The sequence below is a fragment of the Chiloscyllium punctatum genome, chromosome 36, assembly GCF_047496795.1.
Source record: "Chiloscyllium punctatum isolate Juve2018m chromosome 36, sChiPun1.3, whole genome shotgun sequence".
NCBI lineage: Eukaryota > Metazoa > Chordata > Chondrichthyes > Orectolobiformes > Hemiscylliidae > Chiloscyllium > Chiloscyllium punctatum.
The window spans coordinates 52,739,781-52,811,145 of NC_092774.1; the positions used below are offsets into that span (position 1 = coordinate 52,739,781).

Here is a 71,365-nt window from a genome sequence, read left to right on the forward strand (position 1 = left end):
TATCCGTTTTTAATCTCGCTAAATTAATCTGGGTAATTTTTAATATACTCTTACTGAAACAAATTGCAAAGTTATGGGTTGCCTGCTTAAGAATGTTTTGAGTGGTCTAGCCTAGTCCATAACAGACTGGGGTCTTTTGCGGGATTTTAAACAGCGAGTGGTAGGTGCTAGTGTCTTTATTTCGGGTGTTGGTTTAGTCGGGTAAACAAAGTTGGGATAGTAATGGCTCTTTCTGTTGCCAAATGTTTTCTGGATGTGGATACGGTGACTTTCGAAGTTTTGCGAAAAGTGAATAAGAACATGCTGTAGGAATTAGCAGAGAAGCTGGAATTGGAAATGCCTGCTTCTGTGAGGAACAGAAAGATCATTACAGCATCGTTCAACATTTAAAGTCGCTGGAAAAAAAAGCAACCAATTCTCTAGAGATAGCAATAATTCAATTGCAAATGAGGCAGCTTGAGTTAGAGGCGAGTGGTAGGGAAATGGCCACAGAAATGAAACAGTTTGAGTTATGATTAAAAACAGAAGAGAGGGAAACAGAGAAAGCAAAGAAATAAAAAGGGAAAGCTTTTCAACTTCAAATACGGACAGTTAAAAAGGAAAGTCAACTTCAAAGGCTGGAGATAAAGGCTGATGGGAACCTGAGTGAGGAATTAGTGCGAACTCATGTGGAAGAGCAGCTGGTTAAAACAGCAAGGTTAGCAGCTGAACTGACTGATGATTATGAGCTGGTCCATAGAACTCAGTTTGGCATCCAGAATCAATTTCAGTCCATGAGGGATAGATATTGGGGCAAACAGAAATCCTCACGGGAAAAGGGAAAGATAGATCTCAGTGAAGATCATAAGAATAATTTGCCACAGGGTTAAATAGAAACACCTGAAGGGGAAAAAAAAAGTTTAAAAAGCTCCAGTATTTTCATTGTAATCTAGTAGGCCACACAAAATCTTGGTGTTGGTTGGCTAGGAGAAAACCAGATGTAACAAAACAATACAAGCCTGTAAAATTTGTTGGAATAGTAACAAAAATCACAAGGGATGTTTGGCAACTTCTTCAGAAAGTAAAAGATGATGACAGGTTGGCTAAGGTGGAAGTGCCAGATTTGCTTTAAAAATATACATGCAAGAGTAAAGTTTATTCAGTTAGGCCAGGAGTACATAAGGAGTTTACAATATTAAGGGTCACAAGATTATCTCAGTCTGTAATGCTGAAGGATGAGGAGATGTGTACTCCTGATGGACTTTTGTCAGAAAAGGTACTGGCAACAGGAATTCATGGTGAGACAAAAGTGCTCAGTATGTAAAGTGATATTAGAGGGTCAAGAGCAGAGTAGAGAATTTGTGATAGGAGTAACTGGACAAACTCTCAGCTCCAGGAATACGATGTGTCCTTGCAAATGATATAGCTGATTCACCGGTAGGCGTGCTGCCTACTCTACTTGAAAAGCCAGTGGAGACACAGGCAACTGAAGACATGGAGAATGTTTACCCACAAATGTTCACGTTAACACAGAGGCTCAAGTTGAAGTAGGAGGGATCAAAAGGCGCAGATAAGGAAGCTGACGTAGTGTTATCTGAGATATTTTTGATCAGATGAATGGAAAAGATAAGCAGCAAATCCGTAAACATGTCAGCATCTTTAGCTCTGCTAAGCTGATTGAATTACAGCAGAATGATGAGAACTTAAACAATTACATGAAAACGCATATACAGAAAAGGAAAGCAAATGCATTCTTGTGTGTTATTACTTAACAAATATTGTCTTAATGAGGAAATAGAGACCATCACACATTCAAGCAGATGAGAATTGGGTAGAGATTCATTAAATTGCTTTGCTCGTAATGTATAGAAAGGAGGTGCTAGAAGTGGCTCATGAGCTACCACTTCGAGGTCATTTAGGGGTGAGGAAAACAAATGCTATAATACAAATGCATTTTTACTGGCCTGGACTATACAAAATTGTAGTTGAATTTTGCCAGACATGACATACATCTGCTAATCGGAAGACTATAGGCAGTAATAAACCTTTACCTTTAGTACCTATTCAAGCATTTCAGGAACCTTTCACAAGAGTCTTGATTGATTTCATAGGTCCCCGACGTCAAACAAAAAGTGTAAATAAGTATGTATTAATAATAATTAATGAGTCAACTAGATTTTCAGCGGCAATCCCATTATGCAACATCACAGCTAAAAGCGTTATAGAAGAATTACCTAAATCTTTTACGAGATACAGACTGCCAATAGAGATCCAGTCACATCAAGGAACAAGTTTCACATCCAAACTATTCAAGAAAGTTGTAGGTAACTTGGAAATAAAACAATTCAAATCTACTGCGTACGATACGTAATCGCAGGGAGCACTTGAGAGATGGCATCAAACATGAATAACCATGTTTAGGGCTCATAGTCAGGATTACCCAGATGATTGGGATAAGGGAGTTCTTTTTGTATTTTGTTTTGCGATCAGAGATGTACCGAATGAATCGACCAAATTCAGTCCATGTTACTTTTTTTTAGGGGGGGGAGACGTGGCATGAAGTAAGAAGACAGTTAAAATTGATTAAGGAGAAACTAATAAGTAAGAATTCAGTGACCACCCTTTTGGTCTATGTGTCAAATTTTAGAGAACGACTAAATAGAGCTGGAAAATTGGCTAACATTTAAAAGTATCACAGTATACAATGAAACAAGAAGCGGATACAAAATCACAAATTCACAATTTCGCATTTGGGGTAAATATTGGTTTTACTTCCAGTGACAAGTGAGCCTTTAAAAGCAACGTTTAGTGGAATTGATCCAATTGAGAGGAAATTGATTGAAGTGAACTACTTGATAAGAACTCCGTACAGGAAGAACTCTCACAGGGTGTGTCATGTGAATGTGCTCAAAATGTATTTTGATAAGGAAAGAAAGCAAGAGGAGAAGGTGTTACTGATTACAGCATAGAAGAAAGAATGAAGTTCAGATGATTCCGAATTGGCATTCCTCAAATCAAATTGAACAATGAGGAAGTTGCCAAACATTGGATTAAATTATTGAGTTACATTCCACAAGAAAATCAAAATGGCCTGAAGAGTTTTTGCTGTCGCATGGAGAATTATGCTGAAATAAACTTGGATATACTAACCTAATTGTGCAAATAAAAGAGATAGGGGATGCTGTTTTGAGTAAGCAACAACATTTAGAGAAAAAAAATCACCCTCTAAAGTTGGCACTGGTTCAGAAGGAGATAGAGAGCATTCTCCAAGATGGCATAATTGAAGTAAGTTACAGTGACTGGAGCTCCTCCATAGACATAGTGCCAAAGCCAGATGGTACTCAACTGTTCTGCAACAGTGTAGAGTGTCGCAGAATCAATGCCGTTACAAAGACTGATGCACATCCAATTACACGGTTGGAGGACTGTGTCGAAAAAGTGAGATAAGCAAATTACATTTCTAAGTTGGATTTGTTGAGAGGTACTGGCAAGTGCCTCTGTCAGAGACAGGAAATGCAGTTTCAGCTTTGGTAACGCCAAATGGAATATATCAGTTCAAATTTATGCCATTAGGTATGAAAAACGCTCTAGCCACATTTCAGAGACTGACTAATGAGGTCATTGCTGGACTACCCCCAACTGTATTGTCGATATTGATGACCTGGTGATTTTTAGTTAGTCATGGAAAGAACATTTAGAGCATTTATTTGACTTGTTTGATCGACTTTGGAAGGCAGGCTTGTTGGTAAATCTAGCTAAAAGCGAATTTGCCAAATTCCAAGTCACATTCCTGGGCCATGTTATTGAACATAGACAAATGGCCCTACGAGATGCAAAAATGGAAGTAATTGGGGTATTTCCCACACAGTCTTCGAAAACAAAGCGGCACCACAGTTCCTAGGCTTGAGTGGATTTCACCAAAAACTTATGCTGCAATTTAGCAGCGTGGCTACTCCACTTACAGAATTGTTTAAAAAAGCGCAAGAAGTTTCAGCAGACTGTCGAAACATTTGGCAGCCTAAAACATTTACTAACCACTGCCCCAGTATTAGCCACAGTGGATTACGTGAAGCCTTTCAAATTGGCTATTGATGCCAGTGATGTGGGTGTCCATGTAATATTCCTGCAGGCGGATGACGAAAGGATATAAAGACCCGTCAGGTATTTTTCCAAGATTTTGAACGTTCATCATCAGAAATATTCGGCAGTGGAGAAAGAGACTTTCAGCTTGGTGCTGGTATTACACGTTTTCAGTGCTTGTATGACCAGTAATGTATCTGGGTCAATCATATACACTGATCATAACCCAATGAAATTTGTGGAAAAAATTAAGGACAAAATGCCAGACTGGTTAGATGGAGCTTGTTGCTCAATGTGACAATTGTGCATGTGGCAGGTTGCAAAGTCATGATAGCTGATGTGTTTGAGATACAGAGGCATTCGGTGGTGGGTGTACTGTGGCCTGAATTTGCATGTTTATAGTTCAGTTTGTGTGTGTGTGTGTTTGTGGGATGTGGGGTATGGTGTGTGTGTGGTGGGTGTGGTGTGTGTGGGATGTGGAGTGTGTGTGTGTGTGTGTGTGTGTGTGTGTGTAGTAACCGTTTTTTGAACGGTTAAAATAATCCATTTGTTTATACTGATGGTTCTGTTTTTAAGCAGGGAGATGTCACAAAGCTAGCGTTTTTTCTAAAAGCTGTCCCTTAGCTCAGGGACACTCTCTTTTTGATGTTCTTTTTTTCAGAGGAGCAACAAACCAGGCTGACTCTGATCAAGCTGCTTTGGTGCAGAGATTAAAGTGTATTGAGAGGCCTTTTTGTATATTTGTAAGCAGATGAGTCTTCAGGCCGAAGTGGTCATGTTTTAGATGTGACCTGTAGAATGAAAAGAGAGGAGTCAGTTCTCTGGCTGAGACAAACAGTTAAATTCAGTCTAATACTGGTTGGGAGTTCAGCAGTGAGCTGTGTGTGAACTCTCTCTCTCTCTCTATCTATTCTGTCTATCTATCTATCCTGTCTATCTATCTATTCTGTCTATCTATCTAATCTGCCTGTCTGCCTGTCGGTCTGTCTGTCTATCTATCTCTTCTAACTTCAATCTATAAACTTATGAACCATTTGTACTGTTTTTTAAAAAGGGTTTGATTATTGGGAATGTTGCATATATTCGTAACAGCATACGTAAGTCTAGTCTGGATATATTGAGTTCTTTGGGGGTTCTTTATTCTGTTCTTCGAGTTTCATTGTGTAATTGTGTGAATTTCTTTTTTGCCTGTTTTACACTTGGTAGTCAACCTCGCTAACTTAATCTGGGTAATTTTCACTGCACACTTACTGACACAATTGAAAAGTTATGGTCTGGGCCGCTTGCTTAAGAATTCTTTGAGTGGTGTAACCTTGTCCATAACAGTAGGAACAAGAATCTCTTTTATGTCTCAGATCAATAAATGACCCAGAGAACCAAAAGCCATTAGGTGGAGAAATCACCAGGACCGGATGGGATCTATGCCAGGTTACTGAGGGAGGCGAGTGAGGAAATAGCTGGGGCTTTAACAGATAACTTTGCCGTATTCTTGAACACAGGGGAGGTCTCAAATGACTGGAAAATTGCGAATATCGTCCCCTTTTTTCAGAAGGTTAGCAGGGATAATCCAGGTAATTTCCGACTGGTAAGCTTGGCTTCAATGGTAGGGATTCGACTGGAGAAGATACGAAGGGATAACATATGTACCCATTGGAAAGAAAATGGGCTTATCAGTGATGGGCAGTATGATTTTGTGAAGGGAAAATTATGTCTCACAAACTGAATGGAATTATTTGAAGGGATGAGAACGTTGATTGATGAGGGAAGGGATGTCGATGCCATATTCATGGACTTTAGTAAAGAATTTGATAAGGTTCCCCATGTAGGCTGATGAAGAAGGTGAAGTTGCATGTGTCCAGGGTGTTCTAGCGAGATGGATAGAGAACTGTTTGGGCAACAGGAGACAGAGTAGTAGTGGAAGGGAGTTTCTTTAAAGGTAGACCTGTGACCAGTGGTGTCTCACAGGGATCCGTGCTGGGGCCACTATTGTTTGTGATATACACAACTGATTCGGAGGAAGGTCTAGGTTGCCTCATTAGCAAGTTTGCAGATTACACAAAGAATGTTGGCGTATCAGATAGTGAAGGGGACTGTCAGAAAATACAGCAGCATATAGATAGATTGCAGAGTTGGCTAAGAAATGGCAGATAGCATTCAATCCAGACAAATGCAAGGTGATGCATTATGGAAGATACAATTCCAGAGCGAACTATACGGAGAGATCTGTGTGTTCAGGTCCATTGTTCCCTGAAGGTGGAAATGCAGCTCAGTAGAGTGGTCAAGAAGGCATACAGCATCCTTTCCTTCATCGGATGGGGTATTGAGTGCAAGAGTTGGCAGGTCATGTTGTAATTGTATAAGACTCTAGTTTGACAACATTTGGAATACTGCGTACAGTTCTGGTCGCCACATTTCCAAATTGATGTGGATACATTGGAGAGGGTGCAGAGGAGGTTCACCAGGATGTTGCCTGGTATGGAATGTGCTAGCTATTAGGAGAGGTTGAGTAGATTATGATTGCCTTATTTCTCACGAAAACAATCTGGGGGTCCTGATTGAGGCCGTCAAAGTCGTGAGAGTTGTACACAGGGTGGATAGCCAGAAACTTCTTTTCTCAGAGTGGAGGACTCAATTACTATGGGTCACAAGTTCAAAATGAGAGGGGAAAAGATTAGGAAGATATACGTGGAAAGTTATTTACACAGAGGGTAGTGGGTATTTGGAACGTGTTGCCAGCGGAGGTGGTAGTATCATTTAAGACGTATGTTGACAGATACATGAATGGGGAGGGAGCAAAGGGATACAGATCCTTTGAAAGTAGACAGCAGATTTAGATAGAGGATATGGATTGGTGCAGGCTTGGAGGGCCGAAGGGCCTGTTCCTGCACTGTAATGTTCTTTGTTCAACATTAGAGTCAATGTCCCAGCTTCTTAAAGAAAGTGACGACGCATTAACTGTCTCTACTCAGTTAGACTCTTTATTTCTGCTTCCCAAATAGTTTCTAAAGGTTCACAAATGTGAAGACTGCGTTTACCATTTTGCTTTCTTTCTGTTCCCAGGATCGGCAGTGAATGGGTGGTGGGTTTTGGAAATTGAAATCCGCATGCGAACAGCTTGTGTGATCATTTGAGCTCACTGTTCATTTTATGTCACACCCACGGTTCTCATTGCTTGTATCCCACGTAAAGCTGCTGTTTATCGGAGAAATGTGTCTGGGGCCAGAAGTTGATGTGAAGAAATGGCACAAGGAGCGGGTATAATCCTAGATGTAAACAGTGCGGGTGGCTTATTTTTCTACTGGATTTATCGTTCACATCTGGTGTTTTCACTGCCATGGTCCAGATTTGATTTATACATTAAGCTAATTGTTTATATTTCCAGCAATAAATATGAAATATTGACTGAACTTTAGAAGTAGTATTACATCATGGTCCAGAATCGCTTCACTGCAAGCTACACTTTCACCTTAGGAGTATCATCTACAAATGCTTGACGTGCTTCAAACAAGAACAGAGGGTATCACAGGATAGGTGAAGGGCAGTGGTGGTTTGTGGGGGTGACTCTAGGCCGAGTAGAACCGGGCTCAATTTAGATGTAGAAGATTGGTTTTCACTGTATACCATGGCACACTGACATGTCTCAACAAGTCAGGGCACATGAACGATCACCCGGGTCCAGGGCAGAATATGATCATAGAATCCTTACAGTGTGGAAACTGGCCATCTGGTCCAACACGTCCACACTGAATTCCGAAGAGTGACCCATCCAGACCCATTCTCCTATCTGATTACTCTACATTTCTCATAACTAATGCACGTAACTGACGCACCCCTGAAAACTATGAGCAATTTAGCATGGCTAATTCACAAAACCTGCAGATCTTTTGTCTGTGGGAGGAAACTGGAGCACCCAGATGAAATTCCCGAAGACATGGGGAGAATATGCAAACTCCACACAGGCAGTCACTTGAGGCTGAAGTAAAAACTGGGTCCCTGGCCTTGACAAGCAGCAGGGCTAACCACTGATGCAGCATGCCGCCCACTAAGCCACCGTACTGCCCACTCATATGGTTAATATCTGTCCTAGAATGTCAAGGCTGGAGGTTTTAAACTCTTTTTTGAGATGGGATTAGCATTTTCAGGCAGCAAACATCAAATTAGAGAACTATTTCTTTCTCAATGAATGTTTATCTTGTAATGATAGTGATGATTTCTAAGCTTATTGGAAGAGGATTTGCAGATCAAAACCTGAAACCAAACATCAAGATTTGATAGTGTCACCTGATGCGTTATTCATTCATCACTGGATATTATTGACTTTTGAACGTAAGTATTGAATAAAATGATTTAACATCAAATTCCTTCTTTAAATTTTCCAGTAACTCTTGTTCAATATCTTAAGGCTGCATCCTTAACACTATTATTATCACTAAATGGAAATGGCTGTTCTTTGTCCACATTATCTAACCTAATATAAACTTAGATAGATGCATCAAATCTCACCTCAATCCCCTTTGCTCCATGCAGAGCAACTGAAACTAACTTAAACTACCTTGGCAGGGGAGAAGTGGGATTCTGAATAAGACAGGAGCCATGGGAAAAGTCAGAGGAAAATGCATTAGCCAACGAGAGCAAGTTTACTATTCGAGATAGCAAGGAGCACGGTAAAGGGAGGATAGGTTTTCTGATTTAAAGTGCACTTATTTCAATGCATAAGGCCTGACTGGTAAGGCAGATGAGCTCAGAGCATAGATTGGATCTCGGGATTGGCACATTATAGCCATAACAAAAACATGGCCGAGGGAAACTCAGGGCTGACAGCTCAGAGTTCCAAGATGCAGGAGCTACAGGTATGACAGAAGTACAAGTAAGTGAGGAAGGGGACTTGCCCTTTTGATAAGAGAGGACAAAACAACAGTACTTAGAACAAAGAAAAAGTACAGCACAGAACAGGCCCTTTGGCCCACGATGTTGTGCTGAGGATTAATCCTAATGTAAAATAAAATAAATTAATGTACACACCCCTCAGTTCACTGCTATCCATGTGCATGACCAGCAGTCACTTAGATTTCCCCAATGACTCTGCTTCTACCACCACAGCTGGCAATGCATTCCATGCATTTCCAACTCACTGCGTAAAGAACCTAACTCTGACGTCTCCTCTATACCTTTCTCCTAATATTTTAAAACTGTGACCCCTCGTACCAGTCAATCCTTCTGTGAGAAAAAGTATCTGGCTATTGACCCTATCCGTGCTTCTCATTACCTTTCATGATTTGGAGATGCCAGTGTTGGGCTGGGGTGTGCAAAGTTAAAAATCACACAACACCAGGTTATGGTCCAACAGGTTTAATTGGAAGCACACTAGCTTTTGGAGCGACGCTCCTTCATCACGTGATTGTGCAATCACCTGATGAAGGAGCGTCGCTCCAAAAGCTAGTGTGCTTCCAATTAAACCTGTTGGACTATAACCTGGTGTTGTGTGATTTTTAATCTCATTACCTTGTGTACCTGAATCAGGTCACCCCCTCTTCCTCCTTCTCTCCAGACGAGCTTAGTCAACCTCTCTTCATAAGGCAAGCCCTCCAGTCCAGGCAGCATTCTGCTAAACCTTCTTTGCACCCTCTCCAAAACCTCTCTATCTTCCCTAGAGTAGGAGAATATTCTCAAGAAGCCATCAAATGAGGTCATGTAGTTGGAAACTAGAAACAAGAAGGAGATGGTCTCTCTGTTGAGAATGAATTATAGACCCCAAAATAGCCAACGGATACTGGAAAAACAAATGTTTAGAGAAATTGCAGGTACATGTCGGAATAATAGAGCCGTGTTGGTGAGATGCTTTAAAGTTTGATTGTGTGAGTCTGCTGAAGGAAAAGAAACCGCTGGCAAATGGGAAGCTTTCAAACGTGGGATATCAAGAGTTCATGGACAGTATGTGACTGTAAGGATGAAGGGAAAAGCTGGCAGGTTTAGGGATCCCTGGCTGATGAGGGATATTTAGGCTCTGGTCAGGGAAAAAGGAGAAAGTGAGGACTGCAGATGCTGGAGACCAGAGTTGAAAAGTGTGTTGCTGGAAAGGCGCAGCAGGCCAGGCAGCATCCGAGGAGCAGGAGAATCGAAATTTTGGGTATAAGCCCTTCTTCAAGATGGCAGCATACATTCGATGTAAGCTATCTGGCTCAAGTGAATCCTTAAGTGACCATAAAAAGTGCAGGAGCACACTTGAGAGGGAAAGCAGAAGAACCAAAACAGGGAATGTGATGGATCTGGCAAATAAGACTAAAGATATTCCCAAGAAGTTCTATAGATACATTGCAAGTAAAAGGGTGTCTGGGAGAGAATAGGTCCCCTTAAAAGTCAACTTGGCCGTCTTTGTGCTGTGCAAAACATGGCGCCAACTTAAACTATTCCTATCTGCTTGCCTTGGTCCATATCTCTCCATTTATTGCGTATTTATGTCCTTTTCCAAAGGTCACTTTAATATTTCTATCACGTCTGCTCCTCCACTACACTTTGTAACGTTCTCTTGTGTAAAAACGTGCCCCTCACAACTTCGTTGAACTTCATCACTCTTACATTAACTGCTTGACCCTAACTTTAGACATTTTATTTCCTCTAGGAAATGGTGTTTGACTTCTTAAGTTGCATATGCATTTCATAGTTTCATGGACTTCTACCAAGTCTCCCTTCAGCCTCCGCCACTCGAGACAAAACAATCTGATATATTCAAGCCTCTCCTTGTAGCTCATACCGGCTCATCTAGGTCACATCCTGGTAAACCACTTCTGCACTGTCTCTGAAACCTCCATTTTTCCAAGGTAATTCTTGTGCTCAATTCTCTGACGAGTAAAAGGGAAGCATACCGTAAGCCTTCTTTACCAAATCATCTGTGTATCTGGCCACTTTTGTGGAGGTGAACCCCAAGGTCCCTCTGTCCATCAATGTTGTTCAGCTACCTTCCATTAACTGTATACTTTTTCTTAATAATTGATTTCACAAAGTGCAGCAGTCAACACTTAATCGGATTATCTCCATCTGCCATTTCTCCACCTATATCTGTGACTGATCGGTATTCTACAGTATCCATTGACAACCTTCTACACTATTCACAACTCCATAGATCTCTGAACAAAGTAACAAGGTTCTGAGGCAGGGTCACCAGACCCGAAACATTAACTTTGACTTTTCTTCACAGCTGCTGCAAGGCTTGCTAGGCTTTTCCAGTAACTTGTGTCTTCCTCCCCCTTCCCACCAACCCGCCTACCCACCCCCCCCCCCCCCCCCCACACACACACACACACACAGGTCTTTGTATATCTGCAAACAGGCTAACAGATCCACATACATTCTCATCTAAGTCATATACAAAAACCACTAGTCACGGATTTCCAGGCGGAAGAACACCTTAAATCCATTACCCTCTGCCTTCTATGGTTAGGCCAATTCTGAATCACGCTGCCAGGGGACCTTGGATTTCATGCATCTTAATCTTCTGGATGAGGCAACTGTGAGGGATGTTGTTGAAAACCTTTCTAAGCTCCATGTAGTCAATATCCACTACTCTTCCCTCATCAATCATCTTTGTAACCTTCTCAAAGTATTCAATCAACTTAGTAAGATATGACTAGCCTATCACAAAGCCATGCTGCTTAAGTCTAATGAGGGCATTTTGCTCCCCCAAATGCACATAAATCCTATACCTCAGAATCATCTCAAATAGCTTTGCATCCACGGATGTGAAACTCACCAGTCTATGATATCCCAGATTGTCCCTATTTCCGTTCTTCAACACACAACAACATTAGCTACTCGCCAGTCCTGCAGGACTTCTTCAGTGGCTGCCAAGAATGCAAAGACCTTTGTCAAGGCCCCAACAACTCCTGTATTGCCTCTCATCAGCCTAGTTTAGGTATGATCAGGCGCTGAGGTCCTATCTACCTTAATGCACTTCAAGAGCTTCTTTCTTGACATCAAAATGCCCCAGCATATTCGTCCACGCCATGCAAATCTTGTTATCCCCCTGTATCGCTGTCTTGGGTGAACACCAATGCAACATACTCCTTTAGGATCTCGTCCACATCCTATGCCTGCAGCCAGGTTTTCTCAACTTTACCCTGGAGTGGTCCTACCTTCTCCCTAGTTGTCATTATTTTTTAATGTTTATGTGACACGCCCTGGACTTCTCTTGAATCCTACTTGCCAAACTCATTTCACTGTCCCTTCTTGCTCTGCTTAATTTCTTGCCTGCTTTCTTTATATTCCTCCTCGGCTCTGTCAGATTTTAGCTTCCTCAACCTGATATTGCTTTCTTTCCCCCCTTTTGACTAAATTCAAATCTTCCACCGTAACCCAAGTGTACCTTGCATTTTCATCCTCCTCCTTCCTCCATACTGGAACATTTTGGTCCTGAACTCTGATCAACAGTTCTTCAAGCAACTTCCACATGTCAACTGTGGACTTCCCAGAAAACATACCCTCCCAGTTAACACTTCCTCGCTCCTGCCTGAGACTAACGTAATTTGCCCTCCCCCAATTTATAACCTTCCAAAAGGTCCTGCTTTATCATTATTTGTAGCTATTGAAAACTTATTGAGTTCCGATCAGTTTCCAAACTGCTTTCCAACTGATTGGACAGCCACCTGGCCAGGCTCATTGGCCAATTCAATTTCCCAAAGTTCCCATTACGTCCTTGTATGCACTTGATTAAGCCCCGGAAATTAATCCATCTCTGGTTCTTTTTTTAAAAAAGAAAACATCCATCACTTGCTCTTTTGTAATGTGGACTGTTTTCAAGACATCAAAATTTACTTCTCGAGTTCAATTGTCTTCATTTCTTTCTTCAAAGTAAACGCAGATGCGAACTATTCACTTCGTATCTCTCCCCTCTCCTTTCCTTCAATGGATAAACAATATTGTTGACTTTAGAGGTCCCTATTCGCTCCCAATTGTTCTTTTTCTCTTAATGCACATGCAGAATCGTTTTGGAATATTCTTAAACTTCCACACTCAAACTTCCCCAAAACCGAGGTCAGGCTCACTGGTCTATAGTTCCCTGGCTTGTCTTTACTGCCCTTCTTAAACAGTGGCACCGTGTTTGCCAACCTCCAGTCTTCTGGCCCCTCACTTATGACTATCAATGATACAAATTTCTCAGCAAGAGGCCCAGCAATCACTTATCTCGCTTTCCAGAGTTCTCAGGTACACTTGATCAGGTCTGGGGAGTTATCCACCTTTAACTGTTTCAAGACATCCAGCACTTCCTCCTCTGTAATCTGGACATTTTGCAAGATGTCACCATCTATTTCCCTACAGTCTGCATCTTCTTTATCCTTTTCCACAGTACATACTGATGCAAAATATTCATTTAGTATCTCCCCCATTTTCTGTGGCTCCACACAAAGGTCGCCTTGCTCATCTTTGAGGAGCCCTATTCTATCCCTAGTTACACTTTTGTCCTTAATATATTTGTAAAAACCCTTTGGATTCTCCTTAATTCTATTTATCAAAGCTATCTAATGTCCCCATTTGCCCTCCTGATTTCCCTCTTAAGTGTCCTCCTACTTTCTTTATACTCTTCTAAGGATTCACTCAAACTATCCTGTCTATCCCTGATCTATGCCTCCTTTTTCTTAACCACACCCTCACTTTCTTTAGTCATCCAGCATTCCCTATACCTACCAGCCTTCCCTTTCACCCTGACAGGAATATTCTTTCTCTGGATTCTTGTTAACTCACTTCTGAAGGCATCCCGGTTTCCTGCGAACATCTGACTCCAATCAGCTTTCGAACGTTCTTGCATAATACCGTCAAAATTTGCTTTTCTCCAATTTAGAACTTTAACTTTTAGATCTGGTCTACCCTTTTCCATCACTATTTTAAAACAAATACTACTATGGTCGCTGGCCCCAAAGTGCTCCCCCACTGACACCTCAGTCACCTGCCCTGCCTTATTTTCAGGACTAGGTCAAGTTTTGCACCTTCCCTAGTAGGTACATCCACACACTGAATCAAAAAATTGTCTTGTACACACTTAACAAATTCCTCTCCATCTAAAACTTTAACAGTATGGCAGTCCCAGTCGATGTTTGGAAAGTTAAAATCCCCTACCAAAACTACCCTATTATTCTTACAGATAGCTAAGATCTCCTTACAAGTTTGTTTCTGAATTTCCCTCTGACTATTGGGGGGAGAGGGGGGGGGGGCATCCATAATACAATCCCAGTAAGGTGATCATCCCTTCCTTATTTGTCAGTTCCACCCAAATAAATTCCCTGAATGTATTTCTGGGAATATCCTACCTCAGCACAGGTGTAATGCTATCACTTACCAAAAATGCCACTCCCCTTCTCTCTTGCCTCCCTTTCTATCCTTCCTGTAGCATTTGTATCCTTGAACATTAAGCTCCCAGTCCTGCCCATCCCTGAGCCATGTTTCTGTAATTGCTATGGTATCCCAGTCCCATGTTCCTAACTATGCCCTGAGTTCATCTGCCTTCCCTGTTAGGCCCCTTGCATTGAAATAAATGCAGTTTAATTTATTAGTCCTACCTTATCCCTGCCTGCCCTGACTGGTTGACTCACTTCCGTTCTCAGCTGTAACCATCTCAGATCGATCTCTTTCCTCACTATCTCTCTGGGTTCCACCACCTCCCCCCACCCCCACCTCCCCCACACCTTACTTTTTTAAATCGTCCCAAGCAGTTCTAGCAAATTTACCTGGCAGTATATTAGTCCCCTTCCAATATAGGTGCAATCCGTCCCTCTTGTGCAAGTCACTTCTACCCTAAAAGAGACTCCAATGATCCAAAAATGTGAATCCTTCTCCCATACACCGGCTCATCAGCCATGCATTCATCTGCTCTATCCTCCTATTCCTGCCCTCGCTATCTCGTAGCACTGGGTGTAATCCAGATATTACTACCCTTGAGGACCTCCTTTTCAAATTTTTGCCTAACTCTCTGTAATCTCCCTTCAGAGCTTCAACCTTTTCCCTTCCAATGTCGTTGGTTCCAATGTGGACAATGACCTCCTGCTGGCCCCTCTCCCCAGTGAGAACATTCTTCACCCTCTCTAAGACATCCTTGATCCTGGCACCAGGGGAACAACACCCATTCTGCTTTTTCTCTGCTGACCACAGAACGTCTGTCTGTACCTCTGACTACAGAATCCCCTAACAAAACTGATCTCTTGGAAGCCGATGTACCCCTCATTGCATTAAAGCCAGTCTCAGTACCAGAAACTTCACTGTTTGTGCTATGTTCCCCATCACCCCCTACATTTTCCAAAACAGCATACCTGTTTGAAATAGGTATATCCACAAAAGACTCCTGCACTAGCTGCCTACTTCTCTTACCCTTCCTGGAGTTAACCGATCTATGTGACTGTATCTGAGACTTTCCCCCTTCCTACAACTGCCATCCATCACATACTGTTGCTGTTGCAAATTCCTCATCGCTTCTATCTGTATCTCCAATGGATCCACTCGATCTGATAAGATTCGCATCCAACAGCATTTATGGCAGATATAGTCCGCAGTTACCCTTAAACTCTCTTGAAACTCCCACATCTGACAAGAGGTACATATCACTGCAAAGGCCATTTTTTTGCTCCTTCACAATCTACAGACCCAGAAAATAACACGATCTTATTTCTCTACAAACACTGCCCCAGGTTAAATTAGTAGCTATGACATATATGTTCAGTTTAATCAAGAGAAGTATCTCCAAAAACATATGATCAAGAAAGAATCCACTATCATCACTACTGCAGCCTTTCTCTTGGACAGACTTAAAACATCAATTAATTTATCTGATTCTGTGTTGTGAAATTCGCCCAGACTTTCCTCTAATATTAGTTGTGAATTTCACTGTTTGTTAATTTTCCCAGATGCACTCCGATCTTATTGAAGCCTACACAATACTGAGAAGCCTGGAGAGAGTGGACTTGGAGTAGATGTATTGACTAGGAGCGCAGAGTAGGCCACATGTGAACAGCATCATAGAGAAAGAGAGGACCCTTTATAACTGTGATGAGAAGGAAAGTCTTTAGTAGAATTCATTGCCGAAGAGGGTTGTGCAGACCAAATCATTGAGTTGACTTAAAACAAAGGTAGGTAGGTTTTTTATTAGTACAACAATCAAAGTTTATGGTTTTACGAAGCATATCAGCCATGATCATGTGGTTGAGCAGATTGCAAGAGGCAAGTGGCCTGCTTCTGCTTCAATACTTTCTCATTCTTTTGTTTGTTGAGCAACAACAGATGTCAGGTTTATAACATGGGAGATCTGTGGATCACTGTAACAAAAATGGAGTATCAGTTTCAGTTTATTAGTTCAATATCTCACAAGGAAAACCACACGGTTAGATCAAGGGAATTCTCAAGGAGCTACTGAGCCAAGAATAATCCAAATTCAATGGAAAATCAGGAACTTCCAGTTTGCAATACCAAATGCAACTGCCCCTCCACGTCAATAACCATACTGACTTGGAAATACACCAGAATTCCAGAGTGTCACTGTGACAAAATCTCTTCATTCCCTTCCTGACAAAACTATGGTTGTTGCGTTACTCCATCACAGTAGTAGTTTAAGGAGGCAGCTGACTGCCATCTTCTCCAGCGCAATTAGAGATTGGCCCAGTCTATGAAGGATAGTTAAAGTACAGGCACACCTTTGTCCCTATCTCCTTAAAACGGGGTGATCTCCCTGTGGCAGTTCGTCCGCTCCCGATCTGATATCACCACTAGGGGCAGATGACGGAGCTGGGGGAGGGGAGGTGTGAGCATCATGAGACACAGCAGCAGTTAATTGAGGGTGGGGACTAGAATCGGTGTCTTCAAATATCCAGCTTCCTTTTACAGAGTGGACAGGATGATGCTGCTACTCAAGGTCTGCATTGTGTGGGGAATATTTCTTAACAGGTAATTGCCGATTAATCACATTCCATCAGTTCTCTCATTTCATAATGTTGCTTGACTCTTCAGTAAGGTGACTGAGCTCTCAGAGTCACAGCGATGGAAGACACACTGAACTGAGAAGGAAAAAATAAACAACTGTTTAGCCTTCAGATCCTAATGTACTGCGTTTGAGGATGTAACTCTGAAGATGGACAAGGGAGATCCAGTGGATGTAGTATACCTGGACTTTCAGAAAGCCTTTGATAAAGTCCCACACAGGAAGTTAGTGAGCAAAATTAGGGAACATGGTATTAGGGGCAAAATACTGACATGCATTGAAAATTGGTTGGCTGACAAGAAACAAAGAGTAGTGATAAATGGCTCTCTTTCAGAATGGCAGGCGGTGACCAGTGGTGAGCCACAGGGATCAGTGCTGGGACCGCAACTTTTTACAATGTACATTAATGATATAGATGAAGGTATTAAAAGTAATATTAGCAAATTTGCTGATAACAAAAAAACTGTGTGGCAGGGTGAAATGTGAGGAGGATGCCAGGAGAATATAGGGTGACCTGGACAGGCTAGGTGAATGGACGGATGCATGGCAGATGTAATTTAATGTGGATAAAGGGGCAGTACAACGAGATGTAGGTGTTTTTGTACATCAGTCAATGAAAATGAGCATGTAGGTACAGCAGGCAGTGAAGAAAAGTAATAGCATGCTGGCCTTCATAACAAGAGGAATTGAGTATAGAAGCAGCTGTACAGGGCCCTGGTGAGACTGTACCTGGAATATTGTGCACAGTTTTGGTCTCCAAATTTGAGGGAATACATCCTGGCTATTGAGGAAGTTCAGCGTAGGTTCACGAGGTCAATTCCCGATATGGCATAACTATCTTATGCTGAAAGATTGGAGCAACTGGGCTTGCATATGCTAGAGTATAGAAGGCTGAGAGGGGATCTGATTGAGACGTATAAGATTATTAAAGGATTGGACACTCTGGAGGCAGGAAGCATGTTTCCGCTGATGGGGGAATCCCAAACCAGAGGACACAGTTTAAAAATAAGGGGTAGGCCACTTAGAAAAGAGTTGAGGAGAAACCATTCTCAACTGTCTGATCAATGACCTTCCCTCCATTATAAGGTCAGAAGTGGGGATGTTCACCAGTGATTGCACCATGTTCAGCACCATTTGAGGGTGTATGGAATGCTCTGCCACAGAAGGCTGTGGAGGCCAAATCTCTGGATACTTCAAGAAAGAGTTGGATAGAGCTCTTAAGGATAGTGGAATCAAGGATTGTGGGGATAAGGCAGGGACAGAATACTGATTGAGGATGATCAGCCCATGATCATAATGAATGGTGTTGCTGGCTCAAAGGGCAGAATGGCCTACTCCTGCACCTATTGTGTATTGTCTATTCTCAAATGACATTCAATCAGAATTGGACCAATCTCTTTTGCTGTCATGCAGGACACTGTCTGATTTCTCATTGCATTCTCTCATCCTTCTTTTACAACCCCCTCAGTCCTATCTCCATTTTGTTACAACAGCTTGCCTTGTTTTATATTATGCAGCCAATCCAGTTATCTATTACATTACAGTGAACTCTCTGGTTTTTGGAACCATATCTGACACATGGGAAGGTGATCATGGTTATTGGAATTGAGTCATCTCAGCTCCAGGGCATCACTGCAGGAATTACTCAGGGTAGGCCCAACCATTCTCAACTGTCTCATCAATGACCTTCCCTCCATTATAAGGTCAGAAGTGGGGATGTTCACCATGATTGCACCATGTTCAGCACCATTTGCAATTCCTCAAATACTGATGCAGTTCATGTCCAAATGCAACAAGATCTGGATGACATCCAGGCTTGAGCTGACAAGTTGCAAGTAACATTCTCACCACACAATTGCCAGACCACGACCATCACAATCTAACCATTGCCGCTTGACATTCAATTGTGTTACCATGAGTAACCGCCCCCTACAAACCACTTGGGTTTCAATGAATGGACACTCAACTGGACTCCCCCCAACTAATTTGTTTTGCAAATACTGAAAAGAAACACACAGATGTGATTGCTCTGACTTTTGTCCAGAAGATTAAGACTCATGACTGGGCAGCATATCAACATAATCAAAAACTGCAGCCAAAGAAATGGTTCACGTCTTGATTTTGATCTACATCACAATCCAATCACTGGAGTCATTTGTGAACTCGCTGGTGATGTAGAAGATACATGAGCAAATGAATAGCTTCCCACACAGAGCAGGGGCATGGTCTCTGCACAAACTGAAGACGCTGGTGTCCAGATGATTCACTGATCTTAGTCTGACAGAAAAGTATTTGAGTGGTCTTCTGCATCATGATAGGATACACCAGAACTTTAATATGACTTAAGTCAGAGAGAGAGTGTGTATTCTTGATTTAATTCTGATCTCCCTGTGCCATCTTGATTACCTCTGATTTTAATTGCTTGTCTTTATTTCAGTTAATAGAATCATAGAATCGCTCTAGTATGGAAACAGGCCCTTCCCCCTAAAAAGTCCACACCGACACTCCAAAGAGTAACCCACCCAGACACATTCCCCTATCCTATTACTCTATATTTACCCCTGACTAATGCATCTAACACAACTCTGAGCAATTTAGCAAAGCCACCGAAACCTGCACATCTTTGGACTATGGGTGGAAACCGGAGCAGCTGGAGGAAACTCATGCAGACACAGGGAGAATGTGCAAACTCCACACAGACATTTGCCTGAGGCTGGAAGCGAACCCGAGTCCCTGGCGCTGTGAAGCAGCAGTGCTAAACACAGCCTCATTTTCCTCTTGGGGACCCTGCAGCCTTCTGGATTCAATGTTGAATACAAGAATTGTACTGAATGATCACGTTCTCCCATGATCTTACCCGAGCCAGCACATAGCAGGCCTTGACATCACATAGTTTGCGGCCACAAAGAACCTATGCTGAGCCACGAACAGTCCCCATTCGGAGCTATCCATTCTCCCAGGCTGGCCTCGACCCATTCCTTTGCCTGTCCAGCTGTTTTTCTACTGCTCTGGGCTCCATCTCCACCAATCATTTAAATGCTCAACAATGTCTATTATAATTTATTGCTTCACAAATATATAAAACTGGTACCACTAAAACAAGGTGACCAGTGTCATATAAGTATAGTTAGGGTGTGCGTTGCTTGGATGTGTTCTGGATGCAATTGAGGTATTCAATAAAATGTTAGATTATTATTAAAATCAAAACAATGTTCAGGGTCACACAACAAAGGCAGGATCATGGCACAGAATGATGATGATACTGATTCAGAGAGCCAGTGCAGACATAATAGACAAAACGGCCTCCTTCGCCACTGTAACAATTCTAATGGTGATTGTTTTTGTTGAGTTGAAAATTTCTCATGGGTCCTTAATCATCACGGGGTGAATAATTTGCATCTCATCAACTAGCAGCATTATGGGAGCATACTCACCACACAAACTGCAGTGATTCAGGAAAGACAAACATCATCAGGCATAAGCCCTTCTTCAGGAATCTTCGACGTTTTGGGCATAAGCCCTTCTTCAGGAAGGCTTATGCCCGAAATGTCGATTCTCCTGCTCCTTGGATGCTGCCTGACCTGCTGTGGTTTTCCAGCAACACATTTTTCAGCTCTGATCTCCAGCATCTGCCGTCCTCACTTTCTCCAAGTCAAACATCATCGTCTTGATCGCCACATGGGATTGACAATATACATGTGATATCCGTGGAGACAGAGAAAAAGGAATCAGTAAAAACTTCGTGCAGTATGAAATCATTTACATGGTTGTATTGGATTTATTATGATGGTCAATATATGCTCAAAAGCAAAATGGAGGTCATCTCCAGTGCAGCAAAAGCCTTCCTGACTCTGAACATTGCTGCGGGTATAGGACTCGGCAACATGGTCCCCGGTTGGACAGCAGTGAAATCCTCAATTTTGCAAAACGCACGATAGTAACACTAGTTAAACAGAGTCACACAGTTGACCTGGCCAGTCCTGATGAAGGGCTTATCCTGAAACGTCGATTCCCCTGCTCCTCGGATGCTACCTTGACCTGCTGTGCCTTTTCGGTACCACTCTAATCTAGACTCTGATCTCCAGCATCTGCAGTCCTCACTTTCTCCTGGACAGGAGGGGTTCAGTGAGGTCCGCATTGAAACTGAGCAATGGATGGATTGAAGCAGCCAATGCACACGCATTCATTTTGCCCCTGCAAACACAGTTTGCACAGACCTGCCCCGCTGCAGCCTGTCCCTAACAAAGGTGGTGGACGGTCTGGAAACCTCCCAGCGCCTTTGAGACCTTGCAGACCAGGAGCAGCATCTTCTCACTCGGGACCCCACAGACCGCCGCCTTCTTTGATTTTATTGGATGGTTGAAGATCGCGCGGCCACGAGCAGGAGATCACGATTGGTTGGTCCTTGAACCAATGGGAGTGAACGGGAGCGCGGGACGGAGGAACACGGTCGTGCCGCTGGCCCTCCAACCAATGGGGATGAAGAGTGGGCGGGAGGACCGAGTGTAGGTAGTTGATCCTCCAACCAATAGGAATGAATAGCGGGCGGGGTTGGAGGACCAAATAACGTGACTGGTCCTCCAGCCAGTAGGAATGAATAGAGGGCGGCGCTGGAGGACCGAGGCTGTGCGACTGGTCCTCCAACCAATGGGAATGAACAACTGGCGGGGCCGGCGGACGGTGATTGGTCCAAGGCCGTGGGCGGGCCTGGAGGACTGCGGATGGTCCTCCAACCAATGCGCGTGAAGAATGGGCGGGCACGTGACCATCGCCAGTGAAGGCCACACGGTTGATGTGGGACCCTGAAGGAGACGGTAAATGGCGGCGGCAAAGGGAACCTTTATGGGCGGCGGGGGGTTTCATAAATGTCGGATATATCCGCGGGACCGGAATCAAGGGCCGTTTGCAGCAAATGGCGGCGGGCCTCAGCGGTGCCCTGGTTACCATGACCATCCTCCGGGGTCAGAGTTTGGAGATACCCGGGTTTGGACTGGGGTTAACCATCTCACAACCACCGGGTCATAGACCAGCGGGTCATGGTCCAGCGGGTCATAGTTCACCGGGTCATAGACCAGCGGGTCATGGTCCAGCGGGTCATAGTTCACCGGGTCATGGTCCAGCGGGTCATAGTTCACCGGGTCATGGTCCAGCGGGTCATGGTCCAGCGGGTTATAGTGCACCAGGTTATAGTGCACCGGGTCATGGTCCAGCGGGTCATGGTCCAGCGGGTTATAGTGCACCAGGTTATAGTTCACCGGGTCATGGTTCACCGGGTCATGGTCCAGCGGGTTATAGTGCACCAGGTTATAGTCCACCAGGTCATGGTCCACCGGGTCATGGTCCACCGGGTCATGGTCCAGCGGGTCAAAGTTCACCGGGTCATGGTCCAGCGGGTCATAGTTCACCGGGTCATGGTCCAGCGGGTCATGGTCCAGCGGGTCATGGTCCAGCGGGTCATGGTCCAGCGGGTCATAGTTCACCGGGTCATGGTCCAGCGGGTCATGGTCCAGCGGGTCATGGTCCAGCGGGTTATAGTTCACCAGGTCATGGTCCACCAGGTCATGGTCCACCGGGTCATGGTCCACCGGGTCATGGTCCACCGGGTCATGGTCCACCGGGTCATGGTCCACCGGGTCATAGTTCACCGGGTCATGGTCCAGCGGGTCATGGTCCAGCGGGTTATAGACCAGCGGGTTATAGTTCACCAGGTCATGGTCCAGCGGGTCATGGTCCAGCGGGTCATGGTCCAGCGGGTCATGGTCCAGCGGGTTATGGTCCAGCGGGTTATAGTTCACCAGGTCATGGTCCACCAGGTTATAGTTCACCAGGTTATAGTTCAACAGGTCATGGTCCACCAGGTTATAGTTCACCAGGTTATAGTTCAACAGGTCATGGTCCACCAGGTTATAGTTCACCAGGTTATAGTTCACCAGGTTATGGTCCAGCAGGTTATAGTTCACCAGGTTATAGTTCAACAGGTTATGGTCCAGCAGATTATGGTCCAGCAGGTCATGGTCCAGCGGGTTATAGTCCAACAGGTTATAATGCACCAGGTCATGGTCCAGCAGGTTATAGTGCACCAGGTTATAGTGCACCAGGTCATGGTCCAACAGGTTATGGTCCAGCAGATTATGGTCCAGCAGGTCATGGTCCAGCGGGTGATGGTCCAGCGGGTTATAGTCCAACAGGTTATAGTCCAGCAGGTTATAGTCCACCAGGTTATAGTCCACCAGGTTATAGTCCACCAGGTTATGGTCCAGCAGGTTATAGTTCACCAGGTTATAGTCCAGCAGGTTATACTCCAACAGGTTATGGTCCACCAGGTTATAGTTCAACAGGTTATGGTCCAGCAGGTCATGGTCCAGCAGGTCATGGTCCAGCGGGTGATGGTCCAGCGGGTTATAGTCCAACAGGTTATAGTCCAGCAGGTTATAGTTCACCAGGTCATGGTCCAGCGGGTTATAGTCCACCAGGTTATGGTCCACCAGGTCATGGTCCACCAGGTTATAGTCCACCAGGTTATAGTTCAACAGGTTATGGTCCAACGGGTTATAGTTCACCAGGTTATAGTCCAGTGGGTTATAGTTCACCAGGTTATGGTCCACCAGGTTATAGTTCACCAGGTTATAGTTCACCAGGTTATGGTCCAGCAGGTTATGATCCAGCAGGTTATTGGCAAACCAGGTTACAGTCCATCAGTTTATAGTCCATCAGTTTATAGTCCATCAGTTTATAGTCCATCAGTTTATAGTCCATCAGTTTATAGTCCATCAGTTTATAGTCCATCAGTTTATAGTCCAGCAGGTTATAGTCCAGCAGGTCATAGTCCACCAGGTCATGGTCCAGCAGGTTATAGTCCAACAGGTTTAATTGGAAGCACTAACTTTCGGAGCGTCACTCCTTCATCAGGTGGTAGTGGTGGGCTCCATCTTAACACACAGAATTTATAGCAAAAATTTACAGTGTGATGTAACTGAAATTATACATTGAAAAATTGATTGTCTGTTAAGCCTTTCATCTGTTAGAATACAGTGATAGTTTCACTTCTTTCATGTGTAAATCACGAAACCCTTTTTTTAAAAAGTTGCATTCTCGGGTTAACTGTTAACAATGGTGATAGCTGGACAATATGTTGAAGGTGTTGGTTTGCCCCTGTGTCCTCTGTCTATGCCATGAATTTAATCTAAGAAGTGAGATAATGGAGGTTTACATAGATTCATGCAGTTTTTGAGCTCAGAGTTCTACATGAATGTATGCAGTTTTGAACAAAGTTACATTGTACTTTGCTCAAAAACTGCATGCATTCACGCAGAACTCTGAGCTCAAAAACTGCAGGAATCTATGTAAAACTCTGTTATCTCACTTTTTAGATTAGAATCAATCTAAACATCATGGCATATTGTCCAGCTATCACCATTGTTAACAGCTAACCTGAGAATGCAACGTTTTAAAAAAAAAGGTTTTGTGATTTACACATGCAAGAAGTGAAACTATCACTGTATTCTAACAGATGAAAGGCTTAACAGACAATCAATTTTTCAATGTATAATTTCAGTTACATTACACTGTAAATTTTTGCTATAAATTCTGTCTGTAGGATGGAGCCCTCCACTACCACCTGATGAAGGAGTGACGCTCCGAAAGCTAGTGTGCTTCCAATTAAACCTGTTGGACTATAACCTGGTGTTGTGTGATTTTTAACTTTGTACACCCCAGTCCAACACCAGCATCTCCAAATCATAACTCCAATCAGGACAGACATTGGTCTCTTCTTAGAGTTGAATAGAGTAGAATCCCTGCAGTGTGGAAACAGGCCCTTCAGCCCACAAGTCCACACTGACCCTCTGAAGAGCAACCCACCGAGCCCCATTCACCCTACCCTATTACTCTACATTTACCCCTGACTAATGCGCCTAACCTACACATCGCTGAACACTATGGGGCAACTTAGCATAGCCAATCCACCCTAACCTGCAGATCTTTGGATTTTGGGAGGAAACCTGCGCAGACGCAGGAGGAGAGTGTGCACACTCCCCACAGACATTAACCCCCCCCCCCTACCCCACCCCCCCACCGAGGCTGTAATCAAACCCAGGTCCCTGGCGCAGTGAAGCAGCAGTGCCGTGAGTTTAAATCCCAGACTGATGTTGGGAAACCCCTTTTGAACAGGATGAGAGGAGGATATCCGTGCGACTGAGTGGGACTAGCACGGAATTAAAGTAACTGGCAAGAGAAATTGCTGGAGGAACACAGCAGGTCTGGCAGTATCCATGGAGAGAAAGCAGAGCTAACATATAAGATGGAGGGTTGAATTTCTTCAGCCATTTTGTTTCAGAATTCCAGCAACCACAGGTCTGTTTTATTTAAGATGTGCAGGTGCGGTGGACAAAATAAAAAAAAAATCACACACCAGGTTATAGTCCAATAGGTTTATTCGGAGGTATAAGCATTCCGAGCGCAGCTCCTTCAAGAGGTAACTAGCGGAGTAGGATCATAGTGTCATACACTGATGCAATATATTGAGCAAACCTCAATTGCTATTAAGTCTTTCATCTTTTAGAATGGTGTTGAAGGTTTTGAATCATCATTATGGAAATGCCACAATTTCTTTTCAGTCACATTCTCAAGATAACTTAAGGTTTTATGAGAAAAAGTGTCAACTCAGACAGTGCACTAAAGGTGTGAGATTAGAGTCTGGATGTATTCCAAAGTTGATTCAGACTGATTCTATTTCCAAAGTAGGAATTTATAAAACATCACATGGATTATAAAATATATTGGCTGCCTACAGATTGTTTGCTTTTTGAGTATATTTACAAAACAATTCTGCAAATGCAAATTCACCCCAAAGACTTATACATGTGCGTGTATGCATGTGAGGGAGAGAGAGAATGGGAGCATGTGCGTGTGTGTTTGAGTGCGTGTTAGTGTGTGCGTGAGTGTGATGGAGTATATGCCTATGATAGGACATAAGTGTAGGCTGTGTATGTGCTTGAGAAGGCATGTGTATGAGAGACAGTCTGCATGAGTGTGTGAGGTTGTGTGAGACTGTATAGTGTTGTGGTTCTGTTCGCCGAGCTGCGAAGTTGTGTTGCAGACATTTCGTCCCCTGTCTAGGTGACATCCTCAATGCTTGGGATCCTCCCGTGAAGCGCTTCTGTGATGTTTCCTCCGGCATTTATAGTGGTTTGTCTCTGCCACTTCCGGTTGTCAGTTCCAGCTGTCCGCTGCAGTGGCCGGCGTATTGGGTCCAGGTTGATGTGTTTGTTGATAGAATCTGTGGATGAGTGCCATGCCTCTAGGAATGCCCTGGCTGTTCTCTGTTTGGCTTGTCCTATAATAGTAGTGCTGTCCCAGTTGAACTCATGTTGCCTGTCATCTGCGTGTGTGGCTACTAAGGATAGCTGGTCGTGTCGTTTCATGGCGAGTGTATAGTGTAGTGGGATCTTTGGGTGACCATCCTCCAAAGTGAACTGAGGGATATGCAGCAATGTCGAGTGGTCAAGCAGAGGCTGATAGCCAAGTTCGGTACCCATGGGAATGACTGCAACCGGGACCTTAGGTTCATGTCACACTCCAGGTGACCCCACTGCACTATACACTCTCACACACACATTCACGCATGAGCACACACCCCCTACACTCATACCCATGCACACACCCTCTCACAGGCGTATACTCCATCACATTCATGCATGCACACCATCAAGCAAGCGTGCGCGCGCACACACAAACTCACAATCCCTTCCAATCTCCCACACACCATACTCACACACTCTCCCTCACCTGCATGCACACACAAATAAGTCTATGCAGTGAATTTACATTTGCAGAAATGTAATTGCAGATACATTCTAGTTTGTTCAAAAAATCTGTAGGCAGTAAATATTTTTTGTAATCCATATGATATTTTATAAACTCCTACTTTGGAAGTAGAATCAGTCTGGCTCAAGATTGGAATAAATATACACTCTAACCTAACATCTTTAATACATTGTTTGAGCTGAGACGTCACCTTTTTTTAATAAAACCTTAAATTATCTCAGGAATGAGACTTGAAAGAAGTTCTGGGTTCTGCATATTAGTGAATCGAAACCTGTAACCCATTCTAAACGATGAAAAACTTAACAACAATCTAGATTTGTTCAATATATCGCATCAATTGTATGACACTATAATCCTACTCTGTGAGCTACCTGATAAAGAAACAGTATTCCGAAAGTTAGTAGTTCCAGATAAACCTGTTGGACTATAACTTGGTGTCATGTCTGTTTTAACTTTGTTTTATTTAAAATTAAGAATACTTTTGTCAGTACATATTTCGATTAGATTCCCTACAGTATGGAAACAGGCCCTTTGGCCCAACAAGTCCACACCGACCTTCCGAAGAGTAACCCACCCAGACCCATTCCCACAGCCTATATTTACCCCTGACTAAGGCATCTAACACTACGGGGCAATTTAGCACAGCCTAGCCACCATAACCTACACATCTTTGGGTTATGGGAGGAAACCGGAGCACCCGGAGGAAACCCACATAGACAGGGGAGAATGTGTAAACTCCACACAGTCACCCGAGGGTGGAATCGAACCCGGGTCCCTGGCACCGTGAGGCAGCAATGCTGATCACTGAGTCACTGTGCCTCTCCTAATGGGTCTTTTATGTGCTCTGATGGTATAAATGTGTTGAGAACTGAAATTTTTGTTTTTTTTCTAAACTTCTGTCCTGATGTTGATTGGTTAAATAAACTCTTATAGTCATACAAAGCAAGTCACGTGATCCCGCAGCACTGAAGAGGCCCTTTGGCCTGTATAGTCTGTGCTGACCGAGCTGCACGAAGCCCACTTTCCAGCATTTGCTCATCCTAGTGCCACTACTATCCTCACAGGCAGTGCAATGCAGTTTCCAAACACACTCTGGGTGATATAAAAAACATTGTTCAATCCCCTCGAACCCTCCTGCACTGTGCTTTAAATTTACCCCCTCTTGTTGTTAACCCCTTAACTGAAAGGAACAATTGCTTCCTATCCGTGCCTCTCAATATCTTACGCACCTTGGTCAGGTTTCCCTATCAGCCTGTCTGCTCTAAAAGAAACAACTCAAGCCTGTTCAGCATCTTTTCACAGACACTTGCGCATCACTGTGACAAAACCTCTCCACAAGCGAACGCAGAACACATCCCCTAAACGCACATTAGGTTCACAAAACAATCCTAACAGATCGGGTCCCTGTCCATAACTCAGTCCTGACGTCCCAGGAATCAGTCTAGTAAACTTCCCTTGCACTATGTTAATCATCAGGACTTCATTTCCAGGAAAAGGAGAACTAAAGTGCGCACAATATTTGCAGGTGTGGTTTCACCAAGGTCCTTCCAGAAAGATATCCCTGCTCTTGTACTCGAATCATCTCACTGTAAAGGCCAAAGTATCATTTGCATTCTTTACCTGCTAGCTTACTGAAAAAGAGTCGCAGAAAAAACATGAAACAAAATGGATTCAGACACTTTGATATAAAATTTGTTGAATAAAAAATGTCCGCAACGTATCCACGCTGATCATCAAGCACCTCAGTTACATTAGCCTAATTTTCTGGCATTCAGCCTGTAACCTATATTGTAGTGCTTTGCACGATCATGTAAATAATTCTTCAAGATTAGAATCGTTCCTGCAACAGTTGCCATTTCAGTTGCTGCCAGACTGCTGAGTCCACAAGTTCAGACTTCCACTATCTATCTTCTGCACTTCTGCTTAATCCATCAGAGGGTATGGGATGTGTACAGGAAGAGCTTGGAGTTGTCGATCAATAAATTGCCCTTACCCTCACTCTCTGACCACCTTTATCTCTTTAATTTTATGGAAACAAACAATTTTATGACAGACAGTTATGAACCACTTTTAAGGATAGTCCAATGGTTTCTCCAGATGTCAGCTCCACAATTGTCCAGATTAACTTCTCTAAATTTCAAACACTGTAATTTCTTCTGGTTTCTCGCTTACTGTGTTTGCTTTCTGTTTGAAAGGTTGACATGCAATCAGAGAGCTCTCATCCAAATCAGTTACTCTGCTGATTAGGTTCTAATTATTTCAGGAATTTGAACACTGAAGAAAATTGCACTATTCATATCAGAGCGAAACACAAATGGTGTGTTTGCGGAAGAGTCTATGAAGATATATCTGAAATGTCCAAACACCAGCGCAGTCAGATTGGGGAGAGACTGTGGAAATGTGGGGATTGCGGGAAGGGATTTCCCTACCCATCCCAGTTGAAAATTCACCGGCGCAGTCACACTGGGGAGAGACCGTTCATCTGCGCTAACTGTGGAAAGAGATTCACTCAGAAGGCAAACCTGCTCAAACACCAGCGAGTTCACTCTGGAGAGAGACCATTAACCTGCTCTGAATGTGGGAAGGGATTCTCTCAGTCATCCAACCTGCTGATACACCAGCGGGTGCACTCTCGGGAGAGACCGTTCACCTGCTCTGAGTGCGGGAAGGGCTTCACTCAGTCAACTGACCTGCTCAAACACCAGCGAGTTCACACCGGGGAAATCCCATTCACCTGCACTCAGTGTGGGAAGGGATTCACTCGGTCATCTGACCTGCTCAAACACCAGCGTGTTCACTCTGGGGAGAGACCGTTCACCTGCTCTGACTGTGGGAAAGCATTCGCTCAGACAACTGACCTGCTGAGGCACAAGCGAGTTCATACCGGGGAGAAACCATTCACCTGCTCGGAATGTGGGAAGGCGTTCACTCAGTCTTCCCACCTGCTGAGACACCACCGCGTTCACACCGGGGAGAGACCATTCACCTGTTCGGAGTGTGGGAAAGGATTCACTCAGTCATCCAACCTGCTGATCCACCAGCGCGTACACTCTGGGGAGAGACCGTTCACCTGCTCTGAATGTGGGAAGGGATTCACTCAGACAACGGACTTGCTGATACACCAGCGGGTTCACACTGGGGAGAGACCGTTCACCTGCTCTGTGTGTGGGAAGGGATTCACTCGGTCAGCCAAACTGCTGAGACACCAGCTCATTCACTCCAGGGAGAGGCCGTTCACGTGCTCTGAGTGTGGCAAAGGCTTTGCTGATTCGTCCAATCTGTTGGCACACCGACACCTTCACCCTGGGGAATAATCAATCTGCTGCGCTCAGTGAGAAGTGATTTACTCGCTTACGGGTAGGAGCTGTTCACCTGCTCAGAGCGGGGGAAAGTCATTTCATTTGCATCCCACGTGCTAATACAGCAGTGAGCTCACACTGAGGAGAAACTGTTCACTCGCTCTGTATACGGGAAGGAATCACTTTGTCATCCATCTGGTTCACACACGAGTGAGTTCACAAAGATCTGCAGCTGAAAGACTTTTCCTCTTCCTCACACCAGTGAACGAATCATAGTCATTGAGCCGTTTGTACTGACGTTATCAAACACTGCATCATTAAAAGTGCTGATATCATGATTAACACGTTAATACAATTGTGTATCTTTTTTTCCAATTGATTAAAACATCACTTTACATCAGCACATTGACACTGGGTATGTACTATCCACCTACACAGTGTGTGAATTGGGATGTTCTAACTATGAAGGAGACAAGCAGTATGCCTTACATGATCAATTGGGGAGAAGGCACATCCAGAGTGAAGTATTACCCGTGTGAGTGGTGTTGCTGTAAATTCAGGGCACCATTGCAATTCTGTGCAAAGGAGAGGGGTGCTTTTGTTCGTCTAGATCATCATTTGTAAGGTCATCTTTTTCAGGGTTTACTTTTTGTAAGGCAGTATTCTTCAACTTCAACTGAGCTGTCTGAAAGGATTCCTCGTTTAAGAGCTGCAAATTTGGAGGACTGATGACTGGGAAACAAATGAAAACAGTGACATAACAATTAACTGGGGAATTGGTTAATTCATGATTTTTTAAAAAAGTACAAAAAGAGCGAATGTAAGAAATCATGGCCACAGAGCTCGCACCAGTGTCGTGCTGCTAATGTGGTCTGTAGCAAACAACGGAAGCTGCAGTGGTCTGCAGTCCCAAATGTGAAGGAAACGAGTGAGCTACGTTTATAAGAAAGGTTTCTGTAAAAGGGTCAGTGGACCCGAAACATTAACTTTCCACAAATCTTGTCAGACCTTTTGAATTTTACTTTAAAACAATTTCTGCTTTAAGACCATAAGACATAGGAGTGGAAGTAAGGCCATTCGGCCCATCGAGTCCACTCCGCCATTCAATCATGGCTGATGCGCATTTCAGCTCCACTTACCAGCGTTCTCCCCATAGCCCTTAATTCCTCTGGACAACAAGAACCTATCAATCTCGGCCTTGAAGACATTTAGCGTCCCGGCTTCCACTGCACTCCGTGGCAATGAATTCCACAGGCCCACCACTCTCTGGCTGAAGAAATGTCTCCGCATTTCTGTTCTGAAATGACCCCCTCTAATTCTAAGGCTGTGTCCACGGGTCCTAGTCTCCTCGCCTAACAGAAACAATTTCCTAGCATCCACCTTTTCCAAGCCATGTATTATCTTGTATGTCTCTATTAGATCTCCCCTTAATCTTCTAAACTCCAATGAATACAATCCCAGTATCCTCAGCCGTTCCTCATATGCTAGACCTGTCATTCCAGGGATCATCTGTTTCTCATTTCCAGCATTTGCAATTCTTTAGTATTTGTTTGTCCCGTTTTGATGGAACATTTTCCTAGACTTCCAGAGCTCTAAAACCAATTAAGTCATAGTTTCGAATTCCAACAAAGTGCTGGATAATTCTTTCCCTGGAAATAACTTGGAACAAGTGGAGAGCGTGCTCCTGCCCTCAAGTCTCATTCAAACCAAAGAAACACCAAAAATAAATGATGGATGTAGGAAATCAGAAACAAAAGCAGACATTATTTTCAAAAAAACAAAGTGCTGGCAAAGCACAGCAGGTCTGGCAGCATCTGAGGAGAGAAATCAGGGTTACGTTTTCGGGTTCAGTGACCTTTCCTCAGAACGGGTCCAAGTCTGTCAGCAGTTTCCTTTTGAGGTTTACATACAAACCAGCAGATTGATAGCTCAATAACCATGATAGGGAGGTGCCTGTGTTGGACAAGGTCAAAAAGCACACAACACTAAGTTATAATCCAACAGGTTTATTTGAAAGCACTAGTATTTGGAGCGCTGCTCCTTCTTCAGGTGTAACTGAGAGAGTCAAGAGTCACCAAGATGTACAGCACGGAAACAGACCTGTCCGTCCAACTTGTCCATGCCAATCAGATATCCCAACCTAACCTAGTTCCAATTGCCAGCACCCGGCCCATATCCCTCCAAATCCTTCCTATTCATATACCCATCCAGATGCCTTTTAAATTTTACAATTGCACTAGCCTCCATCACTTCATCTGGCAGCTCATTCCATATACACACCGCATGAAAAAGTTGCCCGTTAGGTCTCTTACTATCTTTCCCCTCTCACGCCAGACCTATGCCCTCTTGTTCTGGACTCCTCCTCTTCAGGGAAAAGACCTTGTCTGTTTATCCTATCTATCACCCTCATGATTTTATAAACATCCATAAGGTCGCTCCTCTGCCTCCTGCACTCGAGGGAAAATAGCCCCAGCCTATTCAGCTTCTCCCTATAGCTCAAAGCCTCCACCCTGGCAACATCCTTCGAAATCTTTTCTGAACCCTTTCAAGTTTCACAGCATCCTTCCGATAAGAGGGAGGCCAGAATTGCACACAAAATATTCCAAACGTGGCCTAACCAATGTCCTGTACAGCCACAACATGACCCCTCAACTCCTACACTGAATGTTCTGACCAATGAAGGCAAGCATACCAAACGCCTTCTTCACTATCCTATCTACCTGTGACTCCACTTTCAAGGAGCTATGAACCTGCACTCCGAGGTCTCTTTGTTCAGCAACACTTCCCAACACCTTACCATGAAGTGTACAAGTCCTGCTCTGAGTTGCCTTCCAAAATGCAGCACATCACATTTATCTAAATTAAACTCCATCTGCTACTCCTCAGCCCATTGGACAATCTGATTCCGGTTAGACAATCCATTTTAGGTGTGAATGCTTGTTTGAAGTGTGTCTGTGTCTTTTGTTTCCAAAGGAAGAGTTTATAAAAATCCCACAATGACTGACTGTCGACAAGTTGTGTGCTTTTTGAACAAAATACAATATATCTGCAAAAACAAATCCACAAAAGCAAATTCACCCACAGATTTATATTTATGTACATGTGTAAGAGAGAGGAAATGTCTGTGCGAGTGTGATGGATTCTGTGCATCTGAGACTGTGTGTATGAGATGCAGTGTTTGTCTGAGAGCATGTGAGGAAGTCTATGCATCTGAGAGAGTGTTTGAGTGCTCTGTGTGTGTGTTTTAGAGAAAACGAGGGAGTACATGTATCTGAGAGAGCATATATGAGATGCTCTGTGTGTGTTTTTGTGAGTGTGAAGGAATATATGCGTCAGAGTGTGTGTGAGATGCTGTGTGTGTGTGTTTAAGACAGTGTGAGGGAGTACATGTGTCTGAGATGCTGTGTGTGTATGTGTTGTATTTCAGAAAGTGTGAGGGTGTCTATGAATCAGAACAACTGAGATGCTGTGTATTTGTGTACTAAAGAGACTATGAGGGGGTCTGTGCATCTGAGAGTGTGTGTATGAGACGCTGTATGTGTGTGTTTGAGAGAATGTGAGGGAATCTATGCATCTGAGAATGTGTGTGTTTGGGAGAGTGTCTGTCTATACGATGCTTGGGGATGTGTGTTTGAGGGAGTCTATGCATCTGAGAAACTGGGTATGAGGTGCTGTGTGTGAGTTTCAGAGAATGTGAGGGAGTCTATGCATCTGAGAGTGAGTGTGTATGAGATGCTGTGTGTGTTTGAGAGAGACCGAGTGAGTACAAGCATCTGATGCTGTTTGTGTGTTTTAGACAGTATGAGGGAGTCTATGTATCTGAAAGAGTCTGTATGAAATGCTGTGTATGTGTTTGCAAAAGTGTGAGGGAATCTATGCATCTGAAAGGCTGTGTACTCTTTGCTACCTTCCCCCACCCTCCTCTCTGACCTAACACCTCCATCCCCACCCCCATTCACTTATTGTACTGTATGCTACTTTCTCCCAACTCCCACCCCCCTCTCATTTATCTCTCCACTCTGCAGGCACCCTGCCCTATTCCTGATGAAGGGCTTTTGCCCGAAACGTCGATTTTCCTGCTCCTCAGATGCTGCCTGACCTGCTGCGCATCTAGACTCTGTGTATGAATTGCTGTTTGTGTGAGTTTCAGAGAGCATGAGGGAGTCTATGCATCTGAGAGTGTATGAGATGCTGTGTGAGGATGTGTTTATGTGCACGCACGCATTTAGGAGAGTCAGAGGGATTACATGCATCTCAGAGACTGTATGAGACACTGCGTGTGTGTTTCAGACAGTGTGAGGGAGATTAAATATCAGAGAGTGTGTATGAGATGCTGTGTGTGTTTGTGTTTGAGTGTGTGAGGGAATCTATGCATCTGAGAGACTGTGTCTGAGACACTGTGTGGAAGTGTATTCATCTGTGAGAGTGTGTATAGGTTGCTTTGTATGTAAGAGATTGAGAGTGTGTGGCAGTACATTCATCGTAGAGTGTGTGTTTGAGATGCTATGTGTGTGTTTTTAAGAGAATGTGAGGGAGTTCATCCATCTGGGAATCTAAGAGACTGTGTATGAGATGCTCTGTGTAAATGTGTGCGTGTGTGTATGTTTGAGAGTGTGAGGGAGTGTGTAAATGATGCTGTGTGTGCTTCAGAGAGTGTGATGGAGTTTACGTATCTGAGAGAATGTGAATGAGATGCTGTGTGTGTGTGTATGTGCTTGAGAGAATGCATGAGATCGTGTCTGTGAGAGTGTGAGGGAGTCTATGCATCTAAGAGAGTGTCTATGAGATGCTGAATGTATGTGTGTTTGAGATTGTGAGGGAGTACATCCAGCTCATGAGTGTGTACGTGATGCTAGGTGTGTGTGTTTGAGAGAAACGGAAGGAGTACGTGCACCTGAAAGAGTGTAAATGACATCCTGTGTGTGTGATTGAGGGAGTCTATGCATCAGAGAGAGTTTATGAAATACTGTCGTTTTGTGAGAATGTGTGAGATGCTGTTTGTGTGTGTGTACACGTGTGTTTTGAGCAAGTGTGAAGGTGTACATGCATCTGAGAAAAATGTATATGAGATACTGTGTGTGTGTTTCAGAGAGTGTGAGGGAGTACATGTATCTCAGAGAGTGTGTGTCCGTGTGTTTGAGAGAAGCCAAGAGGGTACATGCATCTGATGCTGTGACAGTGTGTCTCAGACAGTGTGAGGGAGTACATGTATCTCAGAGAGTGTGTGTCCGTGTGTTTGAGAGAAACCAAGAGGGTACATGCATCGGATGCTGTGTGTGTGTCTCAGACAGTGTGAGAGAGTGTATGCATCAGAGAAAGTGTGTATGAGATGCTGTGTGTTTGAGAGAATGAGATCCTATCTGTGTGTGCGTGTTTGAGTGTGAGGAAGTCTATGCATCGAAGAGATTGTCTATGAAATGCTGAATGATTGTGTGTTTGAGATTGTGAGATAGTACATGCATCTCAGAAAGACTGAGAGAGACTGAGGGAGTACTTGCATCTGAGAGTGTATATGAGATGCTGTGTGTGTGTTTGAGAGAGACTGAGGTGTATGTGCATCTGATGCTGTGTCTGTGTGTCTGAGACATTGTGAGGGCATCTGCACATCTGAGAATGTGTGTCTGAAACCCTGTGTGTGTGTGCATTTGAAAGTGTGAGGGATTCTATGAGTCTGAGCAAATGTGGCCTGACGGGAAGGTAAATTTAAAATATATTAAAATTTACCTCGGGAGTTCAACGTTCTTCATTTTGTCAGTTGCAGTTGGTGTGGGAGGAGCAACAGCTAGGACCAGAGACCCGACGGGAAGGAATAATTAAAATATATAAAAGCTTACCTCGTTTACAGGCGAAGTGCACACTGAGTGACTGCTGGGTAAGTGAGACTTTATAATTGGGCAGTATAGCGTTTTGGATACTGTTGGCAGGGACAACTTACCAGGGGTAAGCAATGGGGCACAGGTCTCTGGCACAGAGTCTGTCCCTGTTGCTCAGAGGGGAAGGGGGAAGAGGAGCAGAGCATTAGTTATTGGGACTCCATAGTTAGGGGGAACAGATATGAGGTTCTGTGGGAACGAGAGAGACTCACGGTTGGTGTGTTGCCTCCCAGGTGCCAGGATTCATGATGTCTCTGATCGTGTTTTCGGGATTCTTGAGGGGGAGGAGGAGCATCCCCAAATTGTAGTCCACGTAGGCCCCAATGCCATAGGTAGGGAGATAGATGGGGATTTAAGGCAGAAATTCAGAGAGCTTGAGTGGAACAAACAGTTGTTGTTATCTCTGTTTTGTTGCCCATGCCGCATGCTAGTGAGGTGAGGGAATTGGGACAGAGAGAGGAGTTAAAAACGCGGCTAGAGGGATGGTGTATGAGGGAGGGTTTTGGATTCCTGGATAATTGGGGCTCTTTCTAGTGTAGATGGGTCCTCTACAAACAGGATGGGCTTCACCTGAACCAGAGGAGCACCAAGATCTTGGGGGAGGAATTTCAGGTGGGTTTAAATTAATTTGTAAGGGGGATGGGAACCCAACTTGTAGGTCGGGTACACAGGAGGATGAAAAGTAGTGAGGTCAGAATGAAGGTTTCAGGTTCACAAGAAGTTGGTTTGAAGTGCGTCTACTTCAATGCCAAGAGTGTCCGGAATAAGGTGAGTGAACTTGCAGCGTGGGTTGGTACCTGGGACTTTGATGTTGTGGCTATTTCAGAAAGATGGATAGAGCAGGGTTGTTGCAGGTTCCAGGATTTAGATGTTTCAGTGGGAACAGAGATGTTAAAAGAGGGGGAAGGTGTTGCATTGTTAGTCAACGACAGCATTACAGTGGTGGAAAGGACGTTTGAGGACTCAGCTACTGAGGTGAGAAACAGGAAACTCTGTTGGGAGTTTTCAGTAGGCTTCCGAATAGTTCCGGAGGTGTAGAGGATAAGATTGCAAAGCTGATCCTCGGGAGGAGCGAGAGTGACAGGGTAGTTGTTATGGAGGACTTTAACTTTCCAAATATTGACTGGGAATACTATAGTTGAAGTACTTTAGATGGGTCAGTTTTTGTCCAAAGTGTGCAGCACGGTTTCCTAATGTAGACAGGCCAACAAGGGGTGAGGCCACATTGGATTCGGTACTGGGTAATGAACCAGGCCAGGTGTTCGATTTGGAGGGAGGTGAGCACTTTGATGACAGTGACCACAATTCGGTTATGTTTACTTTAGCGATGGAAAGGGATCAGTATATACTGCAGGGCAAGTGTTATCGCTGAGGGAAAGGCAATTACAATGCGATTTGGCAAGACTCAGGATGCATAGGGGAAGGAAACTGCAGAGGATGGGTGCAACTGAAATGTGGAGCTAATTCAAGGGACAGCAGCTGTGTGTCCTTGCTAAGTATGTACCTGTCAGATAGGGAAGAAATTGTCGAGTGTAGGAGCCGCGGTTTTCTAAGCAAGTTGAATCTCTAGGCACGAGGAAGAAGAAGGCTTATGTTAGAATGAGATGTAAAGGCTAGGTTCGGGCGCTTGTGAGTTACAAGTTAACCAGGAAAGACCTAAAGAGAGTGAGCTAAGAAGAGCTGGGGGGTGGGGTGGTGGGGGGGGGGGGGCGGTGTACAAGATAAGTCATTGGTGGACAGGATCAAAGAATACATTTCGTTGGTATTCACACTAGAAAAAGACAATGTTGTCAAGGAAAATACTGAGATACAGGCTGCTACAGTAGATGGGTTTGAGGTTCACAAGAAGGTGTTAGCAATTCTAGAAAGTGTAAAAATAGATACTTCCCCTGGGCCAGATGGGATTTATCCTAGGATTCTCTGGGAAGCAAAGGAAGAGATTGCTGAGACTTTGGATTTGACCTTTATGTCGTCATTGTCGACAGGAATCGTGCCAGAAGACTGGAGGATAGCAAAGGTTGTTCCCCTGTTCAAGAAGGGGAGTAGAGACAACCCTGGCAATTATAGACCAGTGAGCCTTACTTCGGTTGTGGGTAAAGTGTTGGAAAAGGTTATAAGGGATAGGATTTATAATCATCTAGAAAAGAATAAGTTAGTTACGGATAGTCAACATGGTTTTGTGAAGGGTAGGTCGTGCGTCACAAACCTTATTAAGTTCTTTGAGAAGGAGACTAAACAGGTGGATGAGGGTAAAGTGGTTGATGTGGTGTATAGGGATTTCAGTAAGGCATTTGTTAAGGTTCCTCACGGTAGGATATTGCACAAAATACGGAGGCATGAGTTGAGGGTGATTTAGCAGTTTGGTTCAGAAATTAGCTAGCTGAAAGAAGACAGAGGGTGGTGGTTGACGAGAAATGTTGATCCTGGAGTTCAGTTACCAGTGGTGTACTGCAGTGATCTGCTTTGGGTCCACTGCTGTTTGTCATTTTTATAAATGACCTGGATGAGGACAGAGAAATAAAGGCAGAGAGCCTGAAGCGTGGAGAGATAAGCTAGAGGAGGGTGGGGGTGGGGAGAGAGTAGCATAGAGTACAATAGGTGAGTGGGGGAGGGGGTGAAGGTGATAGGTCAGGGAGGAGAGGGTGGAGTGGATCCGTGGAAAAGGATAAACCAAGTCATCCGCCGACATTTCCGCCACCTCCAAAAAGACCCCACCACCAGGGATATGTTTCCCTCCCCACTCCTTTCCACCTTCCGCAAACACCATTCCCTCCTTGACTACCTGGTCAGGTCCACGCTCCCCCCCGCCCTCCAACCCACCCTCCCATCCTGGCACCTTCCCCTGCCACTGCAGGAACTGTAAAACCTGTGCCCACACCTCCTCCCTCACCTCTATCCAAGGCCCTAAAGGAACCTTCCACATCCAAAATTTTACCTGCACATCCTCTAATATCATTTATTCTATCCGTTGCTCCCGATGCAGTCTCCTCTACATTGGGGAGACTGGGCGCCTCCTAGCAGAGCGCTTTAGGGAACATCTCCGGGACACCCGCACCAATCAACCACACCGTCCCGTGGCCCAACATTTCAACTCCCCCTCCCACTCTGCCGAGGTCATGGAGGTCCTGGGCCTCCTTCACCGCCGCTCCCTCACCACCAGACGCCTGGAGGAAGAACGCCTCATCTTCCGCCTCGGAACACTTCAACCCCAGAACATCAGTGTGGACTTCAATAGTTTCCTCATTTCCCCTTCCCCCACCTCACCCGAGTTCCAAACTTCCAGCTCAGCACCGTCCCCATGACTTGTCCGACCTGCCTATCTCCTTTTCCACCTATCCACTCCACCCTCTCCTCCCTGACCTATCACCTTCATCCCCTCCCCCACTCACCTATTGTACTCTATGCTACTTTCTCCCCACCCCCACCCTCCTCTAGCTTATCTCTCCACGCTTCAGGCTCTCTGCCTTTATTCCTGATGAAGGGCTTTTGCCCGAAACGTCGATTTCGCTGCTCCTTGGATGCTGCCTGAACTGCTGTGCTCTTCCAGCACCACTAATCCAGAATCTGGTTTCCAGCATCTGCAGTCATTGTTTTTACCACCTTGAGGACAGAGAAGGATGAGTTAGTAAGTTTGCAGATGGTACTAAGGTTAGTAGAGTTGTGGATAGTGACAAAGGAGGTTATAGGTTACAGTGGGTCATAGAGATGCTACAGAGCTGGGTTGAGAGGTGGCAAATAAGAGTTTAATGTGGAAAAGTGTGAGGTGATTCACTTTGGAAAGGAGTAAACAGTACTGGGCTAATGGGAAGATTCTTGGTCGTGTAGATGAGCACGATCTCCTTGTCCAGGTACATAGATCCTTGAAAGTTGCCACTCAGGTTGACAGGGTTGTTAAGAAGGCATACAGTGTGTTAGCTTTTATTGGTAGAGGAATTGAGTCCGGAACCATTAAGTCATGCTGCAGCTGTACAAAATACTTGGGAGTATTGCATACAGTTCTGGTCACCGCATTATAGGAAGGATGTGGAAGCTTTGGAAAGGGTTCAGAGGAGATTTACTCGGAAGTTGCTTTGGTATGGAGGGAAGGTCTCACGAGGAAAGGCTGAGGGACTTGGGACTGTTTTCGTTAGAGAGAAGGTTGAGAGCTGACTTAATTGAGACATATAAAGTTAATCAGAGGGTTAGATAGGGTGGACAGGGAGAGCCTTTTTCCTCAGATGGTGATGGCTAGGACAAGGGAACATCGCTTTAAGTTGAGGGGTGACAGATGTCAGAGGTAGTGTCTTTACTCTGAGAGTATTAGCGTGTGGAACGCACTGTCTGCCACAGTCGTAGACTCGCCAAGTTTAAGGGCATTATAATGATCATTGGATAGGCATATGGATGAGAATGAAATAGTGTAGGTTAGATGGGCTTCAAATTGGTTTCACAGGCCAGTGCAACATCGAGGGCCGAAGGGTCTGTACTGCGCTGCAATGTTCTATGGTATAATGAGATGCTGTGTGTGTGTTTGAGACAGTATGAGGGAGTCTATATATCTGAGAGAGTGTCTGTGAGATGCTGTGTGTGTATGTGTTTGAGAGAGTATGTGAGATCCTGTCTGTGTGCGTATTTGAGTGTGAGGAAGTCTATGCATCTAAGAGTGTCTATGTGATGCTGAATGTGTTTGAAATTGTGAGGTAGTACATGCATCTCAGAGTGTGTGTATGAGACACTGTGTGTGTGGTTTTGAGAGAGAGCGAGGCCGTACATGCAGCTGAGAGTGTATGTATGAGAGGCTATGTGTGTATATTTGCGAGACACTGAGGGAGTACATGTATCGGAGGCTGTGTATGTGTTTGAGACAGTGTGAGGAATGCTATGTATTTGAGAGACAGTGTATGAGATGCTTTGTGTGTGTGTGTGTGTGTTTTAGAGTGAGGGAGTCTATGCATCTGAGAGAATGTGTATGAGATGATGTGTGTGTGTGTATTTGAGAGAGTGTGATGGAGTCTATCTATCTCAGAAAGGGTGTATAAGATGGTGTGTGTGAGAGAGAGAGAGAGAGAGAGAGAGAGTCAACATTAGAGTGGTACTAGAAAAACACAGCAAGTCAGGCAGCATCTGAGGAGCAGGAAAATAGACGTTTTGGGCAGGAGCCCTTGATCAGGAATCCTTACTTTTGCCAGAGTGTGAGGGAGTCTATCCATCTCAGAGAGTGTGTATGAGATGCAATGTGTGTGTTTTTAAGAGTGTGTGAGGGAGTCTATCAATTTGAGAAATTGACTATGAGATGGTCTGTCAAAATGTGTGTTTGAGAGTGTGAGGGAGTCTTAGCATCTGAGAGACTGTATGAGATGCTGTTTGTGTGAGTTTCAGAGAATGAGAGGGAGTCTATGCATCTGAGAGAGAGTGTATGAAATACAGCAGCTCTGGGTGTCTGTGGGAGTGTGTATGAGATGCTGTATGTCTGTGTTTGTGAGAATGTGTGTGTGTTTTTCTGAGACAGTGTGAGGGAGTCTGAGAATGTGTACGGGATGGTGTGCGTGTGTTTGAGAGAGTGTGAGGGAGTACATGTATCTCAGAGATATACATAAGATGCTACTTTTGTATGTGTGTGAGAGAGGGTAAGAGAGAGTCTATCTCAAGAGTGTGTGTATGAGATGCTGTGTGCGTGAAAGAGATTGAGTGTGTGTGGTGGTACATGCATCACAGGGAAGTGTATGAGATGCTATGTGTGTGTTTTTAAGAGTGTGCGAGGGAGTCTATCCATCTGAGAGACTGTGTATGAGATGCTCTGTATAAATGACTGTGTGAGTGTTTGAGAGTGTGAGAGAGTCTATCCATCTGAATGAGTGTGTGAAATACAGTGGTTCTGTGTGTTTGTGAGAATGTGCATGAGATTCTGTGTGTGTATGTTTGAGAGACTGTGAGGGTGTACATGCATCTGAGAGGGTGTGCATGATATGCTGTGTGTGTGTTTGAGAAAATGTCAGGGAGTCTGTATAAGATGCTGTGTGTTTGTGTTTGAGACAATGATTGGGAGTGTATGCATAGCAGAGTGTGTATGAGATGGTATGTGTGTGTTTTGAAGAGTGTGTGAGGGAGTCTATCTATCTGAGAGACTGTGTATGAGATGCTGTTTGTGTCAGTTTTGGAGAATGTGAGGGAGTCTATGCATCTGAGTGAGTGCATGAAATACAGTGGTTCTGTGTGTGTGTGGGAGTGTGTGTGTGTGTGGTTTTGCGATGCTGTGTGTATGTGTGTGAGAGAATGGATTTGTGATGTTGTGTGTCTGTGTATGAGAATGGTTTTGCGATACTGTGTGTGTATTTGTGAGAATGGTTTTGCAATGCTGTATGCATTTGTGAGAGTGGTTTTGCGATGCTGTGTGTGTGTGTGTGTGTGTGTGAGAGAATGGTTTTGCGATGCTGTGTGTGTGTGTGTGTGAGAGAAAATGGTTTTGCAATGCTGTGTGTGTTTGTGAGAATGGTTTTGTGATGCTGTGCATATGTGTGAAAATGGTTTTGCATTGCGGTGTGTGTATGAGAATGGTTTTGATGCTGTCTGTGTATTTGTGAGAATGGTTTTGTGATGCTATGTGTGTGAGAGAATGGTTTTGTGATGCTGTGTGTGTGTTTGTGTGTGCGCGTGTGAGAATGGTTTTGCGATGCTGTGTGTGTATTTGTGAGAATGGTTTTGCGATGCTGTGTATGCGTGTGTGGGAATGGTTTTGCGATGCTGTGTGTGTGTGTGAGAGAATGGTTTTGTGATGCTGTGTGTGTATTTGTGAGAATGGTTTTGCGATGCAGTGTGTGTATTCGTGGGAATGGTTTTGTGATGCTGTGTAAGTGTGTGTGATAGAATGGTTTTGCGATGCTGTGGGTGTATTTGAGAGAATGGTTTTGTGATGCTGTGTGTTTGTGAGAATGGTTTTGCGATGCTGTGAGTATATTTGTGAGAATGGTTTTGCGATGGTGTGAGTGTGTGTATTTGTGAGAATAGTTTTGTGATGCTGTGTGTGTGTTTGTGAGAGTGGTTTTGCGATTGTGTGTGTGTGTGAGAGAGAGAGAATGGTTTTGCGATGCTGTGTGTGTGTGTGTGTGTGTGTGAGATAGAATGGTTTTGTGATGCTGTCTGTATTTGTGAGAATGGTTTTGTGATGCTGTGCGTATGTGTGAGAATGGTTTTGTGATGCTGTGCGTATGTGTGAGAATGGTTTTGTGATGTGTGTGTGTGAGAGAGAGAATGGTTTTGTGATGCTGTGTGTGTGTGCGTGTGTGAGAATGGTTTTGCGATGCTGTGTGTGTGTATTTGTGAGAATGGTTTTGTGATGCTGTGTGTGTTTTTGAGAGAATGGTTTTGCGATGCTGTGTATGTGTGTGTGAGAGGGAATGGTTTTGCTGTGCGTATGTGTGAGAATGGTTTTGCATTGCGGTGTGTGTATGAGAATGGTTTTGATGCTGTCTGTGTATTTGTGAGAATGGTTTTGCGATGCTGTGTGTCTGTTTGTGAGAATGGCTTTGCAATGCTGTGTGTGTTTGTGAGAATGGTTTTGCGGTGCTGTGTGTATTTGTGAAAATGGTTTTTGCGATGCTGTGTGTGTATTTGTGAGAATAGTTTTGCGATGGTGTGTGTGTGTTTGTGAGAATGGTTTTGCGATGGTGTGTGTGTGTTTGTGAGAATGGTTTTGGGATGCTGTGTGTGTGTGTTTGTGAGAGTGAGGGAGAATGGTTTGGCGATGCTCTGTCTCTGTGCCTGTGTATTTGTGAGAATGGTTTTGCGATGCTGTGTGTATATTTTTGAGAATGGTTTTGCGATTGTGTGTGTGTGTGTGTGTGTGTGTGTGTGTGTGTGTGTGTGTGTGTGTGTGTGTGTGTGTGAATGGTTTTGCGATGCTGTGTGTCTGTTTGTGAGAATGGCTTTGCAATGCTGTGTGTATTTATGAAAATGGTTTTTGCGATGCTGTGTGTGTATTTGTGAGAATGGTTTTGCGATGCTGTGTGTGAGAATGGTTTTGCGATGCTGTGTATGCGTGTGTGGGAATGGTTTTGCGATGCTGTGTGTGTATTTGTGAGAATGGTTGTGTGATGCTGTGTGTGTATTTGTGAGAATGGTTGTGTGATGCTGTGTGTGTATTTGTGAGAATGGTTTTGCGATGCAGTGTGTGTATGAGAATGGTTTTGATGCTGTCTGTGTATTTGTGAGAATGGTTTTGTGATGCTGTGTATGTGTGTGTGTGCGTGTGTGATAGAATGGTTTTGCGATGCTGTGTGTATATTTGTGAGAATGGTTTTGCGATGGTGTGAGTATATTTGTGAGAATGGTTTTGTGATGCTGTGTGTGTGTTTGTGAGAGTGGTTTTGTGATGCTGTGTGTGTGTGAGAATGGTTTTGTGATGCTGTGTATGTGTGTGTGGGTGAGGGAATGGTTTTGCGACGCTGTGTGTTTGTGAGAATGGTTTTGCGACGTTGTGTGTTTGTGAGAATGGTTTTGCGATGCTGTGTATTTGTGAGAATGGTTTTGTGATGCTGTGAGTATATTTGTGAGAATGGCTTTGCAATGCTGTTTGTGAGAATGGTTTTGCGATGCTGTGTATGCGTGTGTGGGAATGGTTTTGCGATGCTGCGAGTCTGCTTGTGAGAATGGTTTTGCGATGCTGTGTGTCTGTTTGTGAGAATGGTTTTGCGGTGCTGTGTGTATTTGTGAAAATGGTTTTTGCGATGCTGTGTGTATATTTGTGAGAATAGTTTTACGATGCTGTGTGTGTATTTGTGAGAATAGTTTTGCGATGGTGTGTGTGTGTTTGTGAGAATGTTTTTGCGATGGTGTGTGTGTGTTTGTGAGAATGGTTTTGGGATGCTGTGTGTGTGTGTTTGTGAGAGTGGTTTTGCGATTGTGTGTGTGTGTGAGAGAGAGAGAGAATGGTTTTGCGATGCTGTGTGTGTGTGTGTGTGTGTGTGAGAGTGAGGGAGAATGGTTTGGCGATGCTCTGTCTGTGCCTGTGTATTTGTGAGAATGGCTTTGCAATGCTGTGTGTGTGTTTGCGAGAATGGATTTGCGGTGCTGTGTGTATTTATGAAAATGGTTTTTGCGATGCTGTGTGTGTATTAGTGAGAATGGTTTTGCGATGCTGTTTGTGAGAATGGTTTTGCGATGCTGTGTATGCGTGTGTGGGAATGGTTTTGCGATGCTGTCTGTGTATTTGTGAGAATGGTTTTGTGATGCTGTATGTATTTGTGAGAATGGTTTTGCGATGCTGTGTGTGTGTGTTTGTGAGAGTGGTTTTGGGATGCTGTGTGTGTATTTGTGAGAATGGTTTTACCATGGTGTGTGTGTGAGAATGGTTTTGCAACGCTGTGTGGATATGTATTTGTGAGAATGGTTTTGCGATGCTGTGTGTGTATTTGAGAGAATGGTTTTACCATGGTGTGTGTGTGAGAATGGTTTTGCGATGCTGTGTGTGTGTGTGAGAGAGAATGGTTTTGCGATGCTGTGTGTGTGTGTGAGAGAGAGAGAATGGTTTTGCGATGCTGTGTGTGTGTGTGAGAGAATGGTTTTGCGATGCTGTGTGTGTGTGTGTGAGAGAATGGTTTTGCGATGCTGTGTGTCTGTTTGTGAGAGTGGCTTTGCAATGCTGTGTGTATTTGTGAAAATGGTTTTTGCGATGCTGTGTGTATATTTGTGAGAATGGTTTTGCGATGCTGTGTATGCATGTGTGAGAATGGTTTTGCGATGCTGTGTGTGTTTGTGAGATTGGTTTTGCGATGCTGTCTGTGTACTTGTGAGATTGGTTTCGTGATGCTGTGTGTGTATTTCTGAGAATGGTTTTGCGATTCTGTGTGTGTATTTGTGAGAATGGTTTTACCATGGTGTGTGTGTGAGAATGGTTTTGCAACGCTGTGTGGATATGTATTTGTGAGAATGGTTTTGCGATGCTGTGTGTGTATTTGAGAGAATGGTTTTGCGATGCTGTGTGTGTGAGAATGGTTTTGCGATGCTGTGTGTGTGTGTGAGAGAGAATGGTTTTGCGATGCTGTGTGTGTGTGAGAGAGAGAATGGTTTTGCGATGCTGTGTGTGTGTGTGTGTGTGTGTGTGACAATGGTTTTGCGATGCTGTGTGTGTATGTGTGTGTGACAATGGTTTTGCGATGCTGTGTGTGTGTATGTGACAATGGTTTTGCGATGCTGTGTGTGTGTGTGTGTGTGTGTGTGTGTGAGAGAGAGAGAGAATGGTTTTGCGATGCTGTGTGTGTTTGTGAGATTGGTTTTGCGATGCTGTCTGTGTACTTGTGAGATTGGTTTCGTGATGCTGTGTGTGTATTTGTGAGAATGGTTTTGCGATTCTGTGTGTGTGTATTTGTGAGAATGGTTTTACCATGGTGTGTGTGTGAGAATGGTTTTGCAATGCTGTGTGTGTGTGTGAGAGAGAATGGTTTTGCGATGCTGTGTGTGTGTGTGTGTGTGACAATGGTTTTGCGATGCTGTGTGTGTGTGTGTGTGTGTGTGTGTGAGAGAGAATGGTTTTGCGATGCTGTGTGTGTTTGTGGGAATGGTTTTGCGATGCTGTGAGTGTATTTGTGAGAATGGTTTTGCGATGCTGTGTATGCGTGTGTGGGAATGGTTTTGCGATGCTGTGTGTGTGTGTGTGAGAGAATGGTTTTGCGATGCTGTGTGTGTATTTGTGAGAATGGTTGTGTGATGCTGTGTGTGTATTTGTGAGAATGGTTTTGCGATGCAGTGTGTGTATTCGTGGGAATGGTTTTGTGATGCTGTGTAAGTGTTTGTGATAGAATGGTTTTGCGATGCTGTGGGTGTATTTGAGAGAATGGTTTTGTGATGCTGTGTGTTTGTGAGAATGGTTTTGCGATGCTGTGAGTATATTTGTGAGAATGGTTTTGCGATGGTGTGAGTGTGTGTATTTGTGAGAATAGTTTTGTGATGCTGTGTGTGTGTTTGTGAGAGTGGTTTTGCGATTGTGTGTGTGTGTGTGTGTGTGTGTGTGTGTGAGAGAGAGAGAGAATGGTTTTACGATGCTGTGTGTGTGTATGTGTGTGTGTGTGTGTGTGATAGAATGGTTTTGTGATGCTGTCTGTGTATTTGTGAGAATGGTTTTGTGATGCTGTGCGTATGTGTGAGAATGGTTTTGTGATGCTGTGCGTATGTGTGAGAATGGTTTTGTGATGTTGTATGTGTGTGTGAGAGAGAATGGTTTTGTGATGCTGTGTGTGTGTGCGTGTGTGAGAATGGTTTTGCGATACTGTGTGTGTGTATTTGTGAGAATGGTTTTGTGATGCTGTGTATGTGTGTGTGTGAGGGAATGGTTTTGCGACGCTATGTGTTTGTGAGAATGGTTTTGCGATGCTGTGTGTGTGTGTGAGAATGGTTTTGCGATGCTGTGTGTGTGTGAGAATGGTTTTGCGATGTTGTGAGTGTGTGTGTGTGTGTGAGAGAGAGAATGGTTTTGCGATGGTGTGTGTGTGTTTGTGAGAATGGTTTTGTGATGCTTTGTGTGTATTTGTGAGATTGGTTTTGTGATGCTGTGCGTGTATGTGTGTGTGTGAGAGAATGGTTGTGTGATGCTGTGTGTGTATTTGTGAGAATGGTTGTGTGATGCTGTGTGTGTATTTGTGAGAATGGTTTTGCAATGCGGTGTGTGTATGAGAATGGTTTTGATGCTGTCTGTGTATTTGTGAGAATGGCTTTGTTATGCTGTGTATGTGTGTGTGTGTGTGAGGGAATGGTTTTGCGACGCTGTGTGTTTGTGAGAATGGTTTTGCGATGCTGTGTGTGTGAGAGAATGGTTTTGCGATGCTGTGTGTGTGAGAGAATGGTTTTGTGATGCTGTGTATTTGTGAGAATGGTTTTGTGATGCTGTGTGTGTATTTGTGAGAATAGTTTTGCGATGCTGTATGTATTTGTGAGAATGGTTTTGCGATGGTGTGTGTGTGTTTGTGAGAGTGGTTTTGCGATGCTGTGTGTGTGTGAGAGAGAGAGAATGGTTTTGCGATGCTGTGTGTGTGTGTGTGAGAGAATGGTTTTGCGATGCTGTGTGTGTTTGTGAGAATGGTTTTGCGGTGCTGTGTGTATTTGTGAAAATGGTTTTTGCGATGCTGTGTGTGTACATATGAGATTGGTTTCGTGATGCTGTGTGTGTTTGTGAGATTGGTTTTGCGATGCTGTCTGTGTACATGTGAGATTGGTTTCGTGATGCTGTGTGTGTATTTGTGAGAATGGTTTTGCGATTCTGTGTGTGTATTTGTGAGAATGGTTTTACCATGGTGTGCGTGTGAGAATGGTTTTGCAACGCTGTGTGTGTGTGTGTGAGAGAGAATGGTTTTGCGATGCTGTGTGTGTATTTGAGAGAATGGTTTTACCATGGTGTGTGTGTGAGAATGGTTTTGCGATGCTGTGTGTGTGTGTGAGAGAGAATGGTTTTGTGATGCTGTGTGTGTATTTGAGAGAATGGTTTTACCATGGTGTGTGTGTGAGAATGGTTTTGCGATGCTGTGTGTGTGTGTGAGAGAGAATGGTTTTGCGATGCTGTGTGTGTGTGAGAGAGAGAATGGTTTTGCGATGCTGTGTGTGTGTGAGAGAGAGAATGGTTTTGCGATGCTGTGTGTGTGTGTGTGTGACAATGGTTTTGCGATGCTGTGTGTGTGTATGTGACAATGGTTTTGCGATGCTGTGTGTGTGTGTGTGAGAGAGAGAATGGTTTTGCGATGCTGTGTGTGTTTGTGAGATTGGTTTTGCGATGCTGTCTGTGTACTTGTGAGATTGGTTTCGTGATGCTGTGTGTGTATTTGTGAGAATGGTTTTGCGATTCTGTGTGTGTGTATTTGTGAGAATGGTTTTACCATGGTGTGCGTGTGAGAATGGTTTTGCAACGCTGTGTGGATATGTATTTGTGAGAATGGTTTTGCGATGCTGTGTGTGTGTGTGAGAGAATGGTTTTGCGATGCTGTGTGTGTGTGTGTGTGAGACAATGGTTTTGCGATGCTGTGTGTGTGTGTGTGAGAGAGAATGGTTTTGTGATGCTGTGTGTGTTTGTGAGAATGGTTTTGTGATGCTGTGTGTGTATTTGTGAGAATGGTTTTGTGATGCTGTGCGTATGTGTGAGAATGGTTTTGTGATGCTGTACGTATGTGTGAGAATGGTTTTGTGATGCTGTGCGTATGTGTGAGAATGGTTTTGATGCTGTGCGTATGTGTGAGAATGGTTTTGATGCTGTCTGTGTATTTGTGAGAATGGTTTTGTGATGCTATGTGTGTCTGTGAGAATGGTTTTGCGATGCTGTGTGTGTATGTATTTGTGAGAATGGTTTTGCGATGCTGTGTGTGTGTGTGTGTGAGAGAGAATGGTTTTGCGATGCTGTGTGTGTGTGTGTGAGAGAAAATGGTTTTGCAATGCTGTGTGTGTTTGTGAGAATGGTTTTGTGATGCTGTGCATATGTGTGAAAATGGTTTTGCATTGCGGTGTGTGTATGAGAATGGTTTTGATGCTGTCTGTGTATTTGTGAGAATGGTTTTGTGATGCTATGTGTGTGAGAGAATGGTTCTGTGATGCTGTGTGTGTATTTGTGAGAATGGTTTTGCGATGCTGTGTATGCGTGTGTGGGAATGGTTTTGCGATGCTGTGTGTGTGTGTGTGAGAGAATGGTTTTGCGATGCTGTGTGTGTATTTGTGAGAATGGTTGTGTGATGCTGTGTGTGTATTTGTGAGAATGGTTTTGCGATGCAGTGTGTGTATTCGTGGGAATGGTTTTGTGATGTTGTGTAAGTGTGTGTGATAGAATGGTTTTGCGATGCTGTGGGTGTATTTGAGAGAATGGTTTTGTGATGCTGTGTGTTTGTGAGAATGGTTTTGCGATGCTGTGAGTATATTTGTGAGAATGGTTTTGCGATGGTGTGAGTGTGTGTATTTGTGAGAATAGTTTTGTGATGCTGTGTGTGTGTTTGTGAGAGTGGTTTTGCGATTGTGTGTGTGTGTGTGTGTGTGTGTGTGAGAGAGAGCGAGAATAGTTTTGCGATGCTGTGTGTGTGTGTGTGTGTGTGTGTGTGTGTGTGTGTGTGTGTGTGTGTGTGTGTGTGTGATAGAATGGTTTTGTGATGCTGTCTGTGTATTTGTGAGAATGGTTTTGTGATGCTGTGCGTGTGTGAGAATGGTTTTGTGATGCTGTGCGTATGTGTGAGAATGGTTTTGTGATGTTGTGTGTGTGTGTGAGAGAGAATGGTTTTGTGATGCTGTGTGTGTGTGCGTGTGTGAGAATGGTTTTGCGATGCTGTGTGTGTGTATTTGTGAGAATGGTTTTGTGATGCTGTGTGTGTTTTTGAGAGAATGGTTTTGCGATGCTGTGTATGTGTGTGTGAGAGGGAACGGTTTTGCTGTGCGTATGTGTGAGAATGGTTTTGCATTGCGGTGTGTGTATGAGAATGGTTTTGATGCTGTCTGTGTATTTGTGAGAATGGTTTTGCGATGCTGTGTGTCTGTTTGTGAGAATGGCTTTGCACTGCTGTGTGTGTTTGTGAGAATGGTTTTGCGGTGCTGTGTGTATTTGTGAAAATGGTTTTTGCGATGCTGTGTGTGTATTTGTGAGAATAGTTTTGCGATGGTGTGTGTGTGTTTGTGAGAATGGTTTTGCGATGGTGTGTGTGTGTTTGTGAGAATGGTTTTGCGATTGTGTGTGTGTGTGTGTGTGAGAGAGAGAGAATGGTTTTGCGATGCTGTGTGTGTGTGAGAGTGAGGGAGAATGGTTTGGCGATGCTCTGTCTCTGTGCCTGTGTATTTGTGAGAATGGTTTTGCGATGCTGTGTGTCTGTTTGTGAGAATGGTTTTGCGATGGTGTGAGTATATTTTTGAGAATGGTTTTGCGATTTTGTGTGTGTGTGTGTGTGTGTGTGTGTGTGTGTGTGTGTGTGTGAATGGTTTTGCGATGCTGTGTGTCTGTTTGTGAGAATGGCTTTGCAATGCTGTGTGTATTTATGAAAATGGTTTTTGCGATGCTGTGTGTGTATTTGTGAGAATGGTTTTGCGATGCTGTTTGTGAGAATGGTTTTGCGATGCTGTGTATGCGTGTGTGGGAATGGTTTTGCGATGCTGTGTGTGTATTTGTGAGAATGGTTGTGTGATGCTGTGTGTGTATTTGTGAGAATGGTTTTGCGATGCAGTGTGTGTATGAGAATGGTTTTGATGCTGTCTGTGTATTTGTGAGAATGGTTTTGTGATGCTGTGTATGTGTGTGTGTGCGTGTGTGATAGAATGGTTTTGCGATGCTGTGTGTATATTTGTGAGAATGGTTTTGCGATGGTGTGAGTATATTTGTGAGAATGGTTTTGTGATGCTGTGTGTGTGTTTGTGAGAGTGGTTTTGTGATGCTGTGTATGTGTGTGTGTGTGAGGGAATGGTTTTGCGACGTTGTGTGTGTGTGAGAATGGTTTTGTGATGCTGTGTGTGTGTGAGAATGGTTTTGTGATGCTGTGTATGTGTGTGTGGGTGAGGGAATGGTTTTGCGACGCTGTGTGTTTGTGAGAATGGTTTTGCGACGTTGTGTGTTTGTGAGAATGGTTTTGCGATGCTGTATATTTGTGAGAATGGTTTTGTGATGCTGTGAGTATATTTGTGAGAATGGCTTTGCAATGCTGTTTGTGAGAATGGTTTTGCGATGCTGTGTATGCGTGTGTGGGAATGGTTTTGCGATGCTGCGAGTCTGCTTGTGAGAATGGTTTTGCGATGCTGTGTGTCTGCTTGTGAGAATGGCTTTGCAATGCTGTGTGTGTTTGTGAGAATGGTTTTGCGGTGCTGTGTGTATTTGTGAAAATGGTTTTTGCGATGCTGTGTGTGTATTTGTGAGAATAGTTTTACGATGCTGTGTGTGTATTTGTGAGAATAGTTTTGCGATGCTGTTTGTGAGAATGGTTTTGCGATGCTGTGTGTGTATTTGAGAGAATGGTTTTACCATGGTGTGTGTGTGAGAATGGTTTTGCGATGCTATGTGTGTGTGTGAGAGAGAATGGTTTTGCGATGCTGTGTGTGTGTGAGAGAGAGAATGGTTTTGCGATGCTGTGTGTGTGTATGTGACAATGGTTTTGCGATGCTGTGTGTGTGTGTGTGTGTGTGTGTGTGTGTGAGAGAGAGAGAATGGTTTTGCGATGCTGTGTGTGTTTGTGAGATTGGTTTTGCGATGCTGTCTGTGTACTTGTGAGATTGGTTTCGTGATGCTGTGTGTGTATTTGTGAGAATGGTTTTGCGATTCTGTGTCTGTGTATTTGTGAGAATGGTTTTACCATGGTGTGTGTGTGAGAATGGTTTTGCAATGCTGTGTGTGTGTGTGAGAGAGAATGGTTTTGCGATGCTGTGTGTGTGTGTGTGTGACAATGGTTTTGCGATGCTGTGTATGTGTGTGTGTGTGTGTGTGTGTGAGAGAGAATGGTTTTGCGATGCTGTGTGTGTTTGTGAGAATGGTTTTGGGATGCTGTGTGTGCATTTGTGAGATTGGTTTTGTGATGCTGTGTGTGTATTTGTGAGAATGATTTTGTGATGCTGTGCGTACGTGTGAGAATGGTTTTGATGCTGTGCGTATGTGTGAGAATGGTTTTGATGCTGTCTGTGTATTTGTGAGAATGATTTTGTGATGCTATGTGTGTCTGTGAGAATGGTTTTGCGATGCTGTGTGTGTATATATTTGTGAGAATGGTTTTGCGATGCTGTGTGTGTGTGTGTGTGTGTGTGTGTGTGAGAGAGAATGGTTTTGCGATGCTGTGTGTGTATGTGTGTGAGAGAGAATGGTTTTGCGATGCTTTGTGTGTGTGTGTGAGAGAAAATGGTTTTGCGATGCTGTGTGTGTTTGTGAGAATGGTTTTGTGATGCTGTGCATATGTGTGAAAATGGTTTTGCATTGCGGTGTGTGTATGAGAATGGTTTTGATGCTGTCTGTGTATTTGTGAGAATGGTTTTGTGATGCTATGTGTGTGAGGGAATGGTTTTGCGACGCTATGTGTTTGTGAGAATGGCTTTGCGATGCTGTGTGTGTGTGTGAGAATGGTTTTGCGATGCTGTGTGTGTGTGAGAATGGTTTTGCGAAGTTGTGAGTGTGTGTGTGTGTGTGAGAGAGAGAATGGTTTTGCGATGCTGTGTGTGTTTGTGAGAATGGTTTTGTGATGCTGTGTGTGTGTGTGAGAGAGAATGGTTTTGCGATGCTTTGTGTGTGTGTGTGAGAGAAAATGGTTTTGCGATGCTGTGTGTGTTTGTGAGAATGGTTTTGTGATGCTGTGTGTGTGTGTGGGAATGGTTTTGCGATGCTGTGAGTGTATTTGTGAGAATGGTTTTGCGATGCTGTGTATGCGTGTGTGGGAATGGTTGTGTGATGCTGTGTAAGTGTGTGTGATAGAATGGTTTTGCGATGCTGTGGGTGTATTTGAGAGAATGGTTTTGTGAGGCTGTGTGTTTGTGAGAATGGCTTTGCGATGCTGTGAGTATATTTGTGAGAATGGTTTTGCGATGGTGTGAGTGTGTGTATTTGTGAGAATAGTTTTGTGATGCTGTGTGTGTGTTTGTGAGAGTGGTTTTGCGATTGTGTGTGTGTGTGTGTGTGTGTGTGTGTGTGAGAGAGAGAGAATGGTTTTGCGATGCTGTGTGTGTGTGTGTGTGTGTGTGATAGAATGGTTTTGTGATGCTGTCTGTGTATTTGTGAGAATGGTTTTGTGATGCTGTGCGTACGTGTGAGAATGGTTTTGTGATGCTGTGCGTACGTGTGAGAATGGTTTTGTGATGTTGTGTGTGTGTGTGAGAGAGAATGGTTTTGTGATGCTGTGTGTGTGTGCGTGTGTGAGAATGGTTTTGCGATGCTGTGTGTGTATTTGTGAGAATGGTTTTGCGATGCTGTGTATGCGTGTGTGGGAATGATTTTGCGATGCTGTGTGTGTGTGTGTGAGAGAATGGTTTTGCGATGCTGTGTGTGTATTTGTGAGAATGGTTGTGTGATGCTGTGTGTGTATTTGTGAGAATGGTTTTGCGATGCAGTGTGTGTATTCGTGGGAATGGTTTTGTGATGTTGTGTAAGTGTGTGTGATAGAATGGTTTTGCGATGCTGTGGGTGTATTTGAGAGAATGGTTTTGTGATGCTGTGTGTTTGTGAGAATGGTTTTGCGATGCTGTGAGTATATTTGTGAGAATGGTTTTGCGATGGTGTGAGTGTGTGTATTTGTGAGAATAGTTTTGTGATGCTGTGTGTGTGTTTGTGAGAGTGGTTTTGCGATTGTGTGTGTGTGTGTGTGTGTGTGTGTGTGAGAGAGAGAGCGAGAATAGTTTTGCGATGCTGTGTGTGTGTGTGTGTGTGTGTGTGATAGAATGGTTTTGTGATGCTGTCTGTGTATTTGTGAGAATGGTTTTGTGATGCTGTGCGTATGTGTGAGAATGGTTTTGTGATGTTGTGTGTGTGTGTGAGAGAATGGTTTTGTGATGCTGTGTGTGTGTGCGTGTGTGAGAATGGTTTTGCGATGCTGTGTGTGTGTATTTGTGAGAATGGTTTTGTGATGCTGTGTGTGTTTTTGAGAGAATGGTTTTGCGATGCTGTGTATGTGTGTGTGAGAGGGAATGGTTTTGCTGTGCGTATGTGTGAGAATGGTTTTGCATTGCGGTGTGTGTATGAGAATGGTTTTGATGCTGTCTGTGTATTTGTGAGAATGGTTTTGTGATGCTGTGTATGTGTGTGTGTGCGTGTGTGATAGAATGGTTTTGCGATGCTGTGTGTATATTTGTGAGAATGGTTTTGCGATGGTGTGTATGTGTGTGTGTGTGAGGGAATGGTTTTGCGACGTTTTGTGTGTGTGAGAATGGTTTTGTGATGCTGTGTGTGTGTGAGAATGGTTTTGTGATGCTGTGTATGTGTGTGTGGGTGAGGGAATGGTTTTGCGACGCTGTGTGTTTGTGAGAATGGTTTTGCGACGTTGTGTGTTTGTGAGAATGGTTTTGCGATGCTGTATATTTGTGAGAATGGTTTTGTGATGCTGTGAGTATATTTGTGAGAATGGCTTTGCAATGCTGTTTGTGAGAATGGTTTTGCGATGCTGTGTATGCGTGTGTGGGAATGGTTTTGCGATGCTGCGAGTCTGCTTGTGAGAATGGTTTTGCGATGCTGTGTGTCTGCTTGTGAGAATGGCTTTGCAATGCTGTGTGTGTTTGTGAGAATGGTTTTGCGGTGCTGTGTGTATTTGTGAAAATGGTTTTTGCGATGCTGTGTGTGTATTTGTGAGAATAGTTTTGCGATGCTGTTTGTGAGAATGGTTTTGCGATGCTGTGTGTGTATTTGAGAGAATGGTTTTACCATGGTGTGTGTGTGAGAATGGTTTTGCGATGCTGTGTGTGTGTGTGAGAGAGAGAGAATGGTTTTGCGATGCTGTGTGTGTGTGTGTGTGTGTGACAATGGTTTTGCGATGCTGTGTGTGTGTATGTGACAATGGTTTTGCGATGCTGTGTGTGTGTGTGTGTGTGTGTGTGTGTGTGTGTGAGAGAGAGAGAATGGTTTTGCGATGCTATGTGTGTTTGTGAGATTGGTTTTGCGATGCTGTCTGTGTACTTGTGAGATTGGTTTCGTGATGCTGTGTGTGTATTTGTGAGAATGGTTTTGCGATTCTGTGTGTGTGTATTTGTGAGAATGGTTTTACCATGGTGTGTGTGTGAGAATGGTTTTGCAATGCTGTGTGTGTGTGTGAGAGAGAATGGTTTTGCGATGCTGTGTGTGTGTGTGTGTGTGACAATGGTTTTGCGATGCTGTGTGTGTGTGTGTGTGTGAGAGAGAGAATGGTTTTGCGATGCTGTGTGTGTTTGTGAGAATGGTTTTGGGATGCTGTGTGTGCATTTGTGAGATTGGTTTTGTGATGCTGTGTGTGTATTTGTGAGAATGATTTTGTGATGCTGTGCGTACGTGTGAGAATGGTTTTGATGCTGTGCGTACGTGTGAGAATGGTTTTGATGCTGTCTGTGTATTTGTGAGAATGATTTTGTGATGCTATGTGTGTCTGTGAGAATGGTTTTGCGATGCTGTGTGTGTGTGTGTGTGTGTGTGTGTGTGTGAGAGAATGGTTTTGCGATGCTGTGTGTGTATGTGTGTGAGAGAGAATGGTTTTGCAATGCTTTGTGTGTGTGTGTGAGAGAAAATGGTTTTGCGATGCTGTGTGTGTTTGTGAGAATGGTTTTGTGATGCTGTGCATATGTGTGAAAATGGTTTTGCATTGCGGTGTGTGTATGAGAATGGTTTTGATGCTGTCTGTGTATTTGTGAGAATGGTTTTGTGATGCTGTGTGTGTATTTGTGAGAATGGTTTTGCGATGCTGTGTATGCGTGTGTGGGAATGGTTTTGCGATGCTGTGTGTGTGTGTGTGAGAGAATGGTTTTGCGATGCTGTGTGTGTATTTGTGAGAATGGTTGTGTGATGCTGTGTGTGTATTTGTGAGAATGGTTTTGCGATGCAGTGTGTGTATTCGTGGGAATGGTTTTGTGATGTTGTGTAAGTGTGTGTGATAGAATGGTTTTGCGATGCTGTGGGTGTATTTGAGAGAATGGTTTTGTGATGCTGTGTGTTTGTGAGAATGGTTTTGCGATGCTGTGTGTATATTTGTGAGAATGGTTTTGCGATGGTGTGAGTATATTTGTGAGAATGGTTTTGTGATGCTGTGTGTGTGTGAGAATGGTTTTGCGATGTTGTGAGTGTGTGTGTGTGTGTGAGAGAGAGAATGGTTTTGCGATGCTGTGTGTGCTTGTGAGAATGGTTTTGTGATGCTGTGTGTGTGTGTGTGTGTGAGAGAGAATGGTTTTGCGAAGCTTTGTGTGTGTGTGTGAGAGAAAATGGTTTTGCGATGCTGTGTGTGTTTGTGAGAATGTTTTTGTGATGCTGTGTGTGTGTGTGGGAATGGTTTTGCGATGCTGTGAGTGTATTTGTGAGAATGGTTTTGCGATGCTGTGTATGCGTGTGTGGGAATGGTTTTGCGATGCTGTGTGTGTGTGAGAGAATGGTTTTGCGATGCTGTGTGTGTATTTGTGAGAATGGTTGTGTGATGCTGTGTAAGTGTGTGTGATAGAATGGTTTTGCGATGCTGTGGGTGTATTTGAGAGAATGGTTTTGTGAGGCTGTGTGTTTGTGAGAATGGCTTTGCGATGCTGTGAGTATATTTGTGAGAATGGTTTTGCGATGGTGTGAGTGTGTGTATTTGTGAGAATAGTTTTGTGATGCTGTGTGTGTGTTTGTGAGAGTGGTTTTGCGATTGTGTGTGTGTGTGTGTGTGTGTGTGTGTGTGTGAGAGAGAGAGAATGGTTTTGCGATGCTGTGTGTGTGTGTGTGTGTGTGTGTGTGATAGAATGGTTTTGTGATGCTGTCTGTGTATTTGTGAGATTGGTTTTGTGATGCTGTGCGTACGTGTGAGAATGGTTTTGTGATGCTGTGCGTATGTGTGAGAATGGTTTTGTGATGTTGTGTGTGTGTGTGAGAGAGAATGGTTTTGTGATGCTGTGTGTGTGTGCGTGTGTGAGAATGGTTTTGCGATGCTGTGTGTGTGTATTTGTGAGAATGGTTTTGTGATGCTGTGTGTGTTTTTGAGAGAATGGTTTTGCGATGCTGTGTATGTGTGTGTGAGAGGGAATGGTTTTGCTGTGCGTATGTGTGAGAATGGTTTTGCATTGCGGTGTGTGTATGAGAATGGTTTTGATGCTGTCTGTGTATTTGTGAGAATGGTTTTGTGATGCTGTGTGTGTATTTGTGAGAATGGTTTTGCGATTATGTGTATGTGTGTGTGTGAGGGAAAGGTTTTGCGACGCTATGTGTTTGTGAGAATGGTTTTGCGATGCTGTGTGTGTGTGTGAGAATGGTTTTGCGATGCTGTGTGTGTGTGAGAATGGTTTTCCGATGTTGTGAGTGTGTGTGTGTGTGTGAGAGAGAGAATGGTTTTGCGATGCTGTGTGTGTTTGTGAGAATGGTTTTGTGATGCTGTGTGTGTATTTGTGAGAATGGTTTTGTGATGCTGTGCGTATGTGTGAGAATGGTTTTGATGCTGTGCGTATGTGTGAGAATGGTTTTGATGCTGTCTGTGTATTTGTGAGAATGGTTTTGTGATGCTATGTGTGTCTGTGAGAATGGTTTTGCGATGCTGTGTGTGTGTGAGAATGGTTTTGCGATGTTGTGAGTGTGTGTGTGTGTGTGTGTATTTGTGAGAATGGTTTTGCGATGCTGTGTATGTGTGTGTGTGAGGGAATGGTTTTGCGACGCTATGTGTCTGTGAGAATGGTTTTGCGATTCTGTGTGTGTGTATTTGTGAGAATGGTTTTACCATGGTGTGTGTGTGAGAATGGTTTTGCAATGCTGTGTGTGTGTGTGAGAGAGAATGGTTTTGCGATGCTGTGTGTGTTTGTGAGAATGGTTTTGTGATGCTGTGTGTGTATTTGTGAGATTGGTTTTGTGATGCTGTGTGTGTATTTGTGAGAATGGTTTTGTGATGCTGTGCGTATGTGTGAGAATGGTTTTGATGCTGTCTGTGTATTTGTGAGAATGATTTTGTGATGCTATGTGTGTCTGTGAGAATGGTTTTGCGATGCTGTGTGTGTGTGTGTGTGTGTGTGTGTGAGAGAGAATGGTTTTGCGATGCTGTGTGTGTGTGTGAGAGAGAGAGAATGGTTTTGCGATGCTGTGTGTGTGTGTGAGAGAATGGTTTTGCGATGTTGTGTGTGTGTGTGTGAGAGAATGGTTTTGCGATGCTGTGTGTGTGTGTGAGAGAGAGAGAATGGTTTTGCGATGCTGTGTGTGTGTGTGAGAGAGAGAGAATGGTTTTGCGATGCTGTGTGTGTATTTGAGAGAATGGTTTTACCATGGTGTGTGTGTGAGACTGGTTTTGCGATGCTATGTGTGTGTGTGAGAGAGAATGGTTTTGCGATGCTGTGTGTGTGTGAGAGAGAGAATGGTTTTGCGATGCTGTGTGTGTGTGTGTGTGTGTGTGTGAGAGAATGGTTTTGCGATGCTGTGTGTCTGTTTGTGAGAATGGTTTTGCGATGCTGTGTATGCGTGTGTGGGAATGGTTTTGCGATGCTGTGTGTGTATTTGTGAGAATGGTTGTGTGATGCTGTGTGTGAATTTGTGAGAATGGTTTTGCGATGCAGTGTGTGTGTGTGAGAGAGAGAGAATGGTTTTGCGATGCTGTGTGTGTGTGTGAGAGAATGGTTTTGCGATGTTGTGTGTGTGTGTGAGAGAATGGTTTTGCGATGTTGTGTGTGTGTGAGAGAGAATGGTTTTGTGATGCTGTGTGTGTGTGCGTGTGTGAGAATGGTTTTGCGATGCTGTGTGTGTGTATTTGTGAGAATGGTTTTGTGATGCTGTGTGTGTTTTTGAGAGAATGGTTTTGCGATGCTGTGTATGTGTGTGTGAGAGGGAATGGTTTTGCTGTGCGTATGTGTGAGAATGGTTTTGCATTGCGGTGTGTGTATGAGAATGGTTTTGATGCTGTCTGTGTATTTGTGAGAATGGTTTTGCGATGCTGTGTGTCTGTTTGTGAGAATGGCTTTGCAATGCTGTGTGTGTTTGTGAGAATGGTTTTGCGGTGCTGTGTGTATTTGTGAAAATGGTTTTTGCGATGCTGTGTGTGTATTTGTGAGAATAGTTTTGCGATGGTGTGTGTGTGTTTGTGAGAATGGTTTTGCGATGGTGTGTGTGTGTTTGTGAGAATGGTTTTGGGATGCTGTGTGTGTGTGTTTGTCAGAGTGGTTTTGCGATTGTGTGTGTGTGTGTGTGTGAGAGAGAGAGAATGGTTTTGCGATGCTGTGTGTGTGTGAGAGTGAGGGAGAATGGTTTGGCGATGCTCTGTCTCTGTGCCTGTGTATTTGTGAGAATGGTTTTGCGATGCTGTGTGTCTGTTTGTGAGAATGGTTTTGCGATGGTTTGAGTATATTTTTGAGAATGGTTTTGCGATTTTGTGTGTGTGTGTGTGTGTGTGTGTGAATGGTTTTGCGATGCTGTGTGTCTGTTTGTGAGAATGGTTTTGCAATGCTGTGTGTATTTATGAAAATGGTTTTTGCGATGCTGTGTGTGTATTTGTGAGAATGGTTTTGCGATGCTGTTTGTGAGAATGGTTTTGCGATGCTGTGTATGCGTGTGTGGGAATGGTTTTGCGATGCTGTGTGTGTATTTGTGAGAATGGTTGTGTGATGCTGTGTGTGTATTTGTGAGAATGGTTTTGCGATGCAGTGTGTGTATGAGAATGGTTTTGATGCTGTCTGTGTATTTGTGAGAATGGTTTTGTGATGCTGTGTATGTGTGTGTGTGCGTGTGTGATAGAATGGTTTTGCGATGCTGTGTGTATATTTGTGAGAATGGTTTTGCGATGGTGTGTATGTGTGTGTGTGTGAGGGAATGGTTTTGCGACGTTTTGTGTGTGTGAGAATGGTTTTGTGATGCTGTGTGTGTGTGAGAATGGTTTTGTGATGCTGTGTATGTGTGTGTGGGTGAGGGAATGGTTTTGCGACGCTGTGTGTTTGTGAGAATGGTTTTGCGACGTTGTGTGTTTGTGAGAATGGTTTTGCGATGCTGTATATTTGTGAGAATGGTTTTGTGATGCTGTGAGTATATTTGTGAGAATGGCTTTGCAATGCTGTTTGTGAGAATGGTTTTGCGATGCTGTGTATGCGTGTGTGGGAATGGTTTTGCGATGCTGCGAGTCTGCTTGTGAGAATGGTTTTGCGATGCTGTGTGTCTGCTTGTGAGAATGGCTTTGCAATGCTGTGTGTGTTTGTGAGAATGGTTTTGCGGTGCTGTGTGTATTTGTGAAAATGGTTTTTGCGATGCTGTGTGTGTATTTGTGAGAATAGTTTTGCGATGCTGTTTGTGAGAATGGTTTTGCGATGCTGTGTGTGTATTTGAGAGAATGGTTTTACCATGGTGTGTGTGTGAGAATGGTTTTGCGATGCTGTGTGTGTGTGTGAGAGAGAGAGAATGGTTTTGCGATGCTGTGTGTGTGTGTGTGTGTGTGACAATGGTTTTGCGATGCTGTGTGTGTGTATGTGACAATGGTTTTGCGATGCTGTGTGTGTGTGTGTGTGTGTGTGTGTGTGTGTGTGTGTGTGTGTGAGAGAGAGAGAATGGTTTTGCGATGCTATGTGTGTTTGTGAGATTGGTTTTGCGATGCTGTCTGTGTACTTGTGAGATTGGTTTCGTGATGCTGTGTGTGTATTTGTGAGAATGGTTTTGCGATTCTGTGTGTGTGTATTTGTGAGAATGGTTTTACCATGGTGTGTGTGTGAGAATGGTTTTGCAATGCTGTGTGTGTGTGTGAGAGAGAATGGTTTTGCGATGCTGTGTGTGTGTGTGTGTGTGACAATGGTTTTGCGATGCTGTGTGTGTGTGTGTGTGTGAGAGAGAGAATGGTTTTGCGATGCTGTGTGTGTTTGTGAGAATGGTTTTGGGATGCTGTGTGTGCATTTGTGAGATTGGTTTTGTGATGCTGTGTGTGTATTTGTGAGAATGATTTTGTGATGCTGTGCGTACGTGTGAGAATGGTTTTGATGCTGTGCGTACGTGTGAGAATGGTTTTGATGCTGTCTGTGTATTTGTGAGAATGATTTTGTGATGCTATGTGTGTCTGTGAGAATGGTTTTGCGATGCTGTGTGTGTGTGTGTGTGTGTGTGTGTGTGTGAGAGAATGGTTTTGCGATGCTGTGTGTGTATGTGTGTGAGAGAGAATGGTTTTGCAATGCTTTGTGTGTGTGTGTGAGAGAAAATGGTTTTGCGATGCTGTGTGTGTTTGTGAGAATGGTTTTGTGATGCTGTGCATATGTGTGAAAATGGTTTTGCATTGCGGTGTGTGTATGAGAATGGTTTTGATGCTGTCTGTGTATTTGTGAGAATGGTTTTGTGATGCTGTGTGTGTATTTGTGAGAATGGTTTTGCGATGCTGTGTATGCGTGTGTGGGAATGGTTTTGCGATGCTGTGTGTGTGTGTGTGAGAGAATGGTTTTGCGATGCTGTGTGTGTATTTGTGAGAATGGTTGTGTGATGCTGTGTGTGTATTTGTGAGAATGGTTTTGCGATGCAGTGTGTGTATTCGTGGGAATGGTTTTGTGATGTTGTGTAAGTGTGTGTGATAGAATGGTTTTGCGATGCTGTGGGTGTATTTGAGAGAATGGTTTTGTGATGCTGTGTGTTTGTGAGAATGGTTTTGCGATGCTGTGTGTATATTTGTGAGAATGGTTTTGCGATGGTGTGAGTATATTTGTGAGAATGGTTTTGTGATGCTGTGTGTGTGTGAGAATGGTTTTGCGATGTTGTGAGTGTGTGTGTGTGTGTGAGAGAGAGAATGGTTTTGCGATGCTGTGTGTGCTTGTGAGAATGGTTTTGTGATGCTGTGTGTGTGTGTGTGTGTGAGAGAGAATGGTTTTGCGAAGCTTTGTGTGTGTGTGTGAGAGAAAATGGTTTTGCGATGCTGTGTGTGTTTGTGAGAATGTTTTTGTGATGCTGTGTGTGTGTGTGGGAATGGTTTTGCGATGCTGTGAGTGTATTTGTGAGAATGGTTTTGCGATGCTGTGTATGCGTGTGTGGGAATGGTTTTGCGATGCTGTGTGTGTGTGAGAGAATGGTTTTGCGATGCTGTGTGTGTATTTGTGAGAATGGTTGTGTGATGCTGTGTAAGTGTGTGTGATAGAATGGTTTTGCGATGCTGTGGGTGTATTTGAGAGAATGGTTTTGTGAGGCTGTGTGTTTGTGAGAATGGCTTTGCGATGCTGTGAGTATATTTGTGAGAATGGTTTTGCGATGGTGTGAGTGTGTGTATTTGTGAGAATAGTTTTGTGATGCTGTGTGTGTGTTTGTGAGAGTGGTTTTGCGATTGTGTGTGTGTGTGTGTGTGTGTGTGTGTGTGAGAGAGAGAGAATGGTTTTGCGATGCTGTGTGTGTGTGTGTGTGTGTGTGTGTGATAGAATGGTTTTGTGATGCTGTCTGTGTATTTGTGAGATTGGTTTTGTGATGCTGTGCGTACGTGTGAGAATGGTTTTGTGATGCTGTGCGTATGTGTGAGAATGGTTTTGTGATGTTGTGTGTGTGTGTGAGAGAGAATGGTTTTGTGATGCTGTGTGTGTGTGCGTGTGTGAGAATGGTTTTGCGATGCTGTGTGTGTGTATTTGTGAGAATGGTTTTGTGATGCTGTGTGTGTTTTTGAGAGAATGGTTTTGCGATGCTGTGTATGTGTGTGTGAGAGGGAATGGTTTTGCTGTGCGTATGTGTGAGAATGGTTTTGCATTGCGGTGTGTGTATGAGAATGGTTTTGATGCTGTCTGTGTATTTGTGAGAATGGTTTTGTGATGCTGTGTGTGTATTTGTGAGAATGGTTTTGCGATTATGTGTATGTGTGTGTGTGAGGGAAAGGTTTTGCGACGCTATGTGTTTGTGAGAATGGTTTTGCGATGCTGTGTGTGTGTGTGAGAATGGTTTTGCGATGCTGTGTGTGTGTGAGAATGGTTTTCCGATGTTGTGAGTGTGTGTGTGTGTGTGAGAGAGAGAATGGTTTTGCGATGCTGTGTGTGTTTGTGAGAATGGTTTTGTGATGCTGTGTGTGTATTTGTGAGAATGGTTTTGTGATGCTGTGCGTATGTGTGAGAATGGTTTTGATGCTGTGCGTATGTGTGAGAATGGTTTTGATGCTGTCTGTGTATTTGTGAGAATGGTTTTGTGATGCTATGTGTGTCTGTGAGAATGGTTTTGCGATGCTGTGTGTGTGTGAGAATGGTTTTGCGATGTTGTGAGTGTGTGTGTGTGTGTGTGTGTATTTGTGAGAATGGTTTTGCGATGCTGTGTATGTGTGTGTGTGAGGGAATGGTTTTGCGACGCTATGTGTCTGTGAGAATGGTTTTGCGATTCTGTGTGTGTGTATTTGTGAGAATGGTTTTACCATGGTGTGTGTGTGAGAATGGTTTTGCAATGCTGTGTGTGTGTGTGAGAGAGAATGGTTTTGCGATGCTGTGTGTGTTTGTGAGAATGGTTTTGTGATGCTGTGTGTGTATTTGTGAGATTGGTTTTGTGATGCTGTGTGTGTATTTGTGAGAATGGTTTTGTGATGCTGTGCGTATGTGTGAGAATGGTTTTGATGCTGTCTGTGTATTTGTGAGAATGATTTTGTGATGCTATGTGTGTCTGTGAGAATGGTTTTGCGATGCTGTGTGTGTGTGTGTGTGTGTGTGTGTGAGAGAATGGTTTTGCGATGCTGTGTGTGTGTGTGAGAGAGAGAGAATGGTTTTGCGATGCTGTGTGTGTGTGTGAGAGAATGGTTTTGCGATGTTGTGTGTGTGTGTGTGAGAGAATGGTTTTGCGATGCTGTGTGTGTGTGTGAGAGAGAGAGAATGGTTTTGCGATGCTGCGTGTGTGTGTGAGAGAGAGAGAATGGTTTTGCGATGCTGTGTGTGTATTTGAGAGAATGGTTTTACCATGGTGTGTGTGTGAGACTGGTTTTGCGATGCTATGTGTGTGTGTGAGAGAGAATGGTTTTGCGATGCTGTGTGTGTGTGAGAGAGAGAATGGTTTTGCGATGCTGTGTGTGTGTGTGTGTGTGTGTGTGAGAGAATGGTTTTGCGATGCTGTGTGTCTGTTTGTGAGAATGGTTTTGCGATGCTGTGTATGCGTGTGTGGGAATGGTTTTGCGATGCTGTGTGTGTATTTGTGAGAATGGTTGTGTGATGCTGTGTGTGAATTTGTGAGAATGGTTTTGCGATGCAGTGTGTGTGTGTGAGAGAGAGAGAATGGTTTTGCGATGCTGTGTGTGTGTGTGAGAGAATGGTTTTGCGATGTTGTGTGTGTGTGTGAGAGAATGGTTTTGCGATGTTGTGTGTGTGTGTGAGAGAATGGTTTTGCGATGTTGTGTGTGTGTGTGAGAGAATGGTTTTGCGATGTTGTGTGTGTGTGTGAGAGAATGGTTTTGCGATGCTGTGTGTGTGTTTGAGAGAGAGAGAATGGTTTTGCGATGCTGTGTGTGTGTGTGAGAGAGAGAGAATGGTTTTGCGATGCTGTGTGTGTGAGAGAGAGAGAATGGTTTTGCGATGCTGTGTGTGTGTGTGAGAGAATGGTTTTGCGATGTTGTGTGTGTGTGTGAGAGAATGGTTTTGCGATGCTGTGTGTGTGTGTGTGTGTGTGTGTGTGTGAGAGAATGGTTTTGCGATGCTGTGTGTCTGTTTGTGAGAATGGCTTTGCAATGCTGTGTGTATTTGTGAAAATGGTTTTTGCGATGCTGTGTGTATATTTGTGAGAATGGTTTTGCGATGCTGTTTGTGAGAATGGTTTTGCGATGCTGTGTGTGTTTGTGAGATTGGTTTTGCGATGCTGTCTGTGTACTTGTGAGATTGGTTTCGTGATGCTGTGTGTGTATTTGTGAGAATGGTTTTGCGAATCTGTGTGTGTATTTGTGAGAATGGTTTTACCATGGTGTGTGTGTGAGAATGGTTTTGCAACGCTGTGTGGATATGTATTTGTGAGAATGGTTTTGCGATGCTGTGTGTGTATTTGAGAGAATGGTTTTACCATGGTGTGTGTGTGAGAGAATGGTTTTGCGATGCTGTGTGTGTGTGTGAGAGAGAATGGTTTTGCGATGCTGTGTGTGTGTGAGAGAGAGAATGGTTTTGCGATGCTGTGTGTGTGTGTGTGTGACAATGGTTTTGCGATGCTGTGTGTGTTAGTGAGATTGGTTTTGCGATGCTGTCTGTGTACTTGTGAGATTGGTTTCGTGATGCTGTGTGTGTATTTGTGAGAATGGTTTTGCGATTCTGTGTGTGTGTATTTGTGAGAATGGTTTTACCATGGTGTGTGTGTGAGAATGGTTTTGCAATGCTGTGTGTGTGTGTGAGAGAGAATGGTTTTGCGATGCTGTGTGTGTGTGTGACAATGGTTTTGCGATGCTGTGTGTGTGTGTGTGTGTGACAATGGTTTTGCGATGCTGTGTGTGTGTGTGTGTGTGTGTGTGTGTGAGAGAGAGAATGGTTTTGCGATGCTGTGTGTGTATTTGTGAGATTGGTTTTGTGATGCTGTCTGTGTATTTGTGAGAATGATTTTGTGATGCTGTGCGGACGTGTGAGAATGGTTTTGATGCTGTGCGTATGTGTGAGAATGGTTTTGATGCTGTCTGTGTATTTGTGAGAATGATTTTGTGATGCTATGTGTGTCTGTGAGAATGGTTTTGCGATGCTGTGTGTGTATGTATTTGTGAGAATGGCTTTGCGATGCTGTGTGTGTGTGTGTGTGTGTGTGAGAGAATGGTTTTGCGATGCTGTGTGTGTGTGTGTGAGAGAGAATGGTTTTGCGATGCTTTGTGTGTGTGTGTGAGAGAAAATGGTTTTGCGATGCTGTGTGTGTTTGTGAGAATGGTTTTGTGATGCTGTGCATATGTGTGAAAATGGTTTTGCATTGCGGTGTGTGTATGAGAATGGTTTTGATGCTGTCTGTGTATTTGTGAGAATGGTTTTGTGATGCTATGTGTGTGAGAGAATGGTTTTGAGATGCTGTGTGTGTATTTGTGAGAATGGTTTTGCGATGCTGTGTATGCGTGTGTGGGAATGGTTTTGCGATGCTGTGTAAGTGTGTGTGATAGAATGGTTTTGCGATGCTGTGGGTGTATTTGAGAGAATGGTTTTGTGATGCTGTGTGTTTGTGAGAATGGTTTTGCGATGCTGTGAGTATATTTGTGAGAATGGTGTTGCGATGGTGCGAGTGTGTGTATTTGTGAGAATAGTTTTGTGATGCTGTGTGTGTGTTTGTGAGAGTGGTTTTGCGATTGTGTGTGTGTGTGTGTGTGTGTGTGAGAGAGAGAGAATGGTTTTGCGATGCTGTGTGTGTGTGTGTGTGTGTGTGTGTGTGTGTGTGTGATAGAATGGTTTTGTGATGCTGTCTGTGTATTTGTGAGAATGGTTTTGTGATGCTGTGCGTATGTGTGAGAATGGTTTTGTGATGCTGTGCGTATGTGTGAGAATGGTTTTGTGATGTTGTGTGTGTGTGTGAGAGAGAATGGTTTTGTGATGCTGTGTGTGTGTGCATGTGTGAGAATGGTTTTGCGATGCTGTGTGTGTTTTTGAGAGAATGGTTTTGCGATGCTGTGTATGTGTGTGTGAGAGGGAATGGTTTTGCTGTGCGTATGTGTGAGAATGGTTTTGCATTGCGGTGTGTGTATGAGAATGGTTCTGATGCTGTCTGTGTATTTGTGAGAATGGTTTTGTGATGCTGTGTGTGTATTTGTGAGAATGGTTTTGCGATGCTGTGTATGTGTGTGTGTGAGGGAATGGTTTTGCGACGCTATGTGTTTGTGAGAATGGTTTTGCGATGCTGTGTGTGTGTGAGAATGGTTTTGCGATGCTGTGTGTGTGTGAGAATGGTTTTGCGATGTTGTGAGTGTGTGTGTGTGTGTATTTGTGAGAATGGTTTTGCGATGCTGTGTATGTGTGTGTGTGTGAGGGAATGGTTTTGCGACGCTGTGTGTTTGTGAGAATGGTTTTGCGATGCTGTGTGTGTGTGTGAGAATGGTTTTGCGATGCTGTGTGTGTGTGTGAGAATGGTTTTGCGATGTTGTGAGTGTGTGTGAGAGAGAGAATGGTTTTGCGATGCTGTGTGTATTTGTGAGATTGGTTTTGTGATGCTGTCTGTGTATTTGTGAGAATGGTTTTGTGATGCTGTGCGTGTATGTCTGTGTGTGAGAGAATGGTTGTGTGATGCTGTGTGTGTATTTGTGAGAATGGTTGTGTGATGCTGTGTGTGTATTTGTGAGAATGGTTTTGCGATGCTGTGTGTGTGTGTGTGTGTGTGTGAGAGAATGGTTTTGCGATGCTGTGTGTGTGTGTGTGAGAGAAAATGGTTTTGCGATGCTGTGTGTGTTTGTGAGAATGGTTTTGTGATGCTGTGCATATGTGTGAAAATGGTTTTGCATTGCGGTGTGTGTATGAGAATGGTTTTGATGCTGTCTGTGTATTTGTGAGAATGGTTTTGTGATGCTATGTGTGTGAGAGAATGGTTTTGAGATGCTGTGTGTGTATTTGTGAGAATGGTTTTGCGATGCTGTGTATGCGTGTGTGGGAATGGTTTTGCGATGCTGTGTGTGTGTGTGGGAATGGTTTTGCGATGCTGTGAGTGTATTTGTGAGAATAGTTTTGCGATGCTGTGTATGCGTGTGTGGGAATGGTTTTGCGATGCTGTGTGTGTGTGAGAGAATGGTTTTGCGATGCTGTGTGTGTATTTGTGAGAATGGTTGTGTGATGCTGTGTGTGTATTTGTGAGAATGGTTTTGCGATGCAGTGTGTGTATTCGTGGGAATGGTTTTGTGATGCTGTGTAAGTGTGTGTGATAGAATGGTTTTGCGATGCTGTGGGTGTATTTGAGAGAATGGTTTTGTGATGCTGTGTGTTTGTGAGAATGGTTTTGCGATGCTGTGAGTATATTTGTGAGAATGGTGTTGCGATGGTGCGAGTGTGTGTATTTGTGAGAATAGTTTTGTGATGCTGTGTGTGTGTTTGTGAGAGTGGTTTTGCGATTGTGTGTGTGTGTGTGTGTGTGTGTGAGAGAGAGAGAATGGTTTTGCGATGCTGTGTGTGTGTGTGTGTGTGTGTGTGTGTGTGTGTGTGTGTGTGTGTGTGTGTGTGTGTGTGTGTGTGTGTGTGATAGAATGGTTTTGTGATGCTGTCTGTGTATTTGTGAGAATGGTTTTGTGATGCTGTGCGTATGTGTGAGAATGGTTTTGTGATGTTGTGTGTGTGTGTGAGAGAGAATGGTTTTGTGATGCTGTGTGTGTGTGCATGTGTGAGAATGGTTTTGCGATGCTGTGTGTGTGTATTTGTGAGAATGGTTTTGTGATGCTGTGTGTGTTTTTGAGAGAATGGTTTTGCGATGCTGTGTATGTGTGTGTGAGAGGGAATGGTTTTGCTGTGCGTATGTGTGAGAATGGTTTTGCATTGCGGTGTGTGTATGAGAATGGTTCTGATGCTGTCTGTGTATTTGTGAGAATGGTTTTGTGATGCTGTGTGTGTATTTGTGAGAATGGTTTTGCGATGCTGTGTATGTGTGTGTGTGAGGGAATGGTTTTGCGACGCTATGTGTTTGTGAGAATGGTTTTGCGATGCTGTGTGTGTGTGAGAATGGTTTTGCGATGCTGTGTGTGTGTGAGAATGGTTTTGCGATGTTGTGAGTGTGTGTGTGTGTGTATTTGTGAGAATGGTTTTGCGATGCTGTGTATGTGTGTGTGTGTGAGGGAATGGTTTTGCGACGCTGTGTGTTTGTGAGAATGGTTTTGCGATGCTGTGTGTGTGTGAGAATGGTTTTGCGATGTTGTGAGTGTGTGTGAGAGAGAGAATGGTTTTGCGATGCTGTGTGTGTTTGTGAGAATGGTTTTGTGATGCTGTGTGTGTATTTGTGAGATTGGTTTTGTGATGCTGTCTGTGTATTTGTGAGAATGGTTTTGTGATGCTGTGTGTGTATGTCTGTGTGTGAGAGAATGGTTGTGTGATGCTGTGTGTGTATTTGTGAGAATGGTTGTGTGATGCTGTGTGTGTATTTGTGAGAATGGTTTTGCAATGCGGTGTGTGTATGAGAATGGTTTTGATGCTGTCTGTGTATTTGTGAGAATGGTTTTGCGATGCTGTGTGTGTGAGAGAATGGTTTTGTGATGCTGTGTATTTGTGAGAATGGTTTTGTGATGCTGTGAGTATATTTGTGAGAATGGCTTTGCAATGCTGTGTGTATTTGTGAAAATGGTTTTTGCGATGCTGTGTGTATATTTGTGAGAATGGTTTTGCGATGCTGTTTGTGAGAATGGTTTTGCGATGCTGTGTATGCGTGTGTGGGAATGGTTTTGCGATGCTGCGTGTGTTTGTGAGAATGGTTTTGCGGTGCTGTGTATTTGTGAAAATGGTTTTTGCGATGCTGTGTGTGTATTTGTGAGAATAGTTTTGCGATGGTGTGTGTGTGTTTGTGAGAATGGTTTTGCGATGGTGTGTGTGTGTTTGTGAGAATGGTTTTGGGATGCTGTGTGTGTGTGTTTGTCAGAGTGGTTTTGCGATCGTGTGTGTGTGTGAGAGAGAGAGAGAGAATGGTTTTGCGATGCTGTGTGTGTGTGTGTGTGTGTGAGAGAGTGTGAGGGAGAATGGTTTGGCGATGCTCTGTCTGTGCCTGTGTATTTGTGAGAATGGTTTTGCGATGCTGTGTGTGTATTTGAGAGAATGGTTTTACCATGGTGTGTGTGTGAGAGAATGGTTTTGCGATGCTGTGTGTGTGTGTGAGAGAGAATGGTTTTGCGATGCTGTGTGTGTGTGAGAGAGAGAATGGTTTTGCGATGCTGTGTGTGTGTGTGTGTGACAATGGTTTTGCGATGCTGTGTGTGTGACAATGGTTTTGCGATGCTGTGTGTGTGTATGTGACAATGGTTTTGCGATGCTGTGTGTGTGTGTGTGTGTGTGTGTGTGTGTGTGTGTGTGAGAGAGAGAGAGAATGGTTTTGCGATGCTGTGTGTGTTTGTGAGATTGGTTTTGCGATGCTGTCTGTGTACTTGTGAGATTGGTTTCGTGATGCTGTGTGTGTATTTGTGAGAATGGTTTTGCGATTCTGTGTGTGTGTATTTGTGAGAATGGTTTTACCATGGTGTGTGTGTGAGAATGGTCTTGCAATGCTGTGTGTGTGTGTGAGAGAAAATGGTTTTGCGATGCTGTGTGTGTGTGAGAGAGAGAATGGTTTTGCGATGCTGTGTGTGTGTGTGTGTGACAATGGTTTTGCGATGCTGTGTGTGTGTGTGTGTGTGTGTGTGTGTGTGAGAGAGAATGGTTTTGCGATGCTGTGTGTGTTTGTGAGAATGGTTTTGGGATGCTGTGTGTGTATTTGTGAGATTGGTTTTGTGATGCTGTGTGTGTATTTGTGAGAATGATTTTGTGATGCTGTGCGGACGTGTGAGAATGGTTTTGATGCTGTGCGTATGTGTGAGAATGGTTTTGATGCTGTCTGTGTATTTGTGAGAATGATTTTGTGATGCTGTGCGGACGTGTGAGAATGGTTTTGATGCTGTGCGTATGTGTGAGAATGGTTTTGATGCTGTCTGTGTATTTGTGAGAATGATTTTGTGATGCTATGTGTGTCTGTGAGAATGGTTTTGCGATGCTGTGTGTGTATGTATTTGTGAGAATGGTTTTGCGATGCTGTGTGTGTGTGTGTGTGTGTGTGAGAGAATGGTTTTGCGATGCTGTGTGTGTGTGTGTGAGAGAGAATGGTTTTGCGATGCTTTGTGTGTGTGTGTGAGAGAAAATGGTTTTGCGATGCTGTGTGTGTTTGCGAGAATGGTTTTGTTATGCTGTGCATATGTGTGAAAATGGTTTTGCATTGCGGTGTGTGTATGAGAATGGTTTTGATG

The 71,365-nt window shown here is 43.9% G+C and overlaps 1 protein-coding gene across 2 annotated transcripts; it reads left to right on the forward strand.

The window, feature by feature from the left end:
* The first annotated feature begins 21,735 nt into the window (after positions 1–21,735).
* LOC140460497 (uncharacterized) lies at positions 21,736–30,477 on the forward strand. 2 transcript variants are annotated; one of them, XM_072555061.1, is made up of 2 exons: positions 21,736–21,825; positions 29,032–30,477. In XM_072555061.1, exon 2 carries the CDS (start codon positions 29,191–29,193, stop codon positions 30,148–30,150), a length of 960 nt encoding a protein of 319 aa, XP_072411162.1. In that variant the 5' UTR covers positions 21,736–21,825; positions 29,032–29,190; the 3' UTR covers positions 30,151–30,477. The 2 variants fall into 2 exon arrangements, with proteins under 2 accessions (XP_072411162.1, XP_072411163.1); XM_072555062.1 differs by having other exon boundaries at positions 21,762–21,825; positions 29,100–30,477.
* The last annotated feature ends 40,888 nt before the right edge of the window (positions 30,478–71,365 follow it).

What these genes read in the sequence shown, in the direction of transcription:
- LOC140460497 (XM_072555061.1), top strand. Translation starts at nt 29,191, where the DNA reads ATGTCCAAACACCAGCGCAGTCAGATTGGGGAGAGACTGTGGAAATGT.